General features: G+C 38.6%; 1 long non-coding RNA gene across 1 annotated transcript; it reads right to left on the bottom strand.

Annotated features, from left to right (window-relative positions):
- Positions 1-34,410: 34,410 nt before the first annotated feature.
- On the bottom strand, positions 34,411-39,093 carry LOC131922723 (uncharacterized). The gene is made up of 3 exons (XR_009382368.1): positions 38,941-39,093; positions 35,686-35,775; positions 34,411-34,604 (listed from the first exon to the last, which is right to left on the bottom strand). It is a non-coding gene; the product is annotated as an uncharacterized LOC131922723 (long non-coding RNA).
- Between the last annotated feature and the right edge of the window lie 32,996 nt (positions 39,094-72,089).

The following is a 72,089-nucleotide window of genomic DNA, read 5'->3' as shown; positions in this document are numbered from 1 at the left end:
AATGAAACCAAGAAAAGGATATCAGATCATTAGAACACAGCACAGATAATATGTTGACAATCACAGTGAGAGTTGAGAGACATGAGAAGGGGAAAATGGAAATAAAATAGGGAAACACTATTTTCAAATTCCTGAGAGTCAGATCCACAATGGTGAGGAGTTTAGAATACAGAAGGCTAAGAACTGAGAGAAGAGCATTGAGAAGATGCCAATATAAACTCACCTCTTAAAAGAAAAAGCTATAAATTGAAATTTAGTGACGTGTCCTTTGATGTTTCCTATTCACTAATGACAGCTACTTAGTAGGACTAATTGGTTTGAAAACAGTGGCCAACAAACTGGGTACAGACTGGGTGCCACCTAACACACTGTGTCAGGATAATGGATCTCTTCACATTAAGACTTTGTCATCAACAATGATGACTAATGGATGACAAGGGAGATGAAAAGCTAAATACGAAGGAAAACTTTTAGTGTGGTCCCGCTGACTGACCATAGTTTCAAAATAGCATTGACATGCTGACAGTAAAAGGGAGAAAAGGAGAAAAGAGAAAGTAGCTGAAATTTCCAAGAGAAATATCATTTTAGATTGTTCGTCTTTTAAATGATGTTTACAATGGTCCTTTTAACAGGAACTTTTATTTCCATTGTGGTTACTAATGCATCTGAGTCATTATACATTTTTCTCTAATGCTATATAAAGTGTATAAATGTTCAGTGGAGAAATAAATTACTCTGATAAATGAAGACCTATGTCAAGAGAATTTCATGAAGCATCAGCCCTCAAGACCACCCAGAAATCTGCTGAATATTAATAGACTGGACATACATTGACCTACAAGGAATCCATTTTCATGCAACTCCATTTTCCAAGAGTGCTTTGTGGCAATTGACGGTTGGCCCCTATACCAGAAGTGAAATCCTGTGTTACTTGTATTCTTTGTCTATCCTTCAAATTATGACATTTTCTGGCATGTTTCTACTAACATTTGCAAGAATTTGGGAATTTAAGGGCATGTTGTTTTCTTTAAATGCTGGGTCTGAAACTGACTATGGTGGGAGAGACAGCGTGTCTTGCTGATTTGTCAGCCCCAATACAAGCCTCTTGATGACACAATGCCTGGCTGAGGTCCACAATGTAAAACCCAGCAGTCAAGAATATGTTCTCAAGATCCCTGAAAGAGCACAAGTGAGTCAACTTGGAAGAAAATGAAGGACAGCTTCCTATCAGAATGAATGAGTATGACAGCTAAATGTCAAGCAAAGAGTCTGATAGTCTACAAATACGTCACTCTGTGCTAAGCATCTTATGAACATTATTACCATAATTCACTTTTAACACTCATAGTTTGGAATGTGTCTCCAGAAATTCACATGGTAAAGTCTTAGTCATAGTTTCTTAAAATGTTACCCCATTTGTAGTTGTTAAGATTGCTGTGCATATAATTAGTTAAGATAAAGACATACTAGTATGAGGTAGGTTCTAATCCAATATAGCTAGTTGTCTTTGTAAAAAGGGGATATTTGAACATAGGAAAACACATAGGGAGAACTCATGAAGTTTAAAATTAGAAAGACATGTGTTCAAAACAAGAAACACAAAATATCAGAAAACCACCAGAAACTACAAAGGGCATAAGATACATTCTCTCACGGAGCCCTCAAAGAGGGTAATCCTACTAGAACTTTGATCTTAAACTTCAAGCCTCCGTAACTGTGAACCGACATATTTCCATTTTTTATATCACCCAGTTTGTGACACTTTACAGTGGCCTAGGGTTTGTGATTGCCATCTGAAGTGGGGAGAAGGAAGTCTCAGTGAAATTTTGCTTACAAAAACAGTATAGTTAGCAGTAAGGAAGGGAAATGAATGAAATATAGCCATACATGTTTATAAAAACCATGAAACTCATATGACAGCCTAAATGATTAAGTTAAAATGATTACTATAACAATTTTTAAAACAGTATATTTAGTTTATAAACTATGGCCTCATGCTGCCTAATTTAAACAAAATAGTGTATGCTCTTTGTCATACACAGCAGTTAGAGTAGCCATCAAGGCATTTAACATGAACAAAAACTTGAACTCGGAGTCAGACAACCTGAGCTCTTGACAATTCTGCCTATTTCTGATGCTTTTATTCCCTTAACCTGGTGGATCTAAAACTTAGTCTAGGCAGATAGCATCAGAATTGAGTTGAACTGTAGGATGATCTTTTCTATTGTATTGCTTGGAAATAAAGTTTCCTTGCTATTTTGCATATCTATGTGGGCTTTTATTTCATGTCCTTGAGTCACAGACCAAGAACTTGAAAACACTGTACCCAAACTTTTGCTTCTAATCAGAAGGGAATTGGTATCAATTAGAGAAATGGTGTGAGAGGAAAAAATACACACACACATTTTGGTGACCAGAGATGAAGTACTCTGTGCAGTATGGTGAGACAAGATAGTACAAGCATTGCTTTCCCATCAAGCATACCATCTCTGCTTCTCACAGTACTTACAGAAATCTGGATGCTCAACTCTTCCATGTCTAGGGAAGCCAGAATATGTGGGCATCCAAAGTTTAAATTCTTTCTTTTAGAAACTAGTTTGTGCCTCCCACCAAAATTCCAAAAGTGGGAATATCACTAGTCATAGGAAGTAAGTTTCAGTGCTCAGTGTCAGGAAAGAATAACCAAAGTTTGAAAATTCAAATTAAGGATGTTCTTGTGTGCTATGCTGATATGAGATTGTAATACCAATGCAATACAGTAAGTTTGTAAATTTTCTCGTTGGAGCTTGTCATGTTCATGCTTTAGACATCCTGCTTTTACAGCAGTAAGGAAAATGAAAGAGATTAGGATAAGCAACCAAGAGACCATTAAACACTATGTCATTGCAATAATCTCATGGACCATGGTGATGGTTGCAAGGAAAAGATCAGATTTTAGGAGGTAGAATGGGCACTTGGGACATCCAGGCTGAAGAACAAGGAAAAGTCTGCAAATGCCACAAACTCCCAGCTTAGACAGCTGGATTTTGTAGGTATTATGAGCAAGCTAAGAACAAAAAATGAGGGTCAGTGGGATGAATGCATGTAGACTCTGAGAATATAGGGAATATTCTTCCAATAATCCCTGGACCTCACCACAAGTGTATTTTCACTGCATTTCGATGGATGTCAGGTATATATCGTGCCTACTGGGCTCTGCCTTCAGTTATCTATTGACTGGCAAACCGACCAGGCTCCAGTTCTATACCCTGCTCTTTATTAAATTAAATGGGTCACAAAACAAAAACAAAAACAAAAAAAGTGAATGAGGGGGAAAGATTTACAGGGAAGAGAGGATTGATGGTAATGAGGGGAAATGGTAATCAAAATGCATTAGATACGTGAATGAAATCGTCAAAATGGTTTAACTAATTAAAACGTATTTTCTGAAAAATAACAATTCATTCCCTTCCTTTTGAGTATGGACTGAACATAAAGGCTCTTCATTATACAAACAGAATGCCACAGACATCCCCAGGCTAAATTAGAAAAGAAAATTCAATTTCAACATAATTCATTTTGGGGAAATCAATCCTTAAAACACAGGAACCACACTGTAAAAGGACTAAGTAACCCAATGGAAAGGCCATATATCAACCACAGACCCCTACAGAAGTCCCAGCCAGAAGCCAGCATCACGTGCAAGGCACACCAATAAGCCAGCCAACAGATAATTCTATTCCCCAGACTTTGGGTTGACCCAAGAGTAGTCAACCAGAGCAGTGACGTTTATATCCACAAGCCTCCTCTAGATTGCAGAAATCTGAGTGTGTTAAAAGCCATTGCTTTAAGCCACAAGGTTTTTTGAGTGATTTGTTACTTAATAACAGGTTAGTGGAAAATAAGGACAACCAAAGACTCCCCACTTTCTGCCCAAAGGGAATTGTGTAGCAATATCTCAGACCTGCTGGTTGGCTGACTTGAATGACAGTACCGTGAACAAGTATGCATACATACTTGACTGTTGAAAACAGATTACCAAAAGTCTAAAGAGATGACCAAGAAAATAACCAGGGATACCATCAAAAGATACAAAAAATTTAAGAGGTATAACCCAATGACCTAACCTGGGATTTGGCCCAAGTGTTAGGCTTGACAGGCTCTTTCCAAATCAGTGCCATGGAACCTTTAATGAGTGGCCTAGATCAAGACTACAGCTACCCAGCCACCTCTGGGTGAAATGGAATACCACTGAAAATGATTAGCCAAGTGAATTTTTAACTAGAAAGTTTATCTTGTAATTCATTTTGCTCAGAGTGCTTTTCAATACAAATATAAATCATATTAATTGACTTCCAAGAGTGTGAACAACTGCATATAAATTACCAGAGTTCACTTAACATTCATTCTGAAGTTCAAGATAAGATGGATTCTGGAGTTTGGGAAAGCAATGTCTCTGCCCCCAGATCTGAATGTGGGGATTGAAAAACTCTCACTAGGGTAATACTTGGGTAAGTCCAGAGACAGTGCTCAGAGTAAAGAGAAAAGAGAGGATCATGGGGTGGTGGATTCATGATATTTGGTAAGGTAGGTATGAGTAGAGAGGGAGGTGGGTAGTCATATGAGTACATGTGAGTTCGTACAAACAAAATTAAAGGCAAAACTAGACACAGAAGAGAGTAAGAGCATCCAGCTTCATCTCTTTACAGAGGCATTTGCTTTTCCCTAAACTACGTGCTCCAAAGACTCTGACTCATTTACACTGAATTTAACTTGTGATTCTCTTCCAAAACACCATAAATGGGACACTTGAAGATATTTTCCTAGAATATCCTCAGGAAAATGTTTTGGAATGAGTAAAAAGAAGACATCAACTCAAAAGATCACGGACTCAGAAGTCATGTCTACCTCTATTGAGTAACATATGAGCTTGTGTTTTGTTCTTTGTGACCATTTCAAGAGCTCAAAGATGGAGATATAATGTATACCTGTATTGGTTTGAGGCTCAAGTAAGGTGATAGTTGTGGAAGAATTGCCACAAAACAGTGTTCCACAAAAGATTAGTTCAGTAAGGCCAATTTCCCCAGAACACATAATTCTCCTCTAGTTAACACTACATGACAGTTCCGAGGCAGCATTCCCTTCCCCATGAGGTCTTGGTCCAGTCCCCAAGAACATCTGAGTTGCTCTCTCTAGGCTGTGCTAGCTCCTTAACCATGTGGTCTTGGATTCGTATGATTATATGGCTATCTACCTTTTGTAGACTTGGGACTTTATTGATTCCTTATGTGTTTTGTACCTTCAGAATGATCATCTGGGAATTCTTGTTTTGCAATAAAGGCATCCATAAACATGCCATTTATAAAAATTAGTGTGTGCTACTTGAGAGGATTGAAATGTGGATTACTTAAGTGTTTGGAAATGATTTCAACTGTGTTGCAGAGGCCATGTCTCTCCCTCATCTGGTTCCCACTTGCCCAGTTGTCACCCTTAGTTGATTTATGGACATGCCCTGCTCTTCCCTGTGACCTTGATTCTCATGTTCTCTCAAGTCAGTTTGTTTTTGTGAAACTCTACCTTCTTGGTGAAATGTGACCCATGGGTACTACTAAGTACTGTTGAAACTTATGAAACTACAAAATACATACCCCCCAAAGGGATAGCAGCAACTGCTGTGAAATTTTCCATTTAGACTTACACTTACATTACATTCAAAAGGAGATAAAGGAATGTTAAGAACTGAAGAAATCATCATCCTCAGGGAAGAGCCCCCAATGGTCATCTGATACCAAGTGGTCAGCCCCAAAATCATTTACATACAGATGACATTATACAGACTGAGCATGTTGTACTTATATATTTAGGTTGATATAATTTAGTATGTTGTGTGCATCTGGAGATTCATCCATTCCATTCAGATTTTCCCATTTCATGGAATATTGATTTACTTAAACTATATCTATGATTTCTGAATTTGATTTGTATTGATTGTAATTTCTCCTGTTTTGTTTCTAATTTTATTAATTTATCTCCTGTCTCTTTCTTTTGATTAATTTGACCAAGGGATTGTCAACCTTGTTTATTTTTTTTTTAAAAAAGCAAGTCTTTGTTTCATGAATCCTTTGGGTTTTTGTTGTTGTTGTTTCTACTCGGTTAATTTCAGCCCTGATAATTATCTCTTCCCAAATACTGTTTTTAGAAGTCCTTTGTTCTTTTTTTCCAAAAATTTCAGGTGTATTACCACATTATTGACTTGAGATCTCTCACCTTTTTTGACAGGTGTTTGATTACTATAATCCTTCCTCTTTGGACTGCCTTAATTGTGTCTCTTAGATTTTGCAATGTATTTTTATTTCAATTTTGATTATTTTTATTTCATTCTTGAATTCTGTAGATTTTCTTTTAAATTTCCTTCTTGATTGTTTTAGTGACCCAATTATCACTCAGTAGTATATTGTTTAGTCTCTGTAAATTTGTGTATTTTCTGTAGTGTTAATTGCTGTTGATAGCCAGCTTTATTTCATTATGACCAGATAAAATACAGAACACTATTTCTATTTTCCTACATTGGTTGAGACTTGCTTTGTATCCTAATATGTGACCACTTTTAGAAAAAATTCTGTGGGCTTCTGAGAAGAATGTATATTCTTTAGTGTTTATGTGGGATGTTCTGTAGATATACGGTATAGGTCCATTTGATTCATGATATAATTTAACTCCAGTGTTTCTCTGTTATGTCCGGATGGCCTGTCTAATGGTATGAGAATATTGTTGAAATCATTCACTATCCCTGTGTCGACTTATTCTTTGGTTTCACATTTAATAGTATTTCTGTTATAAAATTGGGTATATCTACAGGGTGTATATATGTTTTAAACTATATCTTCTTGGTAGATTGTTCTTATGAAGACTGTAATTTTCTTGATCTCTTTTGACTATTTTTGATGTGAAGTATGTTTTGTCAGATGTTAGAATACTGTGTCTGCTCATTTCCTAGTTCTATTTGCTTAAAATGTCTTTCTTCATCCTTTTGTCCTAAGGTAGTTGTCTATAATTGATGCTCGTATGTGTCTGTTGGAGGAAGCAAAAGATAAATCCTGTTTTCTAATTCAATTAACTTGTCTGTCCTGGGTTTTCTTTTTGGTTATTTTGGGGCCAAGAAGGAGGAGACAATTTAATTGGGACTCTTAATACTCAGATATTATTAAAATATGTATGTTAATTCCTGTCTTTTATTTATTTTGTGGTGTTTTTCTGTGCTCTTTTGGTGAACTGTCCTAGTATTTTTTATTCCCTATGACCACTTGGGTCTTTTACATTATCTTCAGACTTAAATTACATAGGCTTATGTCCCTTCTGGCTGCTTAACTCTCACTTTAACTATAGCAGTAACCACCTGTTTCTGAAGTCTTACTATTTTTCTCTTTCAACCATATTTTATTAAATGTCATTGTCTCATTTCTCACAACCTCATCTTTCATTCAGATGAATCCTGTTAAGACATCAAAGGACATTAAGCTAACCATATTGATTTTGTTGATATCCAGAAAAGTCTTATCTGTAGGCAAAATTTTCTTTCCTGCCAGTCAGCTCCCAAAAAACCACAGAGACTAGTTATTATTTGTAAATGCTTGGCTAATAGCTTAGGCTTGTTACTAACTAGCTCTTACATCTTAAATCAACCTATATTTTTTAGGTATGTGCTGTGGGATGTTCTGTATGGCAAATGTGTTGCTGACTAGTCAATAAATAAAACACTGATTGGCCATTGGCTAGGCAGGAAGTGTAGGCGGGACAAGGAGGAGAATAAAGCTGGGAAGTGGAAGGCTGAGTGAGAGAGACACTGCCAGCCGCCACGATGAAAAACAGCATGTGAAGATGCTGGTAAGCCACGAGCCATGTGGCAAGGTATAGATTAATGGAAATCGATTAATTTAAGCTGTAAGAACAGTTAACAAGAAGCCTGCCATGGCCATACAGTTTGTAACCAATATAAGTCTCTGTGTTTACTTGGTCGGGTCTGAGGCTATGGGACTGGCAGGTGATAGAGATTTGTCCTGACTGTGGGCCAGGCAGGAAAACTCTAGCAACAAATGGCGTCCAATGTGGTGGCAAGAGTTTCCACCTAAAAACTGAGAAAAAAAGATTCTAAAATGGAGCTAAAAACAGTTTCCTAATTGTCTCTCTCAAATGAGCGGCAGCTGCCGGTTTGAGCTACTTGTGGGTTCCTAGTGTATGTGCTCGACCTGCAGTTTGGCGGGAATGAGGCCTCTGCAAGTGGCACATTAAGCTGCGTGTTGGATTTAGCCTTCGCTAGTACAAAACAAAAAAAAAGAGGTTTTTGGGCTACACGCTGCTTGGATAAAAGCATAAACCCACGATAGCTCCCAGAGCCAGCGGTAAAGTACCAGGCCATGTTGGGAAGCTGAGGTGGGCAGAGCCAGCAGCCACAGCTGCTGCAATTTAAGGCAATAGATTCACAATAAGACAGATTCAGATGTAATAGTTTACAATGTGTGTAAAAGATACGTAGGCTTGAAAGAGACAAAAAAGGGTGATATATAGAGTTATAGAAACAAATGCATAGTTTTAAAAAATAAAGTCTTTAAAGAGACAGTAAAGGTAGTATAAAAAATAAGCCACATAAAAATGGATATTACACAGAGAATCTGGATTTTGTTGTCTTTGGGATTTTTAACTGCAGAAAAACATTTGATTGTAAAAGATGTTGAGTTAAATCAATATGTATATTTTAAAGATACCTTGACTTCAAAATTTGGATATAAGGATATGTTGCTTTGGAAAGGAGACTCTGCTTTTGTTCCCACAGAAAGCCAAAGGCTATGGATTTGTTCCAGATTAAGATACATCAGGTTTGACCAGCCAAGACGCCATGAAAGGTCTCTGATGACACCATGGCCCAGCTGATCCAACATCCAGAACCATTTCAAGATGACTGGTTCAGACGATACACCCTCACGGACTACTCCATAATCCTAAAATTTTCTTTGTATCCCCATAAGATACAGCGCCCCCCTCCAGCAGGAAGTAGTAAGAGAAGCTATGCCCAAATTCCCAAATTATATGTAATTTTACTTTGTTAAGGTTAAAACCTTCCTTTTTGAAAAAAAAAAAGGGGGGGAAGTGCTGTGGGATATTCTGTATGGCAAATGTGTTGCTGATTAGTCAATAAATAAAACACTGATTGGCCATTGGCTAGGCAGGAAGTGTAGGCGGGACAAGGAGGAGAATAAAGCTGGGAAGTGGAAGGCTGAGTGAGAGAGACACTGCCAGCCGCCACGATGAAAAACAGCATGTGAAGATGCTGGTAAGCCACGAGCCATGTGGCAAGGTATAGATTAATGGAAATCGATTAATTTAAGCTGTAAGAACAGTTAGCAAGAAGCCTGCCATGGCCATACAGTTTGTAACCAATATAAGTCTCTGTGTTTACTTGGTCAGGTCTGAGGCTGTGGGACTGGCAGGTGATAGAGATTTGTCCTGACTGTGGGCCAGGCAGGAAAACTCTAGCTACAGGTATGTTCTACCACGTGACTTGGTACCTTTCCTCAGCATGCTTCTCCTCTCATCTCCTGGTGACTATTCCCTTCTTCATCTCAGCACTCTCTCTCTCTATCCATCCTATTGGCCATTTAGTTCTTTATGAAACCAATGACAACAAATCTTCACAGTGTACAGAAAGATTATTCCTCAACACATCATAGATTTTGATACACTCAAATGTTTAAAAAGGTCATAATAAAAATATTATGTATCCCAGATAGTGACTAATTCTGTGAACATATAAGTCAACTATAAACTGCACAAAATGTACAAAACAGACTAATAAATTACAGTACGATTTCAAATTAAAAAATTGTTCTCATGTAAACCAGCATAATTGCAATTAAAAGTTTTAAATAGTTATGAAAACAATGAGATTGCAGGCACAGCTCTTGGTACTAAAATGTAAAAGACTTTATCACTGAGCCCAAACTTCCTCTGTCCACCCAATTCTTAATACTGACAGATCCCCAGACCCTATCCATTTGGCCCAAACTTTTGTTATATGCTGGTTTCTGACAGACAACAAAGTCATCCCTGTGCTTTGGGTCTGGGTTTCCACTATCCTCCCAGGCCACAGTGTTGTTAGATAATTGGTCCCTGGACCCTGAACATTTGACCCAATCATCCATTCTCCCCAGCTTCCATGCTTTCTAATAAATGGTCTATCATCTCTGAGCACTGAACTCAAAATTCTGCTGTCATGCTAGCTCCTGGTGCTGACAAGTAAAGTGTCCCTAGATTGTTGGCTAAGGCAGCAGCCCAAACTTCCACAGTTCTGCCAGTTCTTGGTAAGCAGTGTCCAGAATATCACCCACACTTCCACACTTCCCCCAGTGCCTGGTATGCAGTGTCCAGAATATCACCCACACTTCTACTCAACCAACTACTTCCAGATGCATAAGTCCCAAGGAAGTAACAAAAACAAGAAAATCCAGAACAGCATGTCTTCTCTATAAATTACTAATATTTTATCTACCTTTGTGAGTATTATAGGATCTGATGCCTAAGTCATTGATTGTTGTATTTAATAACTTTGCTCTAAAAGCAGAAATCTAATCACAAATAGCCTTTTCAAATTACTTATATTCCTTTATTTTTTAAAAGTACTGTTTTAATTTATTCTTTTAAATTTTTTAGATATATAACATGTATTTTGATCTCATCCAAACCTACCACCTTCATCTAATGCCCAACTCAACCCCCTACCCATCTTTCCCCTGATTTTATATCCTTTTGTTATTTTTCATACCCTGTGTCAAAATAATGAAGATCATATATACAAACCATATCCCCAAAGAAAAATGGCCCCCTTTACCTCAGCAACCATCAACTGCCAATAGCTCCTCAGCTGGCCATGCAGCCTTGGGATCCTCTCCACGATCCATGATACAATTATGATTGGCTTGATCTTGTGCAGGTCTTATGTCAGCAACTACAGATGTTGTGAATTGATGTGTGCATCAGTAAATTGACATCCAGGAGGGGAGCATTCCACAGATCTCCTCCCCATCTTCCCATTCTTATATTCTTGCTGCCCACTCTTCTGAGATATTCCCTGAGGCTTAGAATGGGGTAGGTTGATATAGATAATTTGTCTCCAGCTTGGCACTCATTGTCAATTCATCTCAGCTCTTTGTCCAATTATGAGTCTCTTCACTAGCCACTACCTGTTGAAAAAATAAGGTTCTCTGACCAAGGTTCAGAGCAGCATAAATCTCTAACTATTAAGAAAGTAGCTTGACAAAGTACCATTTATTAAAACATCAGTAGAGTTCTCCCTGTGTCCTATGATTTCCTCAGTCAGGAGTGTTTGACCACATTTACAGTACCAGACATGAATTATTCCTCTGAAGTAGGACTCAAGTCCAGTCAGAAAGCAGTTGGTTACCCTCACAACCATCATACCACTATTACACCAGTAGGCACAGTTAGTATGACAGGTTGGTGTTGCAGCATAGATGGCCCAGCCCTGGGTAAGATGCTGATGTTCTTTTCTTCCTCAACAGCCTGCAGAGGATTTTCCAGAATTAGGAAGCTGACAGCTTCCTGGTCAGTTTGATATTGATCTACCAATGTACTACAACCAAAGTGTGTAGTTTCTTCAGTAACAAGGTTTTGCCATGGAGTTATGGAGAGCAACAAAGATCAATGACAGTAGGCTGCGTTGTTTTGTTATCTCTGCTGCCTCCCTGACCAAAAGCTTTTAGGAAGATATTTTCATTATGTAAGCTGTGTTTCCAGGAGCAGCATTGTCCATCCACTCAGGATATCTTCGATTAAACTCCCCTTTAGTGTACAAAAGTTTTAAATTATCTTACAGACTAGTGGATTTCCACAATTATTCTCCACACACCCATAGCTTTGATTAACTTACTCTCTGTCCCTGCTTTCCTTTAGTCCTCCAGCCCCAACCTCACTTGAACCTTTAACTGGGAGAATTCCTCCCCTGTTCTTTCATGTCACCTGTGTCCTCTGACCCCTCCAAGCATATTTTTACTTGTATTGCAATAATCTATATTTCTACATAGATTTTTGGACTGTATGCTCCTAACTTAGTCTACTTTTATTTGTTATAAGATTATTTCACATAGCAAAAAAAAAAAATCCTCTGAAAACAAAATAATCCAATCTTTGGGAACAAAGATACTTTGTTCATACACTAGGGTCAGGTCTCACCCAGTCCACTGATGCCTCATTCCATTCACACTGCTAGAATCAACCGATGGGTTGGTAACGCAGCTCAGTTGTCTAGCGTGCATTATACCTTAGCTTTGATTCCTAGCTCTCCATGAGGTAAGTGTTTATGGTACACCTCTGTAACCCCAGTACTCAGGAGGTGAGGGAAAGACCAAAAATTCAAAGTCATCCTCTGCTTTATAACAAATCTGAGGATACTGTGGGATAAATGAGGTCCTTTCAACAACAACAAAAAAAAAACTGCAAAAATTCCTCAAAGTTCTAAAAGTTGTAAGAAATAAATCTTACAAGTACCAGCAGATTTGACATTTGATAAAGATTAAATTTGAGGAATCTTACTATGCCCATAATCTAATCATCCCTCACTGCTATTCCATACTGTCACCTTAGGGATTAGAATTTCAACATAAATTTGGAAAAACACAAACATTTAAACCATAGCAATGAATCTCTAGGGATTAAATACTTGGGTTCCTTTATAGAGTCTATCAAGTGTAGATGTTTTCTCTTTGGTAGCATCCTAGGCCACTGCTGTGAATTGGATCCAGTAAGAAATTTCTAATGAGAAAACTAAAAATCCTAGATCTCCTAGAAGATGAAGAGTTAAAAAAAAAGAGCAACTTCCATGGAAATATGAAATGTTAGAGTTCTTGTATTAACAGCAACATTCTGTGATCAGTTGCTCCAGGAATTTATTTGTACATATTCTACAATTTTATAAATATGTGTGTATGTATATAATCATATATAATATATATATGATTTCCAAACATTTATATTTATGATTTCTAAATATAGAAAGCATATATATTTATATATTTATATCTGATTTATATATGTCTATATATAATTATATATGTGATTATATATAATATGATTTCTGAATATATATATATACATATATGATTTCTGAAAAGACCCAAGCTGAGTAGTTGAAGATGAGGTATATACAGAACTCCCAGGAATGTAACAGCAAGTGATAATGAATAGTTAATTAGAGATCTGTCATGGCATCATATCTATTCTTCAAGTTTAACTTTTTTTTAAGTTTCCTTTTTTATTAGTTCAATTTATTCATTTATTTTTACATCCCAACCACACTCTCTCCTCCTTTCCTCCTATTTCCTTCTTCCACCTCCCCTTGAGCACCATCTCCCCCCCCCCAATTTACTCCTTCTCTGTTTCTGTTCAGAAAGGGGAAGGCCTCTCATGGGTATCAACAAAGTACAGCTTATTAAGTTGAGGTAGGATTAAGCTCCTCCCCCTCTATTAAGGCTGGGAAAGGAAACCCAGTATGAGGAATAAGTTCCCAAGAGCCAGTCAAAGCATTAAGGACAACCCCTGCTCCCTCTCCTAAGAGTTCCACAAGTAGACGAAGCCACACAACTGCCCCTCACATGTAGAGGTCCTAGGTCGGTCCCATGCAGGCTCCCTGGTTGTTGAGCTCAGGCTGGTTGTTTCTGTGGATTCCCTTGTGATGTCCTTGACACCCCTGCCTCACATAATCCTCTTTAATAGATTTCTAGGCCATAGGGAATCCAGAGCTTTGGATGTGATCCTACAGTCACAGCAAGAAATAATTAGCAATTACTAAAAATATGTAGTGATAATGATCATTTTGATAGGCATTATTTTAAAGATAGAAGATATATTTTCAATTCTTTCTGTAAAATTGCGTGAGGTTGGAAGAAGTGGAATTACTAATGGTTTTTATTTCCTCTTGTGTGCTTTTCTATATCTTCAAATTAAAGCATTAAATTAATGTCCTTAGGCAGATAAATGTAGCATGAGAAGGGTAATAAAAATATGCCATTTCTACCTTCCTGCTATTTCACCACACAAAGGTGTATTCTGAGAGCAGGGCCACCAAACTTTATTTCTCTTTTTATGGCATTAACTACGTATAAAATATGCAATGAAATACATATTATATAATACATACAGCAGTTCTACTTTTCCGTAACTTTACCCTCATCAGCTTAGCCATCCTCTGAAAACACTGAATGGAAAATTTCACAAATGACCAATTCACAAAGTTTAGAGTGCATGTTTTTCAGAGATGTATGTGGAAATCCTATGCTATTTCATTCCATTCCGCCTCGGCTATGAATACACTACTGTTCAGGGTATCTGTGCTTTGTATACTACCTGCTCCTTAGTCACTCAGTAGCCATCTCAGTCACCAGATACTTGTCACAACAACACAGTTCTGCATCCAAGAAGCCTTTATGTTACTTATTAATATCCCTAAAACATGAGCAATGGCACCAAAAATTTTATCTCAATAATTTTGTTTTAATGTTAGTCATTACTATTATTAATATTTTACTGAGACCAGTTTATAAATTAAATTTTATCATTGGTAGATCTGTGAAGAAAAAAACATAGTTTATATTTCATGTATCCACTGTGGTTTTAGTATATATTCCCCCATAAATAACTGATAACTACTTCTACATAGTATATATTTTATAATTTTATGGAACCATATACAATATCTTATCACCAAACATATTACATAGTGTTATGTCATAAATTATTTATAATTCTATTTTATTATTGCATTTTATTAAATCACTTTTCTTATGTCAATAATAACCCTTACAGGTTTCAATATCTTACATATCAAAATACATGTATTTCTAATGACTTGGATAAATAAGTTTGCTTCTATTGGAAAATAAAATTTTAGTTTGGATGAATTGAAATTTTTGCTTTATCTCATATGGACAAAAACTCACTACACAAAATAAATGTGGTCTTCCCTTTAAAATGTTTCAAGACAGCCGGGCGGTGGTGGCGCACGCCTTTAATCCCAGCACTCGGGAGGCAGAGCCAGGCGGATCTCTGTGAGTTCGAGGCCAGCCTGGACTACCAAGTGAGTTCCAGGAAAGGCGCAAAGCTACACAGAGAAACCCTGTCTCGAAAAAACCAAAAAAGAAAAAAAAAATGTTTCAAGACAAATGTTTGGCAGTGATGTTTTAATGCTGTATAGACACCAAATTATACAGGGCTGTTGGATGGGCCAGAGTACTTGGAATATTTAAGTAAATCAGGGTCAATGTGACCCCTTAAGTCCTCAGTTCTGTAGAAAGTGGCTAGGAAGATTTTGTAGAAAGCCAGGCAAGTGACTATAAACAAAAAGAGAAGTGGATTATGTCAAAACTGACATTAATCTAACCAGACTGCAGAAGATCACTTGTGACATTGAAAACATGCAAAAGGAGACTTTGTCAGCTTAGTTTATGGCGGTTTCATTAAATAATTAAAATGACTTACAAGTGATCATATGACATTGATAGTTTCCAATGTAATTTTTCCATCATCCATTAACTTGTTGATTTTTCCATGAAGTGAAACGTGGTTCAAAAAGTATCCAGAATATCACTGGTAACATCAAGAAACCCAAGGCTCTTTGTCATGTAAATGAAACTTGCTTCTGCATCATCATGAAAGTATGGAAAGCTGAAGACTATTAAATAGGTAAAATCCAGAGAGAAGGAAAACAGAAGAAAACCTCCTCTGGAGACTGTGTTTAACTGATCTTAAGACAGATGCGAATGTCGGGAAGGTACTAGGGTAAAAAAGAAAGAGAGCAAAGGTTTCAGAACATTGAATAGCTTGTCCCTGCCTGCATCTGAAGTGTCCCTCTGGATCTCATATTTAGAACATTTGGTTTTCAGTTGTTGGCCCTATTTGGGGAGTCTCCAGAATCTTCCTGTGGCCATTGTCTACTGCCCGCCCCCCACCACTTCACCTTCTGTCTATGATGGATTGCAGCTCTCTGAAGCCATAAGGCAAACTTCACCTTTCCTCCCTGCAGTCTGTCAGGCATGCTTGTCACAGTGATGTGTATATAACTAGTATATAACAAAAAACAGGAATCATTTCTCCTCTATTGTGTATATGACCACGATAACCGGTGCCAAATTTGTAATAAAAAATGAAATTCGATGAGCTATTGATTATTGATAGCATTACATAAATGTAAAATGAATGAATTTTCATTATGTTGTATAAATGCAATAAATGGTGAATTTGAGAGTGTTAGCTGAAAGTAAAGAAAGTAACCGGGATATTTCTTTTCATTTCTGTGATAATGCTGTTCACTAAGCTCATATTTAATAGCATATATTCTTTCAAGGGCAAAAACTTACTATGCTGTTACCTCTCTCTAACTTCCTTTTGTTCCTTCTATCTCATACAAGACAACCCCATTCCTCTCCATAAAGATGGATATCTGTGACAGGATAAGTCAAGGAGTATCCAGCACCAGATCCCTAGGTCATGGATTTTTCAACTTCTAAGAGAAAAAAAAAAGTTCAGGAATGTGTCCCTGCACTGTTCTGGATCAGAGGTTCAAGATGGGGCCAGTATAAACACTTAATGAAAACCCACAATATGTCAAGACACCTTAGAGATACAAATGATAAAGTACATAGAACACATGAATAAAATGCATCTCCTGTCTACAAATGGGCCTGTGGTCCAGTGTGTGCACAGGAATGTGTGATAATTCACAGATATTTTGATTAGTTTGTTTTTTTAGTTTTAGGCAGTTTCATATAGACAATGACCTTCAGTTCTTCTCACTTTCTACTACCCAGTCTCATCCCCATTCCTTCTCCCACTGAAACCTTCTCCTTCCCAACAAGTCCCCTTCCTACTGTGTGTGTGTGTGTGTGTGTGTGTGTGTGTGTGTGTGTGTGTGTGTGTACATATATGTGTGTGTCCTACTGAATTTAAATAGTTGCCTGTATGAGCATGAGATGTTATTTACTGGCAACTTATCAGTGCTACAACACTGAACTGAAACCTTTCCCTCCAGGTATCACTAACAATAGCTGCTCACAAATATTCCCAAACACAATTACTTGGTATCTAGCAGCCCAGTAAAGATGATCCATAACATTAAATATCAAGAATATTTAGCTGGGCAGCGGTGGCGCACGCTTTTAATCCCAGCACTGGGGAGGCAGAGCCAAGTGGATCTCTGTGAATTCTGGGCCAGCCTGGTCTACAGAGCAAGATCCAGGACAGGCACCAAAACTACACAGAGAAACCCTGTCTCAAAAAAACAAAAAATAAAGACAGAATTGTTACTGTGGTTTTAACTCAAGTATAATTTACACTAAATAAATAAGTAGTTTTTAAGAATATGGTTCAATTAATTTTGGTAAATATATTCATCCACAAAACCACCACCCAATGAACACACATAAAATGTTCATCATCCTAGAGGCATATTTATGGCTTCCCCCTTCCACCTCACTTCAGAAACAACTACTACTTTGGTTTCTGTCATGCAATACAAAACGACCCATATTCTCATTAGTCTGAAATACCATTTACTCTGAACGGTTTCTGAATTACCTCCATGTCATTCATGTATCAGCAATTTGTTCCTTTTTTAATTGAGCAGTACCAATTTTATAATTCACAAATTTTATAATTCAAGCACAAAATGAAATTACTCACCCATTGATGGCTATCTGGATTATTTTTCTGTTTAAGTTTACTGTGACCAAACCTACAGTGAACATTGATATATAAATCTTTTTACTTGTAAGTTTTCATTCCTCTTGTGTAAGTGAGTAAAAGAAATATCTAAGTTGTCTAGTAAACTTACAATTTTTTTTATTTTTTAAACTTTTTAATTAAAAATTTATACAATGTAGTCTGATCACATTTTCCCCTCCCTTCTATCTCCTCCCAGGACCTCCCTACCTTTCCAAACATCCAACTCCATGCCTTCTTTCTCACTTTCTTTAGAAAAACAGGTAAATTTTAAAAAGCAAACAAAAAAATAAAAATAAATTAATTAAAAATTTAAAACAGGAAGTGAGTTCCAGGAAAGGCACAAAGCTACACAGACAAACCCTGTCTCGAAAAACCAAAAAGAAAAAGAAAAAAGAAAACACAAAAAAAATAAAAGCACAAAATTGGAAACAATAATATGTGTTCAAAAGATCAGTGACTTATATTTTTATGTTATAAGAAATTACTCCTCTGTCCAGCATATGTAAGTTTTAGTTGTCCCATATCCCAGGCCACAGCATTCAGAGTTTTTGAAATTTTACCCACTCTACTGAGTAGAGCAACCTCACAATAAAATTCAGGCGAAGGTGTTTTTTGACTGTGATGAGACTGGTCAGTTCCCCATGATCCTCCTGGCTAGTTGTATGTTTTCTCTTGTGAAATAGCTCTCTTCGCTCTGCCTTTCCATACTTTAAAGTTGGTTTATCTTTTATTAGTAGTATTTGGAGTTTACAAAATATCATTGATTAAGACCTTTATGGATACACATATCTTAATATTTTGCTATGTTTATGGATTTTCCTTTTGTCTATTTAACAACATCTTTGATAAATTAGTTTTTATAAAGTAAAGCTATTTTTTTTATGCTTTTCCTCTTACTTAGGAAGTTTTTGTTGGCCTTATGATGGTGCAGATGCTCTCTAAGGCTTCCTTTTATTGTCTTATACACTTATTTTTACTTTTTGTTCTGTGACTCTTCCCAAGTTAATTTCTTTTCAGAATCTATTTGCCCTTGAAAATTAAAAAACACTGCCACAGACAGGCAGGCATCTTCACTAACATAAAACAGCATCATGTGCAGTTGTAACACCAGGAAGGGATGAGTAACACTGTTTTCTCTTGACATCAAAACAAGCCAAGATCAGAAGGTCCTGACCTCTCAGCCTGATCATTAAGCTTCTTTTCATGGCAGACCTATGGTGGAACCATGGTTTTCTGGGAGGATTCTTTTTATCACCAGAAACTCCACTTTTAAGCTCTTTATTCCTCAACAACTAAGGTTGCCAGGTACAATTCAGGTCAGTGGGTTATATTTGAATTTCAGTAAGAAAGGAGAGACTTAATAAAGTTAATTAATAATCTTAAATAAAAACAAAATAAAGAGTTATAACACATGCTCCAAATATTCCATGAAATAAATTTATACTAAAAAACACTCTTGTTACCAAACTGGAGTGCAAATGTAACTGGACAACATGTGTTCTTGTCTGCTGTATCTGGGAATTTGTCCTACATCCAACATTATTAAACCCTCTAAATCCTAGGCCATCAATATTTTCTCAATCAGTCCTTGTCTGTTTTCGAGAAAAAGACCCTTGAAGAAGATACCTTATTTATACACCATTTCAGTAGCCACCTAATTAGCTCATAAACTGCAATTACAATGCCTTTCACCATTTGTTAAAAGCAAAGTAATTTCAAACACAATCTTTATCATATTTTAGGCATTCAATTCCTCTTCTTGCTTTTAGGATAAAGTCTAAACTCCTAAACTTGTCAATCATCACTGCTGACTTATCTTGCCAGCTTCTCTCTAAGCAGTCAGTATCTTGCACACTCCATACACTCTTCCATTATGAAGAAACTTTCCATCAAAAAAGTCCAAACTCTGTCCTTTGGTTCTAACATACACACATGAATTTTCTTTCAGCTGATCACGTAAATCTCACTAATCCTTCTGCTATGCCTTGGTCTGTTCACTGTCAGATATATTCCTGCTTTGTTCTGATTCAACTCTCTACAAAATCATGTGGCCTTCATCCTGCTTGTGGGGATGACTGAACATCTGAGAGTTGACTCTGGACAGAAGAGATTGGTAGTCCTTGCAAGTCACACATATTCGTAACTTTGGAGACAAGTACATCACAGGCCACAGGAGTCAGACAAGAATTACCCTTACACTCAAGAGCAGAGTGGCCAACCAGGGGTTATGGGAGGCGGGCATTACAGTGTGAGTAGATAAGATAGCATCAAGATTCAAAGGAAGAATGTAGATAACTTGTTTAAATTATGTGGGCTGCCAGGGTTCTGAACTCCCTACTCAGGTGTAAGCAGACACTATTCTTAATTCCCTTGATAAGAAGACTTTTAGGATTAAGGAGCTTATGGGGAGCAGTTAAGAATGTGCATTTGTTACTTTTCTCTCTGCTGCGGTCAAATACCAACAAGAAGTAACTTAAGGGAAGAATTTACTCTAGCTCCTGATTGGAGAGGACACTCTATCATGGCAGGGAAGTATGGATGCAAGATTGGCTTCGGGCTGTGGTGGCAAAAATGTGCAGCTGCATGCTCAGATCTAGTGATGTCAGAAAGCAGAATGCTGGAGCACAGCTGTATTTCTCCTTTATCAGTCCAGGACTCCACCATACAGGATGGCACTGCCGGTATTCAGGTTAAGTGTTCTCCCTTTGACTAGCTCTTTGGAACTTCTCTCATAGATATGCCCAAAGATGTGCCTCACTAATGCACTACATGCTTCTTAGTTTAATCAATTAGAAACTGATGATTAGTCATCACAGAAGAGAAATGATGTGTGAATACTCCCTCAGTTTTACCAGATATCAATGCAGCACAACATTCTGGGGCTTGATCCAGGCATAATGTCACTGCAAACAGAGGTGTAAGAATGTGTACCTGTCCATGCCTCCTTCTTGGATAGCATCCAGAAGAGATTTGACACACTTCTCCCTAAATTCAGAATTGTAGTGAAATGTAAGGTCAGAATCATTGTCCAAGACTTGGGAGCTAGAAAAAGATCTGCTTAGTGGATTTATTGGGTCTAGGGGCCCTCGTTCCACTAAACTGCAACTCTTGAGTATGTTTTCAGTGATTAGAATACTTTAAATTCAGTAGAATTGGAGATCAAGTGTTAGAAAATCAACAGTCATGCGAATGGTTCTTCCCACAGAAGCATAATGAATTTTGTTGGCAGTAGTCTTGATTCTCCTATTATAAGTAACCCTACTTATGCATCATTATATAATACCTCATTGTATTTTATGACAATATACTGGCCAATTTTGCATTGTCTCATGACATTCATTTGGGGAATCTAGACATAAATTGTTATATAAATACATGACTATGTATATATGTTTAAAGTACATAGGATCCACATGTCCTTGTGATTATCCTTTGAACTTGTTTGAACATCTCATGTTTTTCTCAACAATTAATGTATGTGTGTAATGGTTAACTTGCTTGCCAACTTCACAGTATCTAGAATCAGCTGGGATACAAGCTCCTGGGATAGCCTGAGAAAGATTATCCAGATTAGATATCTTAGGGTAAGAAGACCCACCTTCACTAGACAGGCTGAGTCCTGAAGTGAATGAAAAGGCAAAATCAAGTTGAGCATTAGCATTGGTCTTTCACAACTTCCTGACTACAGATGCAATGTGACCAGCCACCTGAAGCACTTTTGACCATGAGGAACTGCACCTTTGAACTATGAGGCAAGATCAACCCTTTCTTGAATTGCTTTTGCCCAGGATTTTGTCACAACAATGAGAAAAGTCACTAATATAGTTTAGTAACTTGTTAATGCATGTATATGTTTTCATGAGTATGGTGATTATTTTTCTTTCTGAAAATTATGCTCCAGTAAACATGATTTAAAATAAACCACAACTTAAAGTAAACCATTTCAGGACATGCAATAAAAGTATACTTGCATAAGGCAATAAAGGCAAGTAGTATTTAATACTTCGTTTTAAAATACAGCTTTATAAATTTGTACATTTAAATTATAAATTCTTAAGAGAGAAACACAGATGAAACTGAACAGAGAAATAACTTTTAGTGAAAATTATACATCTTTGTTAGTTTGAATTAACAGTAAGAACACTAGCCTTGCTCCAGTTCCTTGCTGGGTAATTCTGAAAAATTTTACCATGGGGAATAGAAAGGCCCGGTTTTGTTTTCCTTCACCTTCATGGCTTGGCTATTGACTATGGTGAGTAAACTTTCTTTGCAAAGGCTTAACTCCCAAGCTCTCCTTACTTTGAAAGTAGCTTAAGTCATGCCTAAAACTTTCAAGTGTCATTTTGACTGACAAAGCATAAAAGAAACAAGACAGCAAGGTTCCTTGCACAAACAAATGGTTGCTAGACCACTGTTATGAACTTCTAAGAAATGGAGAAATCTGACAGCAGGCAAAAACAAATTTTCTTGCCAAAAGCAAACATCACCAATTTCTATGTAACTTGTCTCCTCACTTTGTGCAGTTGTAACAAAAATGAACTTGGGGGAAGCAGAGCCTACAGGATACACCTAGGCAGAAAAGGTCCTCCAAGAAAAGTAAGCCACTCTCTGTTGGAGAACCATGGAAAGGAAGACCCTAGAACAGCACCCACTTGGCTTACACTGGCCCATTCCCATCCCACCACCTCAGGGCAGGGAGCAGCTCTGTATAGAGCTCTGCCATGTCAGGTGGTTCTGAAAAGGAATGTTACCCAGGGGAAGGGTTAGGATGGGCAGGGAAGAACTCTCCAGCAGGCTACTTGCTGAATCTTGCTTAGCATCCCCACCCAGTTCAGCACATATGACAGCATTCCCTGGCTCCTGGTACATCATCTTACCCACTCTTAGCAAGTGCAGCTGGCCTTGCTACAGAATACATCCCTAGTAGGGTAAAGAAATCTATAGCATGTAACACAAGAGCTTTCCTTGTTCCTTGCAAAACCAGTGAGAAGAAAATGGCACCAAAACCTTGCCATGACATTGGCCTTCTCCATGAAACTTCCTGCAACCCAACAATCAACAATTATCAGCCCACAAAACTACTCAGTATCTTGGAACATTTGTTGCTGTCACCTTTATCTGCTATGTACAAGTTCTAATCCTGCTATGATTTCTGGATTTCTAAAAAGTGAATTCAGAAGGAAATAATGCCTCTTTCTTCTCCATTTCTGGTCTGGCCTTAATCAAACATGTTCTTGAGTAAATGAAAGTTTAATAATACTTTTACCATACCCCAGCCCCCAATATGAGCACCGTCTTCCCCCTGGTATCCACGAGGCTTAGGTGTAAATATCTTGCCTGCTCATACCAAGAAAAGTCTTTCTATGAAACAAATTCACTGTGCCATGATTACTGTAAACTCGAGCCTAGTAAGACAGAACACAACATAAAATTAGTCACACGAAAGGAATTGTTATGTACACATAGGCATCCAAGGACAAAAGAAGACTATGGTTCACTGGGAGCAGCTCCACAGGACTCAAGAAAGCTACAGACAGTTGAGTCTCAACTGTGCATGCCCCACTTCCACCATCACTGAGGGACTTTGGAACGCAATAATCCTGACCCACATATGTCAAGTGCAATAACAACTTTGAAAGGCATTCTGCTTCCAAGGAAGAAGGGAACAAAGTTCAAGCTATCCAGGACATACTCCCTGACTCACTCCGCTACATTCCTTTCAAAGGACATAAACAAGTCCTGGTCTATTCCAGGTAGGTCTTGTCTATCACTGAGCATTATATTCCCTGAGCATTCTACAGTTGTTCTAGAGAACTCTGAGGAAGAAGGAGATAAATGATCAGCCCTAGGCTACCTGGAGACTGCATTTTTTTTATTCCATAAAAATACAAAGAAAAAACAGAGCTTAGTGAGCTTAGAAAATTCACAACAGGGAGCTTTTATGGCTGATGCAGCAAGAAAAAGGTAGAGGATAATTTTAAATAACCTAAAATCATTATTAACAATACTAAGTAGATCAATCCTTTCCTAAAATCAAGAGACTATTTGAAAAATATGTAAGTTATATTTGTCTTGTTTTTCTGCTTTTTCTTTTACTAGAATAACTAGAAGCACATTATCCAAACTCACCAAAAAAGAGGCAAAATCACTTAAGTGGTTACTCTACCAGTGGGGAATTCACGTATTGCTGAGTGTAATAGAAACTGGAATAGCAAAAGGCTGAGCTATCAGGTTTTCTGTTTGGGGACCACTCAGCTCATGTAATTTAAACTAAAGTTGACACTTTAAATGAATTTATTGGTCTCACTTTGTTCCAGGACCAGACAGTAGTCCAGCTCACACACATGGACATCTTTGGGATTATATAACTTATTCCAGAGGGGCATATTAATATCACATTTTTTTCTTAGATGGTGATCTTCCCAAGGCCATTTCTTTGATTTGATGTCATGTTGTAATTTGAAACTGAAATTTCCTCTTAAGTTACCTGGAGAATCAAGTACATTTTACCAGGAAAAAAAAAATGGCATTCAGAAAATGCACTGTGGCCTTTAGGGTAAGAATTCTACAAGAAAATTTAGGCTTCAAGCTTCTGCAGACAGCATGTCAAAGTATTCAGTCCTGGAGCAAAACAATCAGTGCAAGAATAAAGTCTTCCCGAAGCATTAAGAAATTCAGATTCAGACTGTAAGGAAGATGATGAATTTGGAAATATAAGGAGAAAATGCCAAAGCCTCTCACATAAAATACTTTATTTTGTTGACCAAGAGATACAAGTGTCATCCTATTTTCCAATCAGTAGTGGCTAGGGTCTTCTCTTAACATAGTTGCCATTGTCTGAATATGAATGAACACTTTTCCTGATGTTATCTAAAAAAATCTCAGTGAATAAATGATTTAAGACAGTATGAATCCTAGTGGCTCTCTGAAAACTGTCTTTTGATACTGCTTCATAAGATAAAGAGTACACACATAAAGTCTAGAGAATAGATGTCATTGGAAGAGAATTTGTGAGACAAGGGAACATTCTATATGATTATTGGGAAGATGCAAGTCAAAAGAACACTGAGATACCATTTTTTTCCCTGCTTAGAATAACTGTTATCAAAAAGAAACAAAGCAACAGATGCTAGTGAGGATGTAAATAAAGTTATTCGTAGAAATTTGGTTAGTACAGTCACTGTGAAAAATGGTACAGAATTTCCTCAGAAACTGCCGTGAAAGCTACTGTGTAATCCAGCAACCCCACTATTAAATTAACACATTATACCAGGAGTGCTGTTCAAAGAGTGACTTCTAGTGTCTGTTTATCACATAGGACTGTGGCGTGTAGCAACTGATTATAGAAGTCAAAGAAGCCATCAAAGAAGATTTGGAATCACCCTACCATGGAAAAAAAAAGTGACCAATATCTGAGATTATTCATTCAATATGTACCCCAATTATTGTGGTAGTCAAATATTGTGGACATGCCCTACAATGTTATATTTCATCTCATACACATATACAATTATTATGTGTCGGTTTGAAATAAAACGTTTTCAAATATTATAAAAATAAGTGATAACAATCATTCTAAAAAGAGGGAAGAGACATGCTGCACTGTCAACATTCTTGATGAAATGATATTGTTAGTAAACAAAAAAGACTCCCGAGTTAAAAAGTTTATCTGAAGAATTGCTTACCATATGAAGGCACTTCGAAGAGTATTTGCCAACAACTTCTTTGAACAAATTTCTTCAAAAATTAATATCTTACACAGCTAAAAATTACATAAGGAAAAGTAAATTCCTCAATATAGACTACTTATTTAAAATACTATGAAATGAAAATTTTAGAATAAAAGTATTCGGTTTGATGAGATGGCCCATTATTGTGGTAAATGTGCCTGCCCTGCAAGACTGACAACCTTAGTTCAATTCTCAGAACCCATATAAAGTTAGGAGAGAATTGACTCACTAAGCTGTCCTTTGACCTCCATTATGTAGTGTGGCACACATACACACACACACACACACACACACACACACACACACACACACTTAGTAGTAAATAACTTAAATAGAATAAAAATATGGCATCATTCATTACATGATGTGATGGGCATAGGTTTTTATTAGCAGTGGTACATGTACTAACAGAGATGTGTCAACTGAATGTTGGACAAATGACATCCAATGGCTCTAGACCATTGGGCACAGCAACAAGACTCAAGCCAGAAGACCCTCCAGTAACTCCTGATTTCCCTTCATCCAAAGCATTTGCCCACAGAAATAGCCCTTATTTCCCTCTGCTGACCACTAGGTGAGCAAATCATGGGTGGCTAATAAGAGAATTGAAACAGACTGTTGGAAGAAAATTCCAGCATCAAAAGGGACATTTTAGTCACCTCCTGGATCTGTCATCTCAAATTCTGAACACATCAAAGGGTCTTAATAATTTCAAAAATTACTGTGATTTCATATCTGGAAGTCTTGCTAAGAAAGCTGTGTTTAGCTGGGCAGTGGTGGTGCACACCTTAAATCCCAGCACTTGGGAGGCAGAGGCAGGTGGATCTCTGTGAGTTGGAGGCCAGCCTGGTCTACAGAGCGAGTTCCAGGACAGGCTCCAAAGCTACACAGAGAAACCCTGTCTTGATAAAAGAAAGAAAAAGAAGGCTATGGTGATATTTTATTTATACTAAAATGTTATTTGTATGTTAATAAATAAAGTTGCCCGGGGTCAGAGCTATTAGCAAGCCATAGGAAAGCAGGGCAGTGGTGGTGTACACTTGTAATCCCAGCACTTGGTAGGCAGAGCTAGGTAAGTCTCTGTGTGTTCAAGGATACAGCCAGCATTGGATACACACGCCTTTAATCTCAATACCAACCACAGAAAACCTGGAGGTCTATACAGACAGGCTGTGATGAGGCAGTCATGTGGTTGGGTTTACAACCAATGAGAAGGCAGAACAGAAAGTCTATATAAGGACTTTAACACAGAAAGTAGCCCTGGTTCGGAGAGGTAGGACCACCGCAAGAGGAAGGGTAAGGTTTTAGCTCTTAGCTCTGACCTCTTGGCTTTCTTCTTTGCATTGGTTCTGTGTTTCTTATTTAATAATATGGTTGGTTACATCTACAGGAAGCTGTGTTTGCACCACCGTCACACTATTCTTAACAACTTCTATGACCACTGTCTTCTTTTGCAAGACAAAAATAATGTGCATTATAGGAAAATATTGACTGGTCAAAACCTTGGGGACTATGTGGTGCCTTCTTTTTTATAATATACAGTCAAAAGCCCCAGTGAATTTTCTGAACACCAAAGTTAGAATTAATTGTTCCTCCCTACTAATTTGTTTTTAGTCACCTTGATAGGCTTGTTACATTTCTTTTCCTTCTAAATAAGCAAAAGTTCATATATGAGTCATATTTTTCCACTAACAGCTTGGTAATATTTATTGAACACATACTAAAAGGCGCATCCTAAACTGCTTGCTTATATTATAATAGCTTCATACCAATTTATGGAGTAAATTCTCCTACAGATGAGATCTTTTACAGATGAAAATGCAAGCTCATGGAAGTAAAATGATTTTCTCAAGGTCGTCTGCTAAGGGGACGATCTGAAATTCAAGCCAATATTTACAACACCACAGCTTCCTGTTTGCACCAGTCATGCTATCCCCTGTTCCTCCTGATGCTTTCCATGGAGTATATGCTTGCTGTCAGTGAGTGGTGCTGTTTATTTACTGTTATCTCACTACCATCCTTATATCAGCTATAAAATATGTGTATGGTAATTATAGATGTGGTATGTTAGCTAGTTTGCTTTAAAATCAAATCTTTAGTGGTACTGAAAGTATTGTGACAAATTGCTAGGACATTCATCACTAGCAGGTGACCTACAAAGTTAATCTACAACATGTGCAAACTTGACTTTCCCTGTGGAGTAAGCTATTCTTCCTTCCTCTCCACAAGCTCCCAATTGTGGTTACTAGTGGGCATGTCCAGCCCCACTACTTAACAATTTACTGTTGGCCTTCATTTGATGACATTTACAACAATCTACAAATGCCAATGAGTTTGGATTTTTTTAATTTTAAAAAGTCCTTTATTTACCTAATATATTAAAATATTCAAAAATTTCAAAATGCATACTGCCCAGAAACTCTTCTAACTCAAACACTTAAATGGCTCAAATTTTGTTGACGACCATAGTCACCCTTAGAGGTGACTCATGTGCTTGTAGAGATTAGACATGGTCTTCTTTGGTGTTCTCCATGTGCAGGAAAGAACCTGGGAGTATTTAGTAAAAGAACAAGGAAAGGGTGATGTCGCAACACAACTCGCATGCCAACTCCAGCTGGGGCTGGCAGAAAAGCCAAGACTATTAAACGCAGGGGTGTTCTCTCTCCCTCCCTAATGAGCATCTGAGATTAATATAAGCTCTTGAAAGGCTGAGGGTTCACAGATTTCAAAATACAGCCCCCTACATCTTTGAAAGGTGGACTCATAAATTATGTGCAAATAAAATTCTCACATTGTTAAAAGGGACTCTCTGCTTTCTTGATGCAGTACTTAGACGAGGTTGAAAAATTCAAGAAGAGGGATAAATTTGTGCCCTGATGGGTCCCATGAAACGGCTTGCTTTGTCTGCTTCTAAACTGTATGGGAGACTGTGGCCCTCACTGCACAGGCTTTGTGCAAGGAAGCAACCATTGGTGAGGCTCCATATAGTGATATGACTCTGCTCTGTAATAAATCCATCCGGATGATTTCTCTGACCCAACAATCCTAATTGAGACTAAACAACTAAGAGTTTGCCTTCTCACCCAGTAGGTAATGAGAGGTAAACAAGAGTTCTACCCCATCAGATAAGATGATTATAGTCAATTTGTTTGACTGAATTTTATGGAGAAACCCAACTCTGAAGTTCTCAAATTGGTAGATAATGGCAGAGTTGGGAAATGTATAAAAATCAGTAGCACAAAATGCTGTAAAGTGTGAAATCAAGGGTTATAGAGTAGAAAAGAGCTAATGGAAGGAAGAGCACAGTATTCATCAAGCCTGAAATTTGTGAGCAGTAAGAGTAATAGAATGGGAGCCCCAGAGTCCCAAAAGAGTATCATGTTCTCGTTGCTAAGAGAATGAGATGTCCTGTCTATTGCAGGTGCTGCATAAGATGGCTCCATTCACAAATCTAGGCAGTTACGTGAATGAAAACACCACAGCCGGTGCTGGACTGAAGTAAACCTGTCAGGAAGGTGATTCTAGCTTCTTTATCTCCATTTTTCTCCTAATTTTTTACTATTGTTTTATTTTAATTTTTAGTGTTATTTCATTTTACTTTAGGTTATCAAAGACAACTGTTTTGGCCAGCAAAAGGGTTTTGCACTTGTTGGAAAATAAAGGTAATTTCTTCTACAATTATGAATGACTACCAAGTGCCTAGGTCTACCTTAACTGAATTAAGGAAATTCTTACTATAATTACAACTGTAATACTTGAAAAAAATGAAATATTTATTTTATGTTCTTTCCTTCTTTTTACTCAATGTTTATTTTGAAATTTTTTAAATTTTTTCAAAAATAATGGAAGGCTTGTATCATGAACATTACATTTTGGTCACCTAAGCTCACCAAATGTCAAAATTCTACCACACTGGAAATTATGTTGAAGTCAATGATGTGTCAACACAAAAGACATCAGCATGGTGATACACGCCTTTAATCCAGGCAATCAGGAGGCAGAGGCAGGCCAATGTCTATGGTTGATTTCGAGGCCATCTTGATCTACATAGCAAGTTCCAAGCCAGCTAAGGCTACATAGAGAGATCCTGTCTCAAAGAAACAAATCAAAATAATAATTGTTGTCATAAATAATATGTGCATTCATACATACACAATTCTTCTGTGTAGATAAGGACATCATCATCTTTCTACATAATCATAATGCCTGCATAATGTTATTATTCACCTAAGAACTCAACACAACAGCCATTCCATGTGTATTAACAAATACAAAGGTATACTAAGAAATATATATGAGATTAAACACATGTATAATCCAATACACATTCATATATACACATGTCATCAAACTCACAGATTTACAGATTCCACATTGGCAAATGCAACCAACTGGACATTGACGGTATTTAAATCAATGCATCTGTACTGACTTCTTTGCACAGACTATTTTTCCATCATTACCTCACTGAGCTAATATAACAAACATTTTCATAAAATTTACATTAGGTATTGAAATCAAAGGAGGGCATACATAAGTTAGATACCATATCATTTCATATCAGCCTTGAGCATCTGCAAATGTATTCAGGGGTCCAGGGACCAATCCCCTGCTGGGACTGGACAGATGAGTCAAGGATTAAGAGTGCCGACTGTCCATGCACAAGTACCTGAGTTCAGATTTCCATGCAAATATAATAAGCTGAGTGTTCTGCAAACACCTGTAACTCCAGCACAGGGATCCAATGCCCTTTTCTGGCCTCTCCATGCACACACTCTCATAGATAGATAGATAGATAGATAGATAGATAGATAGATAGATAGATAGATAGATAGATAGATAGATAATCTTACAGAAGAACATGAATTCCCTTTCACAAGATCTAATCAGCATTTGTTTATATTGGAGTAAATCTACAATAGTAAGAAAAGTATTCCATGCCTCATCTGAATTGGATAGTTGGTACTTCTGACCATAATCAAATAAAGGGGTTAAAAGAAATTATAGTATAAACCACCCTACATAATTTTCTAAAAAAAAATCTAAAAACATAACTAACAACCACATTATCTTGATTGAGCTATAATTTCTCAGGCATGAGAAGCCACCATATTCATGTGCCTATAATTAGAATTATTTGCTTAAACCACCAGTGCCTGATCTTTTGAAAACCATGACCACAATAACCACTCATGGTCAGTTTCAGCAAGCAGAGACCAATATGACCATTCCTGAAAGGCAGAAACCAAAAAGCCATGGCTCTAATAACTGGACTTCTCTCTGTACAGTGCTTCCCCCTACAAGCCCAAGTCTTTCATTGTTCTTCATGCAGATGTCTTGCAATTAGCTGGTGCTTCTTATTAGCCTTTCTTTGGCTGTGGCGCTAAGTGGTGGAGTACATGCTGAGTTTACATGAGGTTTGGGTTTAATCTCCATCACCACCAAAAAGAAAAAGTAAATGATTAGAAAGCAATAGTTAGAATAATCTGCCTTCATTTTAAATCAGGCTACTTGGGATGTACATATGGTTTGGTACTAGTCCACTTTGCTTTTAATTGTTGTCATACACTGCTAGGACTTTGCTGGTTGGTTTTTGTCAACTTGACACAAACCTGTAGCTAGAGTTTTTCTGATCCTGCCCACAGTCAGGACAAATCTCTCTCTCCCTCCAGTCCCGCAGCTGCTCAGACCAACCGAGTAAACACACAGAGACTTATATTTGCTTACAAACTGTATGGCCGCAGCAGGCTTCTTGTTATCTAGTTCTTCTATCTTAAATTAACCCATTTTTATAAATCTATACTTTGCCACATGGCTCGTGGCTTACCAGCATCTGTACATGTTGCTTGTCATGTCGGCGGCCGGCAGTGTCTCTCTGCCTCAGCATTCCTGTTCCCAGAATTCTCTTTTCTGCTTGTCCCGCCTATACTTCCTCCTGCCTGGCTACTAGCCAATCAGTGTTTTATTTATTAACCAATCAGAGCAACACATTTGACATACAGAACATCCTACAGCACAAACCTAGACCTATCTCAGAATATCTAAGAATATTAACTGAGAAAATGCCTCCATAAGATTCACCTTTTAGTAAGTCTGTAGGCTATTTTCTTGATTCATGCTTGATGTGGAAGTACTGCAGGTTCCTGCTTTGAGTTCCTACTCAAGCTTCCATTCATAATAGACTACAATTATAAGCTGAAATAAATCCTTTCTTTTCCAAGTTGCTCTTGGTTATGGTATTTGTCACAGAAATAAAAACCCTAAGACAATAACCAAAAGAAACTTGGGAAGGAAAGGATTGATTTAGCTTACAAGTCCCAGTCATGGTTCAATATCAAAGGAAGCCAGGGCAGGAACTCCAATAGGAACCCAGAGACAGGAACTGAAGGAGAGGCCCTAGAGCAATGGTTCTCAACCTTCTTAATGTTGGGACCCTTTAATACAGCTCCTCATGTTGTGGTGACCCCTAACCATAAGATTATTTTGTTTCTAATTCATAACTGTAATTTAATACTGTTATGAGTCATAATGTAAATATTTTTGGAGATGCAGATTTGGCAAAACATGTCATCTCAAACATGTTGAGATCCACTGGCATAGAAGAATGTTGTTTTCTTGCTTGATACCAGTGGCTTGCTCAGTCTGTTTTCTTATATTATCTGGAACCACCTGCCCAGAGGTAGCACTGCCCATAGTAGAATAGGCCCTCTCACATTGAGCAACAACCAAGTAAATGACCACAGACCAGTCCGATAGAGGCCATTTTTCAACAGAGGTTTCCTCTTCCCAGGTTACCCTAATTGACAAGCCTATCCATAGTTCCAGACATTTATTCTGAATATTGGGACATGTTCTTTGCAGAGAGAAGGGAAATGCTGTATAACAAATAAATCAGGTACTGTGTTCATTAGCTTTCTCATTGCTTTGATAAAAATACCTGAAAAAAAAAAAAAAAGAAGATTTGGTTGGGCTCACAGTTTCAAAGTTTCAGTCTAAAGTCAACCGAATCCATTTTAGGGTAACTTGAGGGAAAACACAACTTGGTAAAGGAACATGTGCTATAGGAAACTTGCTCATGTTATGGTATCCAAGTGAGAGAGAGAGAGAGAGAATAAGAAGAGACAAGAGCCAAAATGTATTCTTCAAAGGCATGCCCCAGCAACACAATTTTTCCTACTAGTTTCACTCTTCACCACAACTGCCAGTGGTCTGTTTAAATTTTGAATCTATCCTTGGTTTAAACCATTTATTAGATGAGAGCCCTCATGATCTAAGGATTCTTGTAAACATATTGCAGACATACCCAAAGGTATGCTCTACTAATCTCTTAGGCATTGCATTAGTTACTTTGTATTGTGATAAGACGCCGTGACCAAGGCAACTTAGAAAACAAAGAGTTTATTTCGGATTACAGTTCCAGAGAGCTAGAGTTCACGATGGGGGAGTGGAGGCATGAGAACTGGAATACCAGCTGAAAGCACACAGCTGAACTCTAAGTAAGAAGCAGAGATAGCAATGGGAATGACAAATGGCATTGACATCTCAAAGCCCACCTCCAGTGACATCCATCTCCCAAGGCCATATGCCCTGCGCTTCTCAAATAGCACCAACAACAAGGAACCAAGTGTTCAGATGCTAGAGACGATGGGGTCATCTCATTGAAACCAACACATACATCTCTAAACACAAACAAGTTGATAATCAAACATACTAAATCCCCCAAAATCCTTATTTTAAATTATGAAGTATAATACATTCCCTGAACTGCATAGTAATATGTGGTGTTATATACCGAGTGTCATAAATGAAAGTGAGAGTACTTCAAACTACTGCCAAGTTGTTGAAGCTCAGATCGAATGTTCATTGTATTATAATTCCTTATAAGAAGTTTGTCTCTTTTTTTCCCTATTTGGAGCAATTATGTATCATTTTAGGTTTTGTTTACTACAGTAAATGTAACAAGTTTACACAAAAAGATAATATGATTTAATATTGGTAGCTAGAAGATCTTAATTTTAAATGAAGAAATGTTAAGAAATCACTGTATATAATATTTTATCAAAATTATAAACTTATACACATATGTTCCATACTGCAAATGAAGAAATAACTGCATAGGTGTCCAGATATGGTGGCTTTCAATGGTAACATATGACTAAAATTAAATCCCAGATACATTAATATTGAGAATTACTATAATACCTAGCAGAGAGTCTCTTTGTATTTTTTGTTGTCATTAATTAATCTGTTTGCTTCCTACTCTGTCATCACTAAACTTGATAAAAATTAACGTCCAGACCATCACTCTCACAGCATTTGGCTCTGATAGATCCATAGGAAAAGAAATTCCTTCAACAAAATGAGCTGTAATTGACAAAAGAAATAAGGTAGCCCATACATGGGCCTCACAAAAGCTTCAGAGTCAATGTGTCACTTAAGCTGAGTCATGCAGTATACCAACCAATGAAGGACAAAGTTTGAACAACAAATCCTTCTTGTATTCCTGGAAATGCCAGGAATCTGTTAAAAGTTGAGGAGAAGAGGGGAGGGACAACTGTAGTGAGTGTGATCTCAGTTAATTTGACACATCTCTGCATGTGTCTGAGGGCATTTGCAGAAAGCTTTAGCTGAAGACAAGAGACCCACATTGAACATGGGTAGCAGCATCCAATAGACCAAGATCCTAGACTGAATACACGGAAGAAAGCAAGTGAAACACTAGTTAGGATTCCTTGCTCTCTGATTCTTGAATGAAGACGCAATGCGACCAACCACCTCGCTCCTGCTTCTGTTTCTTCCCTGCCATGGTGGGATGTCTTCTACAAAAACATATGCTGAAATCCTTTGTGGCTAGGTAGTCAAGCATTCGTTTTGTTACAACAATAAGAAAAGTAAGTAATACTTCCACACTATAAAATAGTTTCTAAGTCATGTTAAATATTTTCTACTTTATCCAGTAGAAAATTATTAGTTTAGTGATTTAGAGATATGGTTGGATGCTTTCTACGCCAGATTTTAGGGAAGAGCTGAGGCACAACAGATGTTGGAAGCAGGAAGCCACTTTGGTTTCTGTCTCAACGCTCTATTGGATGAATTCCAAGCTGAGAGGTGCTGAAAGAAACAAAGAAGAAAGTCCTGACTTGAAAAAACTTTTGAGAGGAAGAATTACAAAGAATTATGCCAGTCATATGTGGGGGTGCTAGCCCCCAAAAAACAGAAGGGATTTTTTTCTGAAACATTAAGTTCTTTAAAAAAGAGGTATTTTTGTTGTGATCTACATTCATGTGTATGAATCCTAAAGCAAATCACAGTCATTGCTTTTCTAAGACCCCCACCTCCATGAATCCACTAGGTCATCTCTAGTGCTCCAATTATAGAGATTTTTACTGAGAATGGATGATTACAATTACAGCCTGGAGAGAGAATAATAATCAAGAGTTAAATTAACTTTCAGGAATAAAAGTCCAGGTGGTGTTAGGAAATCTGAGTCACATTTAGAAGCAAGCTGTCTGACCCCAACAGGATAAAAGAACTCTTAGGTAGGTGGCAATGTTGACAGATGTTAAGAAGAACCTTGACCCAACCATGAAGAAAGGAACAGCTGGAGTCATCCGCTGATCGTCTGATCAGCACATTGAAGAAATCACAGCAGGACAGAGTGAACTTCATGCAGGACATCTGAGCAGTGACAGAGGACACCCCCAGACTCCCTCACACACTTTCTTGAATACTGTTTACTCTTCCAGTGATTTGTGTGCCCATTTTCTTCCAGCAGCCACCCTCTGGCACTATTATTTAACAGATGTGTGAAACTCAGCCTTAAACAGCTGAGCTTTCCCTTAAAGCCCTGATACTCTTATTTGAATAACTGCCTTGGAAGGTTCATGGAACCCATTTGGCCACAGGCCTCTCAGGAATTGGCAAGTACTAAGTGAGGATTTCTTGCCCCAGTAAAGAAAGCCTAGCACCTCGGGTCTCCATGGAGGCAAAGTAAGATTCAATACCAGAGCTTCTCTGCAAATCCATGCTATTGTTCACATATGACTGACCATAAAAATTGCCTCAAAATTTGCGTCTAGAAAACACAATCTAAGTCAGCTTTATTAGCATCACTTTCAAACACTCCCCTGTATTGGTCCCTTTCTTTGTTATTATAATGAAACATCTAAAACAGGCTGTTTATTTTACTCACAGTTTGGAGATTCAAAAGAAGAGTACAAGCATCAGCTGGATTCTGGTGAGAACCTTGCAGCCAATGGTGTCACAATGACCAGAGCAGATGCTGAAGGGAGAAATCACATGGACAATAAAACCACAAGAAGCTGAATCCCACAACCTGTAACATGAATTCCTAAATGGTCTTATAATAAAAAATCCCAGAGCCAGATATTGGGGTAGATGCTGATAGATCAGAGAGACAAAGGAATAAGCCACAGCTACTTCTCACCTAGCCAACTCCACGAATCTTCTCACTGAATGTCTCTGAGTCCTCAGCCGAAAAAAGTCCAGCTGAAGGGCTCCTGTCTCCTCAGGCCTTATATACCTTTCTCTGCCATTCCACCTCCTTCCTAGTACTGGGATTAAAAGCGTATGTGCTTCCCAAATACTGGAAACAAAGTCATGAGATCTCAGGTGCTGGGATTAAAGGTGTGTGATTCCCAAGTACTGAGATTAAAGGTGTGTGCCACCACTGCCTGGCCTTTATGTTTAATCTAGTAGTTTGTTCTGTCCTCTGATTTTCAGGCAAATTTTATTAGAGTGCAGCAAAATATCACCACAACAACCCCTTCAGAGGGCATGTCTCCAAAGATCTAAGGACCACACCCATAAGCTCCACCTCCTAAAGATCCAGCACCTCCCACTTCCCCAATGAGGACCTAGCTTTCAACTCATGATCTCTGGGGTGGGGATGGGGGGACACATTCAAACCAAACTGCAATCACGACAACCCCTTTCCTTATTTTACAGTGACATAGAAAGTTCACAGACAACTCATTCGTGACACAGAAAAGGACAATGTTGGTTTTGAAGAGGCAACTTACAGAGTCTCTGTATTCCAAAATATCATGGCTGGGTTTTTGTTTATTTGTTTTACTGGGGAAATGCATACCCACATTTGTGTATGTTTGATTTTTTTTTTCAAGAAAACATCAGATAAGAGCTTTAGATGACCAAGAACATTAGTTGTCTTATTCACGTGGATCTCTCTCTTGCATTTCTGCTTCACACTTTTGTGATTATAGGCCATAAAGGGTTCCTGCTTTCTTACTGTTTGTTCCCTGAATGACCTCTATGCTGTACTATCACTTCGTTCAGTTGGTATCAGCACTTTCAAAAACTGCACTTTGTCTCTTGGCTTAGAGGTGCTATCTTTACAGGTTCTGACCCAGTTCATTCTAAGATATGTGTTTACCAAGGATGATGTAGAGCTTTGCAGGGGCCTGTCTGAACTTGAAATATACCAAGCTCTATGGCCAGCTACCACAACAGTGAAGACAGCTATTAGCCTTAATGGAAGTTGTGGGTAACAGACCAAAGAAGCTCCCTGGGTCTAATCTCTACTTTCTGGGTCTGCTCAAGGTTACATCTGGTTTTGGTGCCAGGTTTGAGATTAGCATCAGGGTATCTAGACTCTCAGTCTACTCTATTTAATATCCAACAAGATTTTTTTTCTCCCTCTATTCAAAGAGGCCCTTCAAGTTTCTGCCTGTGACACTGGTGGTTTTACCACTCCCTTTATGGGAAAGAGAGATGGAAACCTTCCAGGTGAGTCACAGTTTATCTTTTCATTTAGCAAATACCTAGAGTGGCAGAAGTTGGAAATGTCCATTTCATAGCATGCTGACCAGTGAATGACCTATTATGCAAATTCCCGCAAGGAATGGAATATTAGAAGGCATACATACCTGAGATTGTAAAATGGAAACTGTTTATATAGCACTGCAGTTATCTGAGCAACAGAATTTTTTTTATTGTAAAAACAAGAACACTATATTGTTTTCTTTATGACTGAAATATCTCAAAAATAAATTAATAAGCATTAACTAACTTAAATAATTTTATTATCTTTTTTATGGTGTTTTCCCTGCATATATATCTGTGTAAGGGTGTCAGATCCTCTGGATTGGACTTACAGACAGATGTGAGCTGCCATGTGGGTGCTGAGAATTGAACTTGGGTCTTCTGGAAGAGCAGTCAGTGCTCTTAACCACTAAGCTATCTCTCCAGCCCCTTAAATATTTATATTATTCCAAGTTCTAATAGTTTCTGGACTTTGAACAATCATTTTATTAATAACAAAGTTATTATACATAATAACAATCAAAATAAATTATACTTTTTATTCTTTAAGTAAATTTGATAGAAGGTAAAATATTACATTTAAATTTTGGCAGATTTTTAATTAATAGAATCAGAGTTCAGGAAAGAAAACAGCATATCACTAGTCATAGATTATTATGAGAACATATTTGTGGAGCTCTGGAATTATTTTTTGAAAAGCTAAATATTAAAATTAATAGATTGAGTAATGGCAGGAGTGATGGCTCATTGGATAAAGTACTTAGCATGTAAGTGTGCGTACCTAAGCTAAGGTCCCCAGAACAGACGTGAGAACAAATAAGGTAGTGGAAGTCTTTCGAGTCCTTTTATGGTGAGATGGGAAACGGAGACGGAAAGATCCTTAAAAGCCTGCAGGCCAGCATACATAACAGTGAACAAGGGACCCTGTCTCAAACAAGATACAAGGTGAGGACTGACACCAGAGGAGGTTCTCTGTGTGCATGCGTTGGCATGTGCACACCTGTACTCACATACACACACAAGAACACATGCACACGTGTACACAAAAAGCCTGAGTAAAGCGCATTGACCTCATCTCTGTGGGCAAGCATTACTTATTAGTTAAAACTACTTTGAGACTTCAACTTACCCCAGTCAAAATAGCTAAGATTAAGGAATGACTATAACAAAAGGCTGATCCTCCTCAAACAAAGGACCATTTATTCCTCCTGATAGCATACTCTAGAACATCAGTTTTCTTCTGATCTTTAGACTAGACAAAATATCAACTCTCTCTGGGTCTCAGTCTTACAGATTGTAGATGTCGAACATTGCCAGTTTCAATAATCATGAGGCAAATTCCTTATAATTCTTTTTGTGCACATATGTATGCACATATACACACATACATGCTGTTGGATGTATTTCTCTGAAGAATTCTAATACAAGCACTTACTGTGTGCTGAGAATTATAAATTTCATGACAGAACCACAAAAAATGTATTATCCTACCCATTTTAAGGATAAAAAGGTACAACCAAGGTAAGTTTTAATGACTTAGTCCAAGGACTATGTGATAAAGGCTATGTCCAGAGTTCAAACACAAGCCTATATACTCTCAAAGCCTACATCCAACATTTACTCTCCTATCTCCCAAGACACTCACACTTTGGTAATGCAGTAGAGTGGTCAGAAGTGAAGCCTTTGTCAATACACTAGAAGCATGTTGAGCTCCAGACTTGTTCTCGGGCCTGACTGACTTATGTTTTGAATAGGACTGTGCTGAACAGAGACCACATCCCAGAATTCTGTAATCCTGATGATCCTTCAACAACAACAACAAAAAAAAAACATATATAAGGTTACTGACCAGTTCTTGATCTGCACTTGCTCCTGGCTCTTCGGTGCCTCTGTTGAGGCAAGTCAAGGTTTCCATTTAGTAACCAGAAACTTTGCAAAGCACCTCCTTGGTGTGTGACATGGTGCACAGACATGTTTCCATACACTAGATCTCAATGGGCTTGACGGTACACAGATATTTAGGGTAAGTTACAGATACAATGGGGGAGGAAAGATGACAGCTTGTTTCACTATGCAGAGGTCTCATTCTGAAGAACTGTCTTTGAAGTCAAGGAGGTGGATGTCTGCATCAGAGATGGAGTGGGGAACGGAGCTGAGAATGATGCTCACGTGTCGTTCCCCAGTTCTCTCAACTTGGCTATTTTTAAGTCAAATGACTTGAAATATGTCAAGTATTCTTGTTTTAATTAAGAATACCGGCCATAAACACTGAGAAGTTTGGGGGGGGGGTTGTTTGCTTGTTTGCTTGCTTGCTTGCTCATTTAAGGGGTTTTTGTTGTTTTATTTTAACTAAGCCAAATTTTCAGCTCTTTAAATACAATCAAATGCATCTGGAAGCTTTTGTTCAATCACAAAACATTTTTCATCATCATAATGGACAGTCCAATTTTTCCTTTGTTCAGATTTTTAATACATACATACGCATACACGTTCGGCATGTGCATATCCTTGTGAGATAATGTAGGCACCATGCACATTTGTGATTGTTATGTATGTATGTCATGTGTGGAAATGTTTGTCTCAATGTGATTTGAATGGAAAGTTCTGTGTAGTTTACAGGTAAATGCCATAACTGTGTTTCTATTTCAAGAATATACATACAGAACAACAATAAATCATAATAATTATTTTGCATCATAACATTTTTATAGGATGCTGGAGAGTTAAGAACACTGATTATTCTCATCCAGAGAACCCAGTTCAACTCTCAGCACTCACATGGTGGCCCATAACCATCTGTAACTCCAGTTCTAGGGGACCCAATGCCTTCTTTGGCCTATGTGTGTACCAGGCAATCACATGGTGCACAGATATACATGCAGGCAAAACACCCATACATGTAAATTTTAATTTTAAAAGAGAAAAATCTATAATATTTGGGACAAAGAAATCTAAATATTGGCCTATTAGTGATTGTTTTGAAGTACACTAAATTATATTTGAACCAGTTGTTAAGGCAAAGTATTTTTTTAAGTTTTTTTTTTTTTTATCCTGGCCACAGTTTCCCCTCCCTCCTCTCCTCCCGGTCCCTCCCCCCTTCCCCTTCTGCCCACCCATCCACTCCTCCTCCTTTTCTATTCAGAAATGGCAGCCTCCCACAATGGTCATATACATGTAGAGGGCCTAGGTCAGTCCCATTCTGGCTCCCTGGTTGTCGGTTCAGACTCTGTGAGCTCCTATGAGCCCAGGTTAGTGATTCTGTCGGTTCTCTTGTGATTGACCAGGACTTCTTTTTTTTATTTCATTTTTATCTAAGAATTTTTTTATTCATTTTACATACCAACCACAGATCCTCCTCTTATCCCTCTTCCCGCTCCCCCCACCAGTCTTTCCCCCACATACCCCCATCCCCTCCTCTGAAAGGATAAGGCCTCCTATGAGGAGTTAGCAAAGCCTTTGACTAGAATGTCTTAAATTTTTTTATTTTATTACTTTATGCCTATTTCTCTCTCTCTCTCTCTCTCTCTCTCTCTCTCTCTCTCTCTCTCTCTCTGTGTGTGTGTGTGTGTGTGTGTGTGTGTGTGTGTGTGTGTCCATGCTCACACACACACACACACACACACACACACACATCATGCACACATGCATGCAGTACCAATGAAGCAAGAAGAGCATGTTCACTCCACTGCAGCTGGAATTACAGATGATCATAAACAACCTAAGGTGGGAGCTAGGAATTGAACTCCAGTCTTAACAACAGCAAGTGTTCTTAGCCACTGAGCCCTCTCTCCAGCACCATCACTAGGACTTTAAATGACAGAAAAGATGATGGAGAGGGTTTAAAAGGCAATAGTGGTGTGCTATAAATGGAGACTTAGACAAGGAAAAATATGGCATACCATAGAACTGTGAGAAAGCTGTCCTATAGAATTCAGCATCATGCAAAACACGCAACAATGACTAGAGAGATACTCGGGGGTTATTCACAGTAGACTGGAGGTTGAGGTTTAAACTTTCTATGTGAAAGATATAATTAGCTTAACACTACTGAGAATATAAAGTGGTGCAGCCACCATACAAATCAGTATAAAAATTATTTTTTAAAAAAAAACAGTATGGGCTGGAGAGATGGCTCAGAGGTTAAGAGCACTGACTGCTCTTCCAGAGGTCCTGAGTTCAATTCCCAGCAACCACATGGTGGCTCACAACCACCTGTATCAAGATCTAGTGCCTTCTTCTGGCCTGCAGTCATACATGCTGTATACATAATAAATAAATAAATCTTAAAATATATATATAAAGCAAACAACAACAAAAAGATAAGGAAAAAACAAAGAACTACTATAAAAAAAAACAGTAGAATTACAATCACCATCTGACCCAGCTATAATACTCCAGGACATATCCGCAAAGAACTGTATCCTACCACAGAGATACAGTCATGTTCATTGCTGCTATGTTGACAATAGCAAAGAAATGGGATAAATCTGAATGTTCAACAGTCAATAAATGGATTTTCAAAGGTGGTTTGTATGCACAGTTAAATTTTAGTCAGCTACAAAGAAAAATAAAATTATGACATTTGCAGGAAAATGGATAAAACGGGGAATTATTATGTTAAGTGAGGTAACAGACTCACAAAGACAAAATCCCCACATTTTCTCTCATTTTCATAAAACTAGAAAGTGGAATAAGGAATATTAAGAGAAGGGAAGATGTGGGGGTGGGAGAAGCAGAGGGGGAGAAATAGAGAGAGAATACTACAGGGGAAATGGGGCTATCAGGACAGGGGAGGGGGAGAGGGGACATGCGCATATGAAAATACCACTGTGAAACCTATTACTTTGTATGCTAATTTTTTTAAACTACAAAAAAGAAAAAAGACCACGAGCACTTTTTTCAAGAACAATATTGTAAGAAATGTGTTTTAGGAACACTAGTGTCATTTTCATAAGTAGAAAAGAGATGAGCCAGGCTTCCTGACATCCAAAACTTCACAGGATGCATGGAGACATTGGGCTCTGCTCATCCTTATTCAGCCAGCAGGCTTGTACATGGGAAGAAAATTGAGGGCTGCTGATACCATCCACAAATCCATGACAGAATGAAAATTTTAAGACTATAAATATAGAAAGAGAAGAAGAGATACTACAAGCACTGAAAGGTAGATTAGTGTGGTTTTATGTAAGAGATATGAGGGAAATCACTAGGATATTACCAATTTGCCTCCTACCTGAGTGTTTTCACACATAACAGTTTTGACCTAATTTGCTCCATGTTTCCAATTCCACATAGCTAAACATTTGCTGATGCTGTAAACAGTTTACAGGGATTTTGAATAACAGATCTGTAGCACCAGGCAACTGAAGAACAGGTAAGCTCAGTTATAGACAGGCCATATTTGAACAGAAGACTGAGTATTCAAATGCAAATACATAGAACTCAGCTGCACATACCTATGGAGACGCTGAAGGAAAAGGAAGATCTGGGTCGATATATAAGCTGACAGTATTTTGTAGCAGTGTTCATCTTCCAGTTATTAAAAAAATCACCGTAGGGTACATATCAATTGCATTTGATAATTTTCATCAAAGTCTTTTTTTTTTTTTTTTTTTTTTTTTGGTTTTTCGAGACAGGGTTTCTCTGTGTAGCTTTGCGCCTTTCCTGGAACTCACTTGGTAGCCCAGGCTGGCCTCGAACTCATTATTTTTACCCTTGTCCAAATAAACTAAAAGCTCCTATTTGCTTCAAAGTTGTATTTTTGAAAAATAGAAAGAAAAAAATAGAGTTTGAAATGTAAGCAATGTCTCCTAATCTAAGGCAAAGCATTCTTCCACTGATGAAGCTGATGACTAGTGTCAACATTTTTACTGTAAAACATCATAATAAAACTGAATTTTGCTTAGAGAGGATGGCAGCTTAGCTTTCCTCCAGAGATCAAGAGCACTGCAGTGTCTTCTTCAATGGTGAGAGTTTTTCAGAAGACCCAACACTCTAATGATTGTTTCTTTTACCTATTGGAAGGCCCCACTAAAGGTAACCAAGAGGAATGGCAACAACCTGTAATGTTTGGGGTGGATGGAGTCTATCAGAGACCCTATTGCTGAAATCACCACATATTTCAAATCAGAACATGGAAAAATCAAGCTGGTAATGATTTGGAAGCTTCATCCCTACTGGCTAGTTTTCATAGCGCTAGAAATTACAATATATGATACTAGAGTAGAAAAGTAATCATTAATCACACCTGTATGTGAACCCCACAAACTACAACGACTAGCCTGGCAAGACATGTCCACTGTTGTGATAGTGGCACAAACATCATGGGAGTAACCAACCACTTTCTAGCTGGATTTAAGTACTGCTTCACAAGATGAAACCCATGCCCATCACCATTATTGGACCAAGATAATGTGGCTAGATAGAACATAGAATATAGTATAGAAATTACCACTGTTTTTTCCTAAATGGATATACTCCTAAACCAACTCCTAATAGCTTGTCTATAACAATAGGTCAATGCATCTTTCAACCCTAATCCTAGAAGCTTGTATTTGCAGGCCAATAGTAATTAACACAAAGACCCACAAACTAGCCAATAATCTATGCAGATATCTATGCAGATAATATGAGGGTGAAGACTGTCCAGCCCTAAAAGGAACATAGATACTGTTCCTTTTAGAAACAACACCTCCCTCTAAGGCCCATGAACCTTTGTGAGAGAGGAGGCTGGAAAATAAGAGCCAGAGAACACAGATGACTACAAGAAAACACTGTCTTCTGGGAACAATAGGGCAAATGAATAGATAAACCCACAGTGATTGTGACAGCATGCATGTTACCTGTGAAAGCCCAAGCCAGATCAAATCCTACCTTGGAGAAGGAAGTGGGACACACAATCCATACCTATCCATGGAGCTACTGACAATGTTTAGCTGAAAAGGAGAGAGGCAGTTTTCGCTAAGAGTGTAACCTTTAGTTATGTCAACCACATTCCCATGAGACCACACACGCCAGAATATTGGGGCAGCACAAATTGAATTTGGAGGCTTTAAAAAAGTGTGGGGTTCACACAGTTGGGTGAGAAGAGAAGGAAGTAGGTCTAGGAAGAATTGAGGAAGAGGAGATGAATATAACCCAGACACCTTGTACAAAAATGCTCAAAGAGCAAATAAAATATGTAGCTAGAGTTTTCTCTCCAGGTCCCACCAAGCCCCCACAGTCTGACAGCCCACTTATAAAATAAACACACATACACTTATATTATTTACAAACTGTATGGCCATGGCAGGCTTCTTGCTAACTGTTCTTATATCTTAAATTAACCCATTTCTATTAGTCTATAAGTTGCCATGTGGCTCATGGCTTACATCTCGCTTGTCATGGCGGCGGCTGGCAGCGTCTCCCCCTCAGCCTTCCACTTCCTCGAATTCTCCTCTCTGCTTGTCCTGCCTATACTTCCTGCCAGGCTACTGGCCAATCAGTGTTTTATTTATTAACCAATCAGAGCAACACATTTAACATACAGAACATCCCACAGCAAAAATATTCTAAAGGCCCCATTGAGCCAGTAGTTGATGGTGGAAAAAAGGTTCTCTCTCTCTCTCTCTCTCTCTCTCTCTCTCTCTCTCTCTCTCTCTCTCTCTCTCCTTCCCTCTCTCTCCCTCCCTCTTTTCCCCCTTTCCTCTCACATCAGGACTGAATCCAGAATTATATGAGTATATATACATATATGTGTGTGTGTGTGTGTGTGTATACATGCTCTAAGCATGTAGGATAATTATCTCAGAAAAGATGAGTCACACACTGGTTACAAAATTTGAAACATTTAACTGCTGTTGTTACTTATGTATATAAGTATACTAAACATATTTTATTTATAACTTGATATTTTTTAATTTCCACTATGGTCCTTTTATACTTTTTTTTAACTTTTGGCTAAGGAGAATTATTTTGGTTAAGATTGTTACTTATAATTCATTTTACTGGTTTTCACATCCAGGGGAAAAATATTGAAATGTGTCCATCACGCATTTCATAATTTAACAAAACCTCAAAATAAAAGTTTTCCAGAAGTTTTCAGAACAAAAAAATATAATCAAATCGCTTAAAGCAAAACCAAGATTTCCACTGGAGTCATCATCATTTTCTTGGGCTGTCAGGCTATTAAGAAAAACATGATAGGCAATTTGTAAAACTAAACGACATGTTTTTCAGAAGAAAAAGTCCATGTATAAATTAGATTACAGTGATATTTCGCTAACATACAATCCCCTAGGACTCAGGACTTAATAGATGCCATCTGATTTAAGACCCATCCGAGGAGTGTGTTCTCCAAAGTAGCATCAGTGACTCCACGAAGCATGTGGTACAGCCTCACCTAGAGAGACACTCAGACAGAAGTCTCACGGACTCTGTAAAGCAGCTTTGAGTTTCAAACATATTGCAGGACTATAAGAGATGATCAGAGGTCTTGTGAGCATTACTTTTTCAGTGAGGTCTCCTCCCACCACACATGGGACTCCGTAATCCTTTCCTAACTTTTGGGAGTCTCTTCAAACTCATGTCTGAGAACATCCTTCCTGTGTGCAAGGACAAAACTACTCAGATATAGATTGCCCAGCGTGGCCAGCTTTCAGGGAACTACCCTCTCCTTCCTCATTTAAAACCGATTTAGTTCGTACCCAAAGTGATTTCATTCTAGGGGCTTTTAGAAAGATGTCTATGTGTTTCATGACCCAAAATGGAGTACAGAGATGTAGGGAGAAAAGAGGGTGCAAAGGTATTAATACAATCATATCTCTCTCCTCCTTCCCCCCTACTCTCTACCTTAACCTCCCCCATTTTTCTTTCTTCTATCTCTCTGTGAACTCCTTCTGTGACAATGAGAAGCATGAGCATGTCCCCACCGTCAGCAGCAGCACCAACAAGAGTTCAGAAAAACAGGAGCAGATTAGGGACTAAACGTATAGTAAAGTCTTGCCAAAAAAAACAGTGATGTAAGAACTTTTATTTTCCCTGTCGCTATTCCAAAAGCAAAAGCAATGATACATTTTGAAAGACTTTTTAAAGATTTTTTTAATTGCTTGCACCTGTGGTGGGGTATGTGCAGAAGAGTATCAGTATCCATGGAGGCCCAGACTAGATGCCTAGAGCTAGAGCAACAGGAAATTATGAACTGCCAGGCATGAGCACTGAGAACAGAGCTTGGTCCTCTGGAAGAGCAGTACACATGAGCCATCTTTCCAGGCCTGTACACTGTCTGGCTTTGTGTTTAAATTTTGTTCTGGAACATATAGAATAAAATTCTTGGACTCACAACCCACCTGGTATGCAATGTCATGTCTTCCTGCCTTCGGCAAAGCTGGGATTTTATTCAATAATGCATCACAGTTAAATTCAAATGGGAAGGTTTAACAATTAGAGCTTTCTGTCTTTCTTTCTTTCTTCCTTCCTTTCTTTTTTTTTTTTGTTTTTTTTTGTGTTTTTTGTTTTTTTCGAGACAGGGTTTCTTTGTGTAGCTTTGGGGCCTGTCCTAGATCTTGCTCTGTAGACCAGGCTGGCCTCAAACTCACAGAGATCCACCTGACTCTTACTTGTGCTATCTAGCACCCAAAATATTGCTTTCCAAAGTGGGGCACATACATCACATCTCATTAGAGAATGAGAACAGGTTTTAGAACTTATGTTGGTTCTTATACCAAAAAGAAAAGAATAGTCATAACTAATATTTGAAGCGTGACATAAATGGAATTTTCACTAGGTCCATGTATCAGCTGTCATCATCATGCAGTCTTCTGAGGGGATATTTTGTAATGAACAGATTGGCAGTGAAATTGTCACTCATCAGATCATTTTTAGCAGATTGTGATCAAATGGATTGAATTATCTAGACACATTTTTTTAAATTATCACCAAAAACATAACCTTGAAAGATTCATGGAGATAGAAGATGGGGCTAATCATACAAGAAATAAGAAAATGGAGTGAGAAAATTTCTTCTACTTAGAAACAAATGCTTTATCAAGTATATCATGAGATTTTTAAATTTTTTTCCATTAGCTATAACAATCAAAATCAGTTTATGCATGGATTACATCCAGGAGAACTGAGAACAATTTTTTCCTCAAATGGATTAACTTAAAATAAGTTTTAAAAACTATTTTAACGAAAATCCACAACATTTTATGAAAAGTGTTACAATAGTAAGATATTAATTGTCATAAGAATCTGTTGAGTTCTTCTAAATACTACTACTGACAAAATTCCCTCTAAAACTTCCCTGATCCACAACCATGCAGTTCGTACATGGAATTTTCCTGTGCTGGGACATTGGTCTATGCCACTGTGGAAAAGCTGAGAATTATCATAAAATAATTTCTTTCAGTGAGTTGGATCCTGTGAACTTGTAACTTCTTTTTCTTGGTCACTCAAATATTTTCCAAGGTGAATATTACCAGTTCCACTTAAAGGATAACTCTAGTATCCATTTTAATTCTAATTTCTTGGCTTGGGACGTTTCTAGTTTACTCTTCAGTTCTTGGTACATAAAACATCAGTCACAGTTGGATCTAACCAGAGCAGCAGTCAGTTAAATAATAAGTACAAACAGAACAAGACAGGTAAGTTCTTGTTCTCAAAGTTTAGAGTCCACTGGAGTAGCCATAAACATTTAGCTTGTAATAAAATAAGTAAGGAAGGAAAATATGAAGTAGATATAGAAGATACAGAGAAGTATATAGTCACAGGGCAGAAGCATGACTTGGTGGCTAATTGGGATTGGGATCAGAATAGATCAGTTAAGAATGTTTCATTTATGCCAACATCTAGGACTTGTCAGGCAGAGATACAGCTGAGAGAAATGATCCTGAGGTGGGAAACAGTTTAGCACAGAGAATCATGAGCAAGTCTGGTTGGACAAGGACAGAGACAAGGGAGCAGAGCAGTATAGAAAGGGGCTGGAGTAACAACAGGGATGAAGTAATGTGTTTTCTATCACATGCTAACAGTGCACTGATTTCATAGTGAGTACCATTAACTGTGCCATGCAGATGCTAACACCCTCACTGCCTCTCTTTCACATTCCATAACCGTTACTACAGCTTCCAACACTCAATCCTTGATACAAGTTCTAGAATTTGCTGCCACAAGTTCCAGCAGTCGGTGTCCCTTCCACCTGTCTGTGTGTCTGTCGCTGTCTCTCTCTGTCTCTCTCTCTCTCTCTCTCTCTCTCTCTCTCTCTCTCTCTCTCTCTCTCTCTCTCTGCCACCCCCATTTTCTCCAAAGAATTCAATCTCTGCCATACAGAAGTCTATAAAACTCATTTTTTCCACAATCCAAAAGATCTCTCGATTCTTGTCTCTCTAGCAGCCCTTCATGAAGCATTTCCTTATTGAATGATGGGGTAAAACAACATTTCTAAAGTCTTAAATTTAAAGTGTAAGCTATTTCTGGAAATGACAAAATTGGAATGCCTACCCAGCATCTAATATTCTGGTATTTGGAATTCAAAAACAGGAAAAGTAAAAGTCATGGGGTATCAAACAACTTCATAGTTTGAGCGGTACAGTAAGTTTACTGAAATTAGTTTTACATGAAATGGCATTCAGGAATTTCAAAGCCCCATAGTCTTTCTCTCTGCCACTTCACTTTTCAAAATAAAATGTTCAGGTTTCCATGACATGCAATCCTATATTCACAAAAACAGAAATTTTTTCTTTGCTTGAACTTTGTACAAGACTTTGCAGACCTATTTTCTTTCTATTACTCTGCACTTACTCCTTGATTAATGACACATACATGTTGACACAGAGTTCACGGTTTACTGAATACTTCTAAGTACCTTCCAATGGAAATAAGGATTTGTATTAAAATTGAACTTGGAATCTTGTTTTGAATTGATTATTGAGGCAAAGTGAAGTTCATCAGCTAAATAACATCGACTCTAAGGTAAATCACATTCAATGTGTATTTTGGATTGAACTATTTTTTTCCAATAATTACTATGTAAATAGATATTGGTGAAAAATTAGTTTTTAATATGCCAAAAAGCCTATGAAATACTGCCCCAGCAGCCCTCCTGGAACTTGCTGAGACTACCTGTCCTCAGGTACTTAAAATCTTTGACAGTACAATGCCACACATCTCCCTAAAGATTAGAAATATACTTAACACTTACTAGAATAGTACAGAAAAGCAGGCTTGACTGCTTCTATTTTATGAGCTTACACTTATTTATTATGAAAAACTAACTTCTGGTGGGGTATGTAATATATTCCGGATAAGAGAGACTGAATTGCATCCATCCAAAAATATTACAGTAAAGTTAATATCCAGTTCCATAGACTATGATATTAGGTGACAACTGTTTAACAGGACGGATAAAGTTAAACTGGAGCCATTAGTGTGGTCCCAAACCCAACATAACTAACTCACTTGTAGGAGCATACACACAGAGAGACGGTGATGGAAAGACATGGGCAGAATGCAGCCAGCTACAAACTGGAGAGAAAGACCTTTCTTCAAAAGAAATCAGCCTGTGGAACAACTTGATTTCAGCCTCCTTCTAGGAGAACTCAGGGAAATTACACTGTTCTTGTCCACAGGGTAGTACAGTGTTACAGTTGCCCTAAGAGTTTGTGTAGATTAGAGACAGCTCATATAACTTAATGGTCTTTGAGAAGTTACATTCTGGCTACACACTTCTAAGGGCATTTTAAGAGTAAATATTCTAACCTGGCACAAGGTCACTGAAATTGGAAATGGAAGCCGAATCAAACTTATGACCATTCTGTAAATTGACTCCCTTTTACTAAATCAGAAGACTCAGATAAAAGACATCTGCAAAGTGCCTATCTATTCACCCACTGGTACTTCTCTAAGGAATACTAAAAAGAACTCATAAAAGAACTCTTTTGCTTCCTTACCACTGGCTACCAATAAATCCATCATCTTATCCAGGTTCTTCTTTAATAGACCTTCTTTTGGAAACTTCTGCTCATTCTGTGTACAGAGTTCATCTTCATTACAAAAGAGCAGAATAAAAGAACTACCAACACAATGCTTTCTTTTCTCTCCCATTGTCAACAGTAATTAATGATCCTATTAAAGTAATGTGGTTCTCATTTGAGTTTGGGTTGCTAAGGACTAAGGGTAACATGCAAATCAATATAACATCAAGGAACTACTATTCCCACAAACCATAATCCGAGATAAACACCATATGACTCAGTCTGCGAAAATGTCTCTTAAAACTCTAATGCCAGTTTGCAGTGCCAAGCCAATGCCAGCAGCTCAGACTTGTGAGCAAGCAAAACTAGAGTCTATTAAACTCAGAAGGATTTTGTCTTATTGTCAAAACAGTTTTTAATTTACCTTGGTGGGTGTATTAACATGACCCTTCTAAAAGAAAGATGTAATTCAACAACAACAAAAATGTTTATTCCTAGTTTAATGGAAGTATCGGGGAATGTTATTTTAGGATCAAACCTTAGATTTTAGAAAAGGTTTACACTAAAGTCAATCACAGGAATTTTGAACGCCAAACTCAAGTAGCCTCCTACATCCACTAAAATATTCCATCATTCTTATCCATAAAATTTCCTATTTTATACAAATTCAAATCAATCATCTTTCATATGGCATAAAAATCATATTTGTGTTTGTGTCTGAATCATTACTTATCATCATCTGTGCATCTAGGGGGCTTTGCATTTACCTCTGTTCACTGTCATGGAGAAGGTTCTCTATGTGAGGCTGAAAATAGCCTTAGTCTGTGGATACAAACATGGAGGTTTAGAAGATTTGATGATATGTTAATTTAACTATGTGGCAGTCTTTCTTAGCTTTCTCCTAGGACTAAAGACCTCTTCAGTCACGGGTTTTATATGGGGTTTACAATAGTAGGTGCTTGTTCATTTGTTTGTGTTTGGTATGGTCCTCAAATTTAATCAGAGAATGGTTGGTTACATCCATAAGAATCATGACACCATTGTACCAATGAACACATCTTGCCTGGCAGGTTAGTGTTATAGGTCATAAAGTCCACAACTAGGTGAGACTGTTGATACCCTTACCCAACTCCCCTACCCTAGTACCCTGCGTAGCTCCTTCCAGCGCTGAGACCTAGTCAACACAGAGAACACATCCAACTCAGTGTCAGCTTGATCTACTGCATGGAGCATCCAAAGTGTATGGTGTCTTCAACAACCAAGAGAAATAACAAGAGCCTATATTGTTTTGGGAGATTATAAGGTCTCCCTGACCAGTAACTCCTACAGAGAAAGCTCGCACCTGGTACTGGGTTTGTGTTTAGTAGTCTATTGCTTCTACAACTGACATTATTTATTTAGTGGCTCAGTTGCCTCTAAGACTGGAGAAAACTCCTTTGCTAGTTAATTTTAGTATCCCTTAGAGAAGTACCAGTGGGTGGTGATATGGATGCCTTGCAAATGCCTTCTATTTGAGTCTTGTGATTTAGCAAAAGGAGCCAATTTACAGAATGTCCATAAATTTGATTTAGCTTCAGTTTCCAATTTCAATGACCCTTGTGCCAATTTATAATGCTTAGAAGAGTCCGTATTATACGACTTCATTTATGTAAGATTCTAGAAGAAACAAAATTACCTTGAAATCAGCCATGTGGGGTATCTGCTCATGCTTTTTATTGTATTACCAGAGAGTAGATTTTTGAGTGGTTTACTTATATCTTCTTCATTTTGATTAGCTCTTCCCACCTCTTGATTCCTCATTCCCCCATACCTCTTCGCTTCCCTCTTTTGAACATTTTACCCCCAATACATCCCTCCACCATGTGCTACTATGCCCCCTCCTTTATAGTAGCCTGTTGTGGAATAATCTTTTTGTACACTGTGGAGATGTGTCATTCTGATTGGTTTAATAAAAAGCTAAAAATCCAATAGTTAGGCAGGATGTCCAGGCACAGAGGACACTGGGATGAAGAAGAGCAGAGATGCCAAGGATGTGGAGCAAGCAGCATGGGCATTACAAAGTAAAGGTAACCAAGCCACATAAAAGAACACAGAGTAAAAGTTATATGTTAATTAAAGATATAAGAGCTAGTTAGAAACAAGCCTAAGCTATGGGCCAAGATTTCATAATTAATAATAAGTGTCTATGTCATTACTGGGGAGCTAACAGTCCTAATGAGAAAGTTCATCTATAGTAGCCCCCATCCCCACATTCCCTTTCTACCTTCCTAATGTCTGAAAGTGCTCCAACTTAAACGCACATATATAAAGAGTTGGAGTTGGAAGTGGTAAATACTCACTAGGGACCATGAAGTATGAAGTAATGTAGCATTGATTCTAAATAGACTTCAAGAAATTTCAGACCCAAAACGGAGACTAAATGTTAATTTCAAAGGAACTGTAGATAATAAATCAATTTAAACAAATACAAAAAATGATAACAAATCAGTGAGGCAAGACACAGACTGAATAATCATTTTCAAAGAGGATTTACATGGTGGTAAACAAATGTTACAAATCCATAATAATAAGAGAGTTCAATAGAGAAATGGGCAAAGATTTAATCAAACAAAATCAGATGCAAGACTTAAGTGAAAAAATGTTCAAGCTCACTAATCAGGAAAAAAAAGCATATTAAAAGAATGTAAGATACCACTTCAAACACACTCATATACTTCTTGCATGATCTAATAATTCTTCTACTTGACAAATACTACAATATGTAAGAATCATAAGCACAATATATATGTTTATACACATAGAAATGCTTGTCCATGAATGTTAGCTTTTATTCATAAGAGGTAAAAAAAAAAAACTACCAACAGCACAAATGCATACCAGCAGATGATAGATAAGCCCATTAAAGATTCTCAATACAATTCCAGTCAGTAGTGAAAATGAACGAACAATTGAAGAGTAAGCCCATGTGGATTCATCTCAGTAATGTTAAGCTGAGCAAAAGAATCTAAGAGCAAGAGTTCATACTGTATGACTCCACTTGCACAAGATTCTTTTTTTATTAAGAAATTTTTCATTCATTCCACATACCAATCACAGATCCCCCCTCCTCCCTACTCCTGCTCCAGCCCCCAGCCTTTCCCCCCGCCCACCGCCCAGGCCCACCCCTCATCCCCTCTTTTGGAAAGGTATGGCCTCCCATGGGGAGTCAGCAAAGCCCAGCACATTCAGCTGAGGCAGGTCCATGGAAACAAACTTAACCTGCAACGGAATCAGAATATCTGTTGGCTGAAACTTACAGAACAGGAGGCTGGTTGCAAAGGAGAATATGGAAAAGATCTGGCATGACGGGAATGTTACATATTTTGTTTAAGATGATGGTTACCTAAGTGGACATATTTATGAGGGGCTAGAGAGGTAGGTGAAGGGAGTAAAGTTTTTGTGCATGCATGAAAGTCTTAACTTGGATCCACAACATCTAAGAAACTGGGCACAGCAACTTATATCTATAACCCCAATTCTGTAAGACAGGGCATAGACAGGCAGATACCCAGAACTAGCTGCAACAAAAAGTTCGAGGTTCAATGAGAGACCTGTCTCAAAAAAACAAGGTGGATCAAGGCCTTATAGATCTCAGTCAGTGGCCTGTGCTGCCACCCATAACAATGGTGATATCCAGGCCCAAGATGCAGCCAAGGTCCATATCTGGGTCTATGGCCCTGCCATAGCCAGGATCTATGCTGATGTCCACGGCTCCTGTTACCAGTGAAGGCTGTGCAGATGCCTGGGGTCTGGGTTGCCACCTGAGGTCATGTTGGTGTCCAAGAGCCATGCTAATCTGATCTGAGTGGCCTGCACTGCCACCTGAGGGCATGGTGACATCTGGGCCTGGCCTACTGCCAAGGAGCATGTCTGTGTCCGTGGTCCTACCACAGCTGACATCTGTGTTGATATCTATGGCCCATGTTGCCACCAAAGGCCACATGGATGCCCAGGTTCTGGACTGCCATCTGAGGCCATGCCTGTATCTGAGGGCCACATTGCCACTGAGGCCATACCAATCTGAGTGGCCTCCACCACCACCCAGGGCCATGGTGACATCTGGGCCTGTCTTAGTTAGGGTTTTCATTGCTATGGGGAGACACCATGACCACGGCAACTCTTATAAAGAAAACATTTGACTGTGATGGCTTGCTTAGAGTTTCGGAGGCTCAGAACATTATCATCATGATGGGGAGTATGGCAAGGTGCAGGCAGACGTGGTGCTGGAGCTGAGAGCGTTACATCTTGCATGCAACAGGAAATCTACTGAGACACTGAGCGTAGGAAACCTCAAAGCCTGCCCCCACAGTGACACACTTTCCTCTAACAAAGCCACACCTTCTCTTTGTGCCACTCCCTATGAAATTATGGGGACCAATTACACTTGAACTACCACAGCCCCCAAGCTGCTTCTGGGGAACACATCCAGGTTTATGGTCTTGTTGCAGCTGAGGTCTGTATTGATGTCCATTGCCTGTGTTAACACAGCAGCGCATGTGAACCATGCATGTTGAAGTCTGAGGGCTGTGCTAAGCTGGTCCCACCCCTCTCTGACCCTGAGAGAACTGGTTCCACCTCTCATGGGAGATCTGGCCCTGCTCCTGAAAGGAGAGCTAGCCACTACACTTGGGGAAGCTGGCCCCATCCTTCACCATGGGTTTGGGAGTGTTGCCTCTGCCCCTCACCTGAAGGGGATGGTCCCAGTGGCCTGGACTGGCCAGCTCAGCTACCACCCAGGCACATATTCAGGGCTCTGAGTTGGCCCACCCCAACATCTGCCGCATCTATGACCTACTGGAGCACGGGAACGGTTCTGGCCCTGTGGAACCATAGCCACAGGATCTCCATAACTCGGGGGCAACAGCAGGATATCAAAGAGGAGTTTTGGTAAGGGTCCAGGTTTGGTGGTGTGCCAGAAGCCAGAAACCTTGAACCTGACCAACAACTCATTACACAATGAACATTTGCAAGTAAACCTGTTGGACAAAAGGGTCTACTGTGTGACACACTGCAGCGCCTAATGCCACCAAGACAAACGAAGAGGTGATGGAAAGGCAGGAAAGATAGAGTAGCAAAGTGTGTTTTTGTTCATTTGTGTGTGTGTGTGTGTGTGTGTGTGTGTGTGTGTGTGTGGTGTTTTGCTTTTTTGTTGTTGTTTTGTTTTGTTTTGTGGTTTGTTCATTTAAATTTTTATTTTATTTTTATTTCTTTTTAAATTTTCTTTTGGGGGAGAATGCTACAAGGGTGAAGGGTAGATACAGAGGAAGTGGAAAAATGAGTGGGATTGGGGTGTGTGATGTGAAATTCCCAAAGAATCAAATTTAAAAAACTGTTCAAAAAATAATAATGAGGACCTCATCCAAGAAGCTTTCTTATGCAGCAGAAGTTGGTTTAGTATAGAGATTCACGCCTGGCCAAAGTGCAGAGTATGAGTGACTGGGAAGTATTTGTCCATAAATGGGCAATCTATATCATGCCCCAAGGTTCAGGGAACACCAAAAAAAAGAGTGGGCAGAAAGATTTTACTGGCCAGAGGTGGAAGAAGATTGCTTCAAAATGATATCTTCTGGAAGTAACAGAGAGGTGGCACTTGTGAACTCCCACTTGCTGTGGTTGCCTGCACAAGATCAAGGCAATCGATATTCCAGCATGGTGAAGGGGAGCTTCACATGGTCCCGCCCTCAGCTGAGGAACTGTTGGTTGAGGGAAGGAGAGTCAATTTTCTTCAGCAGTGTGGTCCACAGTAGGTAAGCCATGCTCCAGTTGATGGCATCCATACCCATGCACACATGGGCAGCTCTGATTGAACTTGGATGGTTGTTAAAAAGAAGACATGAAGTTTAAAGTGGAATAAGAAGGTCTGAGAAGAGTTGGAGGGAAGAGCAAGGGTGGATGTGATCTAAATACACTGTACATGTATGAAGTTACCAAGAATAAAAACTTTTAAGTAATGTGGAGAAGCAATTGAGGAAGACACCCAAAATCAAACTCTGATCTCCACATACACACACATGGGCAAGCATGCACACACACACACACACACACACACACACACACACACACACACACGTCTCAGAGAGGCAGAGAATTATTGAACTACAGACTTAAAATATCTGTATTTTCTCACATAAATTGTACTTAAAGGAAGTTTACTTTAAAATACTCTCTAAATAATATATTTACCATAGTCATCCATAACTATCCTCCAAATAAAGCTGTCTATATCACTTCAGCTTTCCTAAGCTTCAGTAACCTGCTGGGTAGCATAACACAGTTGGAAACAGTTATTTGAAAGTTTTCTTCCAGTAGAATAGTTTTTAAGAATAAAGTAAGTCAGGTACAATCCATAAATTCCTTTACTGAGTAGCATCTGTGCACATATATGTAGAGAACACCATTCATATATAAATACACATATACATTACATGTATTCATAGATATAGACGTATAGGTAGATTATAAAAAGCTTACTTTCATATTATTTGACATACTAACTTATTGGTGCATGTAATTTAAAATGTCCCAAAATTTAGTATTTTTACTTCATAAAGATGTAGTATTAATTTTTCTCTTCAAATGTTGTAACTTGGGAATTATTTATTATTATCATAAATGTATTATTATAAAGAAGACCAATTTTGGTTCTTACTACATTCTCATTGCTTCAGATAAGAGCACAAATTGTTTTCCCAACTGTCCTGTTGCTTAGATCAAGTGTTATATACTGTTATTGATTTCCACAGAATCCCAAGAAACATTTGTCTCATATTATTATCCTTGTGCTCAGCATTATGTAATTACTGTCATCATTTATTGGGCATCATTTACGGAGCATTACTGGGCATCAGCCATAAATAAATCTGAGCACATTAGTTAAAGTTGCAATTTCCAACCTTGCTTGTTGTTCCCACTTACATAAGACCTAGCAAGTATAAATCTTTTAGGGGCTATATTTGTAGCTAGACTTTTCCTAATCTTCCTCACATCTGCTGACTGTCAAGATGAGCCAAGTCTGAGAAAGAGAGGCATAATGTGAGAAACTGTAGAGTTTACCTCAGAGACTCAGCAGATGGTTTCCAAAGATCTTTGATGTATTTAATGTACTTTGAATTCATAAGGTTTCTCTTACTCCCACACACCTCCTCCTTCACTCCCTCCATTTATCCATTCCCCCTTTCCCATCTCCCTGGTAATTAGAGAGGAGGAGGTAGGTGGAAAAATTATAACCAGAGAGACAGCTTTTGTAGCCAAGGCTTAAGTCACTATGAAATTGTCTTGTGTTATTTATAAATAAGTGTGCCTAGGTCCATTATTCTCAAGCAACCATGTCTATATCACTCAGAGACTTCAACCCAGGGCCCTGCAATCCATATACCATATGTAATTAGTCATATGCATTTCTGAAACAAAGATCCCAAGGTAAGCAAAGGTGTTCATGGATGTTGGGTATAGAGCTGATAGTCAACTATCAGGGCTACACAAAACACATATGAGAGTGGGCTCCAGGCTGGGTGACAAATCCAACAGACAGATCATGTCATGAGTCATTTTTTAAAATCTACATTCTTAGAACCTTAAAGACAAGACTCAACTCGGATCCAGCAATAACCACAGCTGTCAAAGTGAGGTGAGAACCCCATTTTCTGACCCTCCTGTCGTTTGAAGATTACTTGTTTCCATACATCTACAGTCTACTAGCATCCAGGTTTGCCTGAGAGTCCAGAAGGCCCAAGGGTGCACAGTGCCCCAACAAAACAAATCAGAAGGCCCATTAGTTACAGTCAATACAGCTTAATTTCTACAATACCCCCTTTCTTCAATGTCCTATGCTTGTTTTCATTACTTAAAGAAACAAGTAAGGAGAGAACTGTCTGGGAAATAATTTTCAGGCTTTCTTAAACCTTCTATAGCTAATAAATCATTCTCTACTCTTTTAGAACAAGTATTGTATACTATTATTTTAATGATGTTTTAAATGAAACGTCTCCGGCAATTGTTACCCAGCCGTTTCCTTCTCGGCCACCCTTACTTGGAGTTTTGTATTCATCCAGCTGTGAACACATTGCACTTGATTAGAAATCGGTAACCCTGACTGGAATTTGATCTGGAAGGCTTGTGGGGTTTTTCTACTTGATGCCTGAAAAGAGAGGCAATGAAGAGAAGCAGGGTCTTGCACTTACTCCCTGTAATCCTAGAAACAGATCTAGAGCTGGCAAGACACATACACTCTTCAGGCCTGACTCCCTGGTCACACACTGTCACTGTGGCTTCTGGATAAACTGCTAGCTGCTCAGAACCTTCTCTTTGAAAGCTTCTCTCTGTCAGTGATTAGTACTGATCCTGGAGTCAGCTCATGGAGATTGATATGTATGGGAAAAACACAGACTTAAAAATCATAGCAAGGCTCTCAAAGGCTTTGGACAGGGGTTTCATCTCAATCCTAAAACCTCAAAGCTCAGAATATATGTCTATACAGGCTGACACTAGAAGTCTGACAGATTAAAAGGAGTCCTCAGCTTGAAGCAGCTGTTAGTCAAAGATGCCTGACCATGCAAAGCTTCCTAAAAGGTCTGAGAAATTGCTAGAAATCTCTGTCCTGATTATCAATAGTTTTCTATTTTTAATGTTAGAAAACACTTCTATCCTGACAAGTGTGATTCTTCGGACTCATCATACCAACATAAATAAGACATAAAAAGACTTGAGTGATCCTCCCAATGTCTCCTCCTGTGAACCAGAACCATGGCTCACACTAAGGATAACAGAAGTCGGAGCCAGGCATATCAGCCTACTCCTTTAATCCCAGCACTTAAGACAGAGACAGATGGAATTCTGTAAGTTCGAGGCCAGCCTGTTCTTCATAGCAAGTTCCAGGACAACCAGTGCAAATAGAGAGAGACCCCCCTTTAAACACACACTTTTAAAAAAGCTAACAACAACAACAAAAATAACAAAATTAATAATCAAGAGAGTCAAGCAGTAAATGATTTTTATTGCTGCTTTCCTATTGATCTGTTCATTTAATTAGCTTTACTATTCTAAAGTCTGACCAGGCCGTCTTGTGGCTTACCAGACTTCAAATGGAGTACAGTTTAATAATTAGATGCAACACTAAGTAACGTTTCCACACTATCCAATTAGTCCACATGTTTGCTTAACTGTGGCTTGGCCTGTGTTCCCCAGAACATTAAGTCCATACTTTCTGGGCAATCTAAATTAGTGATGTTAATTTTACTGATTTATTTATGGTTTGTATCATAATTATATGTGCTTTAATGTGTTAAAAAATGATTAGAAGAGAAACTCAAACTATGGCATCATAGACTGTTCTTCCTGATCCTAAACCTGTCTCCTGCTGGCATTAAGAGCATCATTGATACAAGATCCCCATCTAGCCATAAGTATCTTCAGAAGAATGGCCTTCATCTTAGAACCATTCAAGAATGGAAGAATAAAGTATCTTGGTGGACAATTCATCAGCAGGCAGCTAACTCCCAAGGGCAAGCTGCTATAGTGATACACCTTCAAAGTATCTTCAGCTTTTGTTTGAGCAAAAACATTTTGGAGAAAACAGTATATCTGAGGGGCTCCTGTCCTCTACTGTAACCTTCTGAGTATGTGCTCTGTGATCTTGAGTTGATCATGCACAAAAATATGTCTGCCATCTTTCCTACTTGATGTCTGACTTTAAACTGAGCATACTTAGGAATGATGTATTGAACTGGGCATGCTTGAAAACTTACTTATCCCTAAATCATTTTTCTATATAAACACATATGGCCTCTTCAAAATCTCCATGCTTCCTTTGTTCAGGGGAGCATTGTTTGAAAATAACTCTTGAAAATTACTACAAAGTATTTTCTTTCCAAAGAAAACATGTATACCCCTCTGCCCATGCCCTGTGGAGGGCATTGGCAGAGTTTAAATACTCAGAACTGATGAAGGGTAATTTTGATTACTATCTAAACTCTCTATCTTCCTGATTATAGACTGACTTTCAGAGAGACTAGCTGGTTCAACCTTAGGGAAAATTTTTTCAAAAATACCATACTAGAAACTATAGACTGTTATAAAAAGATTATCTGTGTAACTAACTGAAATGTGTGTGTGTGTGTGTGTGTGTGTGTGTGTGTGTGTGTGTGTGATCAGTGTATATATTTCACTAGAGCTAAATAGAACATTTATAAAGGTAGAGGGTGTGTGTGTTCTGTAGCAAATGTATAAGTAAGCAGAAGTAAATTAGTTGATAATTCTCAATTAACAATCTAGTTATTTTAACTCAGTAACAAACTAGTTATTTAGTTAAAATAACTAAGCCAACTGGATTTTTCCTACTATTATAATGTTGGTTGGTCCCTCAGAATTCACTAGCTCAAAAATTTCCAAGCCTTGCTGATTGCCAGGTCACTTTTAAAATACATATTCCAAGCCCCACCCAAATTCAGTGGTCTGGGAAGAAAGCCAGGAATATATGCAGTAAAAACCATAACAAATTTATATCTGGCATTCAATGTGTTCAGCACAAATTCCATCAAGTAAGGGAACCAGAGAGAAAGAAGTACAGCATATGCACGTCGTCATATGAAACTATAACATATATACATATCAATTTGATACAAACTGAATATGAAGTGTGGATTTCTTATCTCACATGGGTCTTCTGATTAAACAGTAAAGACATTTTATGTATCCCATACTTTTAAGGCAAAGGCTTAGAGATGTTTGTAAAGAAACCAGAGCATGCCTTAACCCAGATAGTATCAATCTCCTCCTCATCAGATTGTTAGGTCACATTATTTACATCAGACCTTTAGCACTGAAGGAACAAACACTCTGTGTGTGTGTGTGTGTGTGTGTGTGTGTGTGTGTGTGTGTGTGTGTGTGTGTAAAATCAGTGTATATATTTCACTAGAGCTAAATAGAACATTTATAAAGGTAGAGGGTGGGCTGAAAAAGACACATGAAGAGTCTATGTTTAAAAGCATCGCACTTGTTGACTAGGGTGGTCAACTGATCTTGGGAAATAGTCTCTGAATCCATGGCTTCTCAAACTTGATATAAATCCATGTAAATCCCCTGAGGGTCTTCTTACATTTCTGATTGTAGTTCAAGATATCTAAAACGAACCAAAGAATCTGAAGTCCTAATGAGTCTAGGAATGAAAGATGACCTAAACATGATCTTTATTGTGTCACCTCCTTTTAATTTGTGTGAATAAGACTGTAGTTAAAAGTGGGCTTTCTTCTGCTAGGTATGGTGACCTATCTCTGTAAGCACTAGCACTTGGGAGAATGAAGCTAAATAATGACTGAGTTCAAGGTCAACCTGGGATCCACAGCATGTTTTCGTGCCAACCTGTCTAAAATTGTAGGATATTTTGCATCCTAATCTCCAACTAACTTCTTTTAAGCAGAAATGAATTAGGTAATCTTTCTTGATAACAATGAGTGATCAGTTTTGTTTTTACAAACTGTTCTCTAGGATGGCTTATGTTCAGTGGAAAGCCGTTTGGGGCAGGGCAAAACCGAAACAGAACATGTTTTCCTTCTCTGTCATGTCAGCGTTACCAGCTTTCTTCTGCTGCCCTCACAGCAACATGGAAATTGAACAAATTTGTTCTTGTAGCGTTGGCTTACAAGGAAGGAAGTTATATTTAGAAAATGTCTGAGTACCTGCCTCTGGCTCTTCTAGGATCTGTTGTACGTTTTGGGCTTTCCCCATGACAGTAGCTAACAGAAAGTCAAAATAAGTGTTGTTTTGGCAGCAAGTATCTACTTGATGAATCACCAGAGGAAGGAGCAGTGGAGCCGGCAGGGGCACAGGGAGGAAAGGGGATGCAGTCCTGACAGACTTTTTCTTGATGAAGACAGTCTATTTCAACTGCCGGCACACCACAAAATAGCCAGAGTCCCATTTCTCTCCATTCCTATGGCTCCTGGCATAATCGCCACTTCGTTTGACCCATTTTTAGTAATTCGCTGCATTTTGGTAGAAGTATCATCTGAACCCGAATTATGGCATATTTACACATTAGATGGAGCTATGGAGAGTGGCATCACTGTGTAAGGAGATTTGCTTCCAGTGGCCTGAGAAGAACCTGAATCTACGTGCTGGCAGGATTCAGTCTCTCTAGGGGTGAAAGGTTAGGAACGCAGCTTTCAACTATCAAAAAAGGACCATTTAGGAGCAAGGATGCTCAAGAGTTACTTCATCTTTAGAGAATACCACTTACAAATGACAATCCACAAATGAGATTTTCAAATCCTACTATGGCAGAAAGTCTTACATTCAAAGCACAGAGATCCCTTCCCTTGGTCTGTTTACTCTCTAAATCACAGCAAGGTTTTCAGGAACAGAAGAGTCTGACCAGGAGAGCAACTCAGTCTGCAAAGGCAGCAGGGCACATTCCTGCACATTTAAAACATCTAACTCCATAAGACAAAAAAAATACCAAAACCAAAACGGAAAGTGCACACACACACAAGCATGTCCGCACACAAACAAAATGGAGTTCAATTTGTGTTGGCCAACATTCTTGGGTATGGGGCCTGTCCCAGCGTATGGCTGATATACCTAGTGGGTAGAGAGGTGGGAAGGATCTGAGAGAAGTTGGGTGATGGCAAAGAATGTGATCAAAATACATTGTACAAAAAAAATGTTTTAATTAAAAAATATTAACTGATGGAAGAATGGGGCATTTTTATATTGAGGAGTCAAAATGTTGTTACTTCACTAGCAGAGTCCAGTTTTTAAGATTCTATATGATTATAATCTATAATAAAGGTCTGTTTGTCATCTCTAAACTATAATTGCCAAGACTACAGCTCTAACTTTTAGAGTTCAAAGACCTCTTTTGAGAATGTCATAGAAACATTGGATCATTTTCCCAGAGCAGAAATTCCCTAAAGACCTTTTATCCTTGACTTCTGTAACCAAGGTATAAAACTCACTCTAAGCATTCCATTCCAAAGACAGATGTGTTTTTCTAAGTACTTGACACTCAGCCTTAAGTAAACAGCCTTTACCCTTAGACTAGTACAGCTTGAGGACCTCATCAAAGAAAATTCTTTTTGTAGTACACAGTGGTTAACACAAAAGCTCAAACTGGTTGATGTTCAGAGAATAGGTATCTATGGAGTACTCAGCCGTAAGTGGGACATCTGTGTCACACCCTCCCCCCCAAGGCTTAGAACATCCCAGGAGAGGAAGTAGGAAGATTGTAAGGGCCAGGGATTGGGGAGGACTTGATAGAAGGAGTGTCTCTTGGGCATGAAAGGATCACTGCATTCATGATGTCACAGTAGCTGTGGTTGCCTGCATAACACCAGAACAAAATCAAGCAAGTCAGCATTCTACCATACAGTAGAGGAGGGTCTCATGAACCCCTACCCCAGGCTGAGGAGCCCTTGACAGTTGATGACTGCTAGGAAAAGTCTGTTTTCTTCAGGGATGTGGCCCCTGGTAGGCTGACCATGCCCCAGTGGATAGCACTACACCCATGCCTGTATGGGCAGCACAAATTGGATTCGGTGAAAGACATAAAAATTAGATGACATGAAGATGGATGAGGGCAGGAGAGGGGAATTGAATCCAGGAGTAGCTGGGTGGATGAATGGAAGATTGAGTATGATCAAAATGCATTGTATGCATGTATGAAGTTCTCTAAAGCAATAATAAAAACATTATATTTTTTTAAAAAGAAGCCCAGAATTTCAGTTCACTTCACAAAACTGTCTGCCATCCACCCCACACTCCAGAAAGAAAAAAAAAAAAAAACCATGAGGGCGGTAACAGGAATAACCTACTGTGAGGTTCTGATAGCCAGGAGCTTCCTGTGCCGGGCCAATGGAACAGGCTTCAGTTATCTAAGACAATTCATTCGGTGCCAACTACCGGGGCCGTTTAATTGTTCAGCGTTTCCATGCTCAGGAACTCCTCCCCACTGACTGGCTGCCTGTGGCGTCACTGCCATTCTGAATCATGCAAATGAGGAGGTCACATCCTCTGACTCAGGAGGCTTTATTTCATTGACAATTATTTTAAGATTTGCAAACAGAGAGTCAATCTCTGGTTAGGTCAGACCCCTTTAGCACCTCACTGTTCCTTTTCTCACAGAAACCCAAATGATGCTGAAACAGGCAGCCACATGTGCGCACAGAGGATCTTTTCATCTGACTCTGAAAGGCACACTCACTTACAGGCAGGGAAGTTCTCCTCTGCTGCTGGGAGGCTGTGATCACCATCCTTGCCAAATTTGGCACAGCAACAAAAGCCTCATTTCTACGTATACTTTGCTCCCCGGTTTCCCTAAGGAAAGGGCGAGTCAGGATATGCACACACAGCGCACGGACCTGAAATAGCCTGTTTAAGTAGCTCAGATGCTATTAAGTGAAGTGCTCTGAGTTTCTGCATCAATTGCCAGTATCTATTAAGCACTAGTTAGGCAGCCTTTCTAGAGGTCAACTATTCGTGTATTCTTTTATTTTATATTGAAAGGCAATGTGTATACCATCCATAAAAACAAGCACTAGGAATATCAGTGAAGTCCCATTACGCTGGTACTGTTACACACTAGCTATGTGGCCCTAAGTAATTTACTGATCTCTCTGAGCCTCAACTTATCCATTTGTAATATGAGTTTATAGCAGCACCTCTCTCATAGAGTTAACTGGGAGAATTGCATAGATTCAATACCTGCAAAGTAGCTACACAAGTACATGGTGGGTGTGAAGCATTGTGAGATGTGTATGTATGTATATATATATATATATATATATATGTGTGTGTGTGTGTGTGTGTGTGTGTGTGTGTGTGTGTATCAAGTACCACGTGGTGATCAACTGTTTGTACTATAAAAGGTACATGTAAAGCATTCTTTAAATTCAAAGTTAAATCTTAAAGATTCGTGTATTGTTGATCATTTGCAGAACAAGACAACGTGGCACGGATTTGAGAGCTTGGTACTGTGGTTAGAAGTCAGTCACTTACAATGACCAGGAAGCTGCATCTGTGAAATCTCAACCACATGGCTGTCTAATAAGACCTGAACAGTCCCAGCACCAGCAGATATGCCAACACAGATGGGAAATCTCATGGGCCCCACCTCTAGGTGAAGAGCTGCAGGCAACCAACAACCACTGAGAGAGGGAGAACTGTATTCCCCAGGGATGAGCCCCGCCATGGGCTATCCAGTACCAAGTGGGCAGCCCTAGAAATGCACGCATGCGGGCAGCACTGGTTAAGCAGGATGTGTTTACATGTATATGTAACAACAAAAGTTAAAAGTGAGAGAGCAGGAGCATTTGAGAGAAGTGGGAGAGGGGACATGGAGTAGGGAAATGATGGGATTATATTTTAGTTAAATGAAAAAAAAAAATCAGTCAAGTTTTAAAAAAAAAACTCATCATTTAGTTGACTTTGGGACTCAAACCTCTCATCTGTCAGGCAATAACCATTTTTTTTCTAGTTTTCTAATTTCTATGTGAGGTTTTAATGCCACTAAGTCAAATCAAGTGAAACACTTAGTTCACAAGGGATAAGGTCTACAAGTAATTGGCCCTAACTACCAAGAATTGACAGCAGTATAAGTATACACAAAATATGAAATACAGACAACAAGCATATGATCCCATAACAGCCCACTACACCACTGTGTGACAAGCATGGTTCTACACTCTCCCTTCTTAAAATGACAATTTTGATCCTTCTCACCACACCAGGAAGTAGGTACTTCCACGTGGACACACATTCCTTGAGACAGTAGAGGCCTTACCATTACTAACTTAAAGGCTCAGATTTGATCCCAGGCTCTGAAGACATTCATCCAGGGTTACCCAACAGAACTTTCCTCAATAATTCTCTCTTTGGTATTCCAAAAGGTAACCATGAGGTACATGTGTCTATTAAGCCCTTGGATGTGGTAATGTGCCTGAAAAACTTAAGATTTTATGCTTTACCTGGGTTAACTCTATTTTATTTTGAGTAGTATGTATGTATGACATAAGTGAGGCTGTACATGCACTGTGTGCCTGTGTAGAAGTTAGAAGATGGCATTGGGTGGACTCCTTTATCACTATCCACTATTCCTTTGGAAAAGGTCTCTCTCAGAACCTGGGGCTCAGTTTCTAGTCTATGCTGGAATCCAATAAGCCCCAGTCACTCTCTTTTCTCTGCCCCCCTCAGAGCTGGGGTTAAAAATGTGGAGAGATACCTTCTAGGTATGTGGATGCTGGGATCTGAATGCCACTCTTCATGATGGTGCAGTCAGCTCTCGTAAGCATCAAGCCATCTTTCCTGCCCCTGATTTAACTCACCACATAGGATGACACAGCCTATGCTGTGGATAACCCCTCTGTATGCTGTGAATATATTTTATTATTATTGGTTAATAAAGAAACTGCATTGGCCTATAACAAGGAAGGATAGAGCCAGGCAGGAAATCCAAGCAGAGATACAGGGAGAAGGGCAGAGTCAGAGACAGATGTCAGCCACCCATCAAGAAAGCAAGATGTATAGAAAATGAGGTAACAAGCCATGAACCATGTGGCAAACCATAGATAAGAAATAATGGATTAATTTAAATGTAAGAGCTAACTAGTAATAAGCCTGAGCCATTGGCCCAACATTTATAATTAATATAAACCTCTGGGTGATTATTTTAAAAGTGGCTTTGGGACAAAAAAGTCTCTGGTTATAAGACTATGCTGCCATGTTACAGAACTTCACTAAAGAGGCTGGTGACACTTAAGAAACTTGCAGAAATACTCAGCCAGCACTGCTCTTGCTCCACACTTGTCTACTTTGATTCCAGGCCTTTTATTCAGTATATTGATCATTCTTTTCTCCTTAAAAATGGTCCTTTAGAAAGTATGAATTACCTCCACAACATTCCACCCACAAAGGTCCATTGCTCAACTTTTACCCATTAGGACGGTTGTCAGTGCCTGCCACTGCCAAACATACAGCCACATGTGGACAGTTTTCTTCTGCACATGTTTACAACATGTTCCTTTAGATAGTGCAGGGGTGCCATTTTTTTCTCCTTTGCAGAACTAGAAAATGCTTCACTGTTGTCTGAACTGAAAATGGAGCCTTGATGAACACAGCCAGAAACCATGACCAGCAATCTCCACTTTCTTGTGATCTGTTATTTATGATTTTATTTTTCTTCCATTCCACAAAATTAAGCTCCATGGATGAGCCTGGATTATAAATGGGCATTCCTCTCCTTCCTAGCGTCTACCCTCTCCTACACTCCTGTTATTTGTCAGGTATGATCTGTTCAAGTTCAGAGAGACTCAAAGAAATAAATCGTCTAAAGGGAAAAGTGTGCTTTCTTTTTTGCTCCGAGTTAAATCTATTTTGCAACAAAAAATAATTTCTGTTGAATATCATCCCCACTTGAGCTTTATTGTTTTATTCAATCTCAACTACGATGCTCTCACCAAACAGCAAACACCCTCCCTTATAATCAGTCTGAGACTATAACTGACATTTTTATTCAAGTCCCTAGTACAGTGTCACTTGTGTTCTTCATTTCTAAAACCCCATCTTCAAAATCGCTGCTGCAATCATTTTGCTAGGAAACACTTGAAAGAAATCCCACAGATAAACCGAAAACCAAAAACGAAGTTTTAAAGTATGACATCATCGTTGTCTTCTAGTGCTGAAAAGCTGAAGCTGCGGGCACTGATCTGACAGACAGCTGGGTAGTTCGTGTGCTAATCTCTCTGGAAGTCACTTCCTTTCTTTGTTCTCGGACTGGAATTCCAGGCAAAATAGTCACATCACTTTCTGTATGCTGCCTGACTGAGGCTTGCCACAGTTTTATGGAGAAGATAGACATTTGTTGTGTGTTTATCTTACTCTCCTTTTAATATTAGGGTGGGGAACCCTGAGGGATTTTAATTTCTCTTATTTGAATTGGATGCACTCTTCTCACACACTTTCATATCTTCGAAGATTTCATAAATTATCATTGTATGATTTATGCAATGCAACAAATTAAATGGATTAACAAATCAGTTATGATAGATTATTGATTTATTAATGCAATAGATAGTAATTGCCTTGACCAAGCAGAGACAAATTTGTACTTAATTTTATGAGTGTATAAATTCGTGTACATGCACATTCCTTGGCGTAGATGTAGAGGTCAGCAGACAACTTGAGGGAGCCTATATTTTTCTTCTACCATGTGGGTCCCAAAGATTAAACTCAGGTCATCTGTTGGCCTTGGCAGCAGGTGCCTTTATCTGATGAGTTATCTCACCAGCCCAGAAAAAAAAGAAAAAGGTTTTGATTACTAAACTTATGTTTCTTTCAGGAAATCTGAAAAAAAAAAATCACACACTATTAAGCATTTGTCATCTAGCTACATAAATGCTTCACTTCTCTATCTAAGGCTAACAGAAGACTTTCAGTCAAAAATCACATTACAGCTCAAATATATGGACAGCTGAAGAGCTCCCCAGTGAGTGGGTTTATATGGTCAGGCAGGCAGATACTTTAGAATAAATTAAGAAAATTTTCCAGGAAGCCAAATCAAATGAAATCATCATGTGTGAATTCAGAACTGTGAAACGCTAAGACACCAGTTTGGCCGGGTGGTGGTGGTGCATGCCTTTAATCCCAGCATTCAGGAGGCAGAGCCAGGCGGATCTCCGTGAGTTTGAGGCCAGCCTGATCAACAGAGCAAGATCCAGGACAGGAACCAAAGCTACGTGGAGAAACCCTGTCTCGATAAACAAAAAAAAAAAAAAAAAAAAAAATTTGATCCTCACATATTTTAATGAAACAATGATAGTTAAATTAACAGTTGTTATAAAATAAAAGCCTCTCATTCCTTGCTTATTAACTCAATAAAAACCTATATCAATTAAAAAGCAACTCATCCCGGGCGGTGGTGGCACATGCCTTTAATCCCAGCACTCAGGAGGCAGAGGCAGGCGGATCTCTGTGAGTTCGAGGCTAGTCTGGTCTACAAAGTGAGTTCCAGGAAAGGTGCAAAGCTACACAGAGAAACCTGTCTCTAAAAACAAAAGAAAAAAATAGGGGTTGGGGATTTAGCTCAGTGGTAGAGCGCTTGCCTAGCAAGCTCAAGGACCTGGGTTTGGTCCTCAGCTCCGGAAAAAAAAAATAAAAAACAAACAAACAAACAAAAGCAACTCATTATGAAAGAGAAAAATAAAACTCACAGAAAGTACAGCAATGGAAAAAGGAGGATCAATTTAAGAAGCTTTAATGGCTGAAAGGGTTTTATTTCATGAAGGATTGGAAGGGGGAAAATTTCTAGTTTGACCAAAAACAAAATAGAAGTAATTAGATATTTGTGTATTTACTGAATCTGCCTAACAGCATAATAATAAATGATCAATCCTTGTTCCAAAGCCAAGGCATTGAAGAAGAATGTAGAGTGTGGACCAACTCAGTTCATCACATGTTAATCCAACATCTCAGTTTTAGTGCCAAGTAACGACCTTGCCCTTATGAACTTGATATTTCTTCAGTTCAAGAATCAAAGTACACAAGGAATCAGATGGTAACAGGAAATAGTAATTGATCAAATGACAAAATGTACCATAAAAATAAAAATAATAGAAAGCAGAGAAGTAAAGTCTAGAAATACCTAAGAAGTCTTGGTAGCAGAGATAAAATCTGAAGACAGCAAAATTGTTAAACCAAAAATAGTTTGTAAACGTGGTAAACTATATCAGTTTATCTACATATGATCTATGAGGCCACTAGGCATAATTTACAATGCCTATTTTCAACAGTTTATTGTTAGGATAATTGAGAAAATAGTTGTTCTAATCATGTTCTCTATACTGGGATTCAGATGAAAACCCTGATTAAGCTGCTTTACCCATTATTTCTTGGGCTCCGAATTCTAGTTGTTATAAATCTGTCAAAACTCAACCAACTAGGAGCCAGCAAGCCACCACAAAGGTATGCTAGGAGCAGAGCCAGGTGCAGTATTAGGAAAGCAGCAGAGTTGAGATGAAGAAGAAGGCAAGGCTGTGCCGTGGCACTGAAAGCAAGACCCTATAAGAAAACTAGGACCTAACGCAAATTCACTCCAGTTATACAAGGACAAAGGTAAGAGGAAACTCTGTCTTGGGGATATGGTAAATAATAATGTTTAAATGAATTAACAGATACAGATGGATGCAAATTAGGTCATGGGAACAGGAGATATTAGCCTGCCTTTCTGTGAGACCCTTATGAGCTGGAACTAGAAAATGAAAAGTAGCAGAAATAAAGATAAAGTGCTTCCTCCAACTTCTTATACTAACCAGTACCCAAGGAAAAGATAGAGATTTTTGGGATGGACATGGCTCAGAACAGGAGGCCTCCACCTACAAGTCCTTCATGAGAGCACAGAATTCACAAGAGCACTGAAAACAATTCCAGTGAAGAGCATCCAGTCCTCCAGCAAGAGAACTGTTTACATAGTGATCCAATAAGTTTGGGGAAGAGTTCTGCCAACATGTAGGTCTTGAGAACAATTGGAATGGAGACAAGGTGAGGTCAAGGTTATCACAAACTCATGAAAACTCTAAATGTAACCAGGCGTCTCTGAAATCCCTGCTTTTCTCAGATGTCTAAATGATTGAAAAGTTTTGTAATACCACTACCATCACCTCAGCCACCACTTCAAGGTACTTCAGGGAGCCCCTATGTGAGTTTTAAGAAAAAAGAAAAACCAATCAGGTAGGACTTAGCACCCATTAGATGTTTATTTTATGCCTGGCCCGGGTCTACGTGACATAGTTCATCTCTAGCACTCAGCCTTTTGTTTGGGGCACACCCGTCTCTGGAGGGCATGCCAGCATCTGCCCGGCTTTCCTTCTGGAGGTAGAGCAATCACAAAGCCCAACAAATCTAAAAATCCCCATTTTCTGATACACTCAGAAGGATGCTAAAGAAGTAATAAAATTTACCTCTAAATCCCAGATACGTTTTAAAGAGTTGCAAAGAAGTATGCTGGCAAGAAGAAAACTGAGCAGTATCTCATTATTACTTTTCTCTTTTGTCACCTTTTACTGATACAGTCTCTCAAAGGGATAAAAGAGCTCCCCCTTCTCCAGTTTCCACTTCAGATAGACTCATGTTTTGAAAAGTCTGCCCTCTCCTTCAACCACAATGCCAAAGGGAAGCCCATGGCTTTTGTATGTCAAGCTCACAAAGATAGGAATCCTGTAAAACAAGGGCAGGTGGTGGTTTGAACTGAAAAGAAGTGGTGAGTCAATCCCTGGGCTGGATTTTTTGTGTTAACCAAAGCCATCTGGGATAAATCTCTAGTGCAAACAGAACCTTGTACACAAGTCAAAGCCACCAGGACCTCTGAGGAAAGCTTGGTAACAAGGCTTGAGGCTGACCTCCGAAAAGATGTCTAACCAAGAGTACTGAGTCCTCCACTTTCTCACAGAAGAGTCATGTGCAAACAGTAGGCTCTTCTGAATCGACAACAGTGGGCAGAAACCAGAGGATTTTATCCCAACCCCATAGATTAAGAAAGCTCTTAGCCATTGAAAAAGCCCTGGGTGAAGTAGATGATTACCAACCAAAGACATGTTTGAATATTCTCTAAACCCTGGAGGACATAAACTGTAACATTTACTTTACTTAGAAAGATAGGATTTCTCTTACACATAAGTGAAGTAAAGATATATCAATTACCTTTCTTCAGTTTCTATTACCTGGGGCTGAAGCTGAATCCAAAAGCAAACAGCCATATCCAGAACAGCTACTTCCCTCACAATTCTACAGTTTTGTTACTAGCCTAAGCTTAACCTCCAACATC

This window comes from Peromyscus eremicus, chromosome 12 (genome assembly GCF_949786415.1).
Source record: "Peromyscus eremicus chromosome 12, PerEre_H2_v1, whole genome shotgun sequence".
Classification (NCBI taxonomy): Eukaryota; Metazoa; Chordata; class Mammalia; order Rodentia; family Cricetidae; genus Peromyscus; species Peromyscus eremicus.
The sequence above is the reverse complement of the archived record's forward strand: the minus strand, read 5'-3'. Positions and strand labels throughout refer to the sequence as shown.